The 60948-nt window shown below is 35.0% G+C and overlaps 3 protein-coding genes across 3 annotated transcripts; 1 reads left to right on the top strand and 2 right to left on the bottom strand.

The window, feature by feature from the left end:
• The first annotated feature begins 9396 nt into the window (after positions 1–9396).
• LOC106142828 (trypsin-3) lies at positions 9397–13634 on the top strand. The gene is made up of 4 exons (XM_013344737.1): positions 9397–9716; positions 11314–11563; positions 12442–12591; positions 13482–13634. Exons 1-4 carry the CDS (start codon positions 9397–9399, stop codon positions 13632–13634), a joined length of 873 nt encoding a protein of 290 aa, XP_013200191.1.
• Positions 13635–14231: 597 nt separating this feature from the next.
• Positions 14232–45951, bottom strand: LOC106142882 (proton-coupled amino acid transporter-like protein CG1139). The gene is made up of 10 exons (XM_060944842.1): positions 45813–45951; positions 38570–38705; positions 27220–27303; positions 24803–24953; positions 22261–22382; positions 21718–21802; positions 20580–20821; positions 16846–17058; positions 16143–16312; positions 14232–14525 (listed from the first exon to the last, which is right to left on the bottom strand). Exons 2-10 carry the CDS (start codon positions 38626–38628, stop codon positions 14287–14289), a joined length of 1365 nt encoding a protein of 454 aa, XP_060800825.1. The 5' UTR covers positions 38629–38705; positions 45813–45951; the 3' UTR covers positions 14232–14286.
• Positions 33122–36875, bottom strand: LOC132901733 (zinc finger MYM-type protein 1-like). Its single transcript, XM_060944789.1, has 2 exons — positions 36295–36875; positions 33122–35558 (listed from the first exon to the last, which is right to left on the bottom strand). The coding sequence occupies exons 1-2, from the start codon at positions 36434–36436 to the stop codon at positions 33202–33204; spliced, it is 2499 nt and encodes an 832-aa protein (XP_060800772.1). The 5' UTR covers positions 36437–36875; the 3' UTR covers positions 33122–33201.
• Positions 45952–60948: the final 14997 nt, after the last annotated feature.

The following is a 60948-nucleotide window of genomic DNA, read 5'->3' as shown; positions in this document are numbered from 1 at the left end:
TATATTGAAGATTTTTGAGAAAATGTTAATACATACAGACATACATAAAATCACGCCTCTTTCCCGGAGGGGTAGGCAGAGACTACCTCTTTCCACTTGCCACGATCTTTGCATACTTCCTTCGCTTCATCCACATTCATAACTCTCTTCATGCAAGCTCGGCGGTTTCGGGTACTTTTGACCTGACCCTTTACTAGGACGTTCTTAATTTGATCAAGATACGTTCGTCTAGGTCTTCCCACTCCGACCTTTCCCTCCATACTCTCCTTGTATATCTGCTTTGTCAACCTGATTTCATTCATCCTCTCCACATGGCCGAACCATCTTAACATATCCTTTTCTATTCCTGTAACTACTACACACAAAAGTCGGAATTATCAAATTCCTATGATCAACATTACTCAACAGAACACAACAACTCTTTATTGCACTACAAGAAATTACTTGTAGTCGATGGGCTAGCAACCTGTCACTATTTGAGTCCCAATTCCATCACAAAGCCATACATACACAGCTGAACGTGACCTCTCAGTCTTTTCAAGAATGTTGGCTCTGTCTACCCTGGCAGGGATATAGACGTGACTATATGTATGTATAAGAAATAAGAAAATAAATTCGCATATGATTACTATTAAATATTGCAGAAAATGTTGACTTATTTATACCTTGAATATGGTAACAATATAGCTCTTAATTATCCAGGTACAGTTACGAGTTTAGATATCCTACTACTATTATAAAGGCGAAAGTTTGTATGGATGTTTGTTACTATTTCACGCAAAAACTACTGAACCGATTACCATGAAATTTGGTATGTAGGTAGCTGAAGACCCAGAATAACACATAGGCTACTTTTTATCCCAGAGTTCCCGCGGGATTGATAGGGTTTCCATGCGGACGAAGTCGCGGGCGGCCTCTAGTATATCTATATATTAACAATAAAACATACAGAACCTTTGTTATTTATTTGAAGATATCTTTCATCTTTCATTATAACTCAAATTTGAAGTATATTTGTAGTCAATAACATTAAATATATTATTGTCATTGATATGTATAGTAATAACACTTATGGGAGTTAATATTTGTTATGGTCAATTTATTCATTAGATATTCTCAGGGTATCACCCAATGTCAAAGAATATTATACTTTTATTTCAATTGCCATAATTTTGATAACTATTACAATATCAAACTATGGGCTATGTTCATTTCTTTTAGTAATAACATGCGTTTTTGTCTGTGAAGAATACGCTCATTTCAAAACTAATTATTTGACAAATTTGCAAAAAAAACACTATTAAATTATGCTGTTTAGGAAAAATATAATTTTGTTCAAGGCGAATCAAAAATTAACTAAATACATACATACATAAAATCATGCCTTTCTCCCTGAGGGGTAGGCAGAGAGTACATCTTTCCACTTGCCACGGTCTTTGCATACTTAATTCGCTTCATCCACATTCATAACTATCTTCATGTAAGCTCGGCGGTTTCGGGTACTCTTGAACTGACCCTTTGCCAGGACGTCCTTAATTTGATTAAGATACGTTCGTCCAGGCCTTTCCGCTCCGACCTTTCCCTCCACACTCTCCTTGTATATCTGCTTAGTCAACCTGCTTTCATTCATCTTCTCCACATGACTAAGCCATCTTAACATACTCTTTTCTTTTCTATAATAACTACATAAACCATCTATTTAAAAACTATGTTTATAATGTGAGCCGTGAAGTCGTGTGCATAAATTTGTAAAAGGGATAAATAAATAAATATATACGGGACAAATCACACAGATTGAGTTACCATCGAAGTAAGTTCGAGACTTGTGTTACGAGATACTAACTCAACGATACTATATTTTATAATATAATAAGTACTTATATAGATAAAAATCCAAGACCCAGGCCAATCAGAAAAAGTTCTTTCCTCATCATGCCCTGGCCGGGATTCGACCCCGGAACATCCAGTGTCACAGACAAGCGCACTACCGCTGCGCCACAGAGACCGTCAAATGCCGGAAGTAAATAAATTGGTCAGGCAGACGTAAACACCGGTCCCTACTCCCACCCCAGGAAGTGCTAAACACATACATACATATGGTCACGTCTATATCCCTTGCGGGGTAGACAGAGCCAACAGTCTTGAAAAGACTGAATGGCCACGTTCAGCTATTTGGCTTAATGATAGAATTGAGATTCAAATAGTGACAGGTTGCTAGCCCATCGTCCAAAAAAGAATCCCAAGTTTGTAAGCCTATCCCATAGTCGCCTTTTACGACATCCATGGGAAAGAGATGGAGCGGTCCTATTCTTTTTTGTATTGGTGCCGGGAACCACACGGCAAGTGCTAAACCGGGATAAAAACGCCAGAACGATGATGGACTCACTTAATATTTTACTACATGAATGTAATCCCTTTTATTACGCCCAGGGATTACGTACAAAACAGAGCACTGAAGGCTACTGCGCGTTTGTAGCCCTGTTTATAGAAACAATGAAATTGTATTGTATATTGAACTGGAATCTATAAGATATATACTTATACATACTTATTATATATACTTATATTATTATTATTATTCTGTAACGCACGCGTAAAACTGTCAAATAAATTCACATATTAGCGTATCCACATAATCCTTTACTAATATTATAAATGCGCAAGTCTGTTTGTCTGTTCCACTTTGGCAGCAAAACCGCTGAACCGATTCGAATAAAATTTGGTATGAATATAGTTCAAAACGCGCGTTCTAACAAAAATTGAATCTTTGATTGCGAAACTTGGTAGAATAAATTTTTCCCCTGCTGCGAATAATTAAATATATCTGCCATTGGACTTACTAACAGCCAATATTGTTTTAATCTGTTGGTTTGCGTGCAGTGAGCATTGCTTTTAACACGGCATGAATAAACAGTGTTTTACTACGAACTAAATAATTGCAGCTTGATATACAAAGAATAAAATGCAACCATGTCTGCTTCCATTAAGGGGAACATAAATATATGTATTAATGAACTATCTAAATTATTTTCGTTGTTGTCAGAGAGAAAATTAATTTATTTTCTAAAGAAAAGACAAATGACATTCCGAGAATGAGTTATGTTAAAAATATTCTTTTGCCCTTTAGAAAACAAGACGTTGGAGCGCTCATTAAAAAATACTGCCATTAAATTTTTTATAAATACCTCAAGCGGAAGGAAAAGAGGTTATTTCCTCTTCTTCTCTCTAAATATAGCGTTTATTTCAAATACTAGGTTTGTAATGTATACTCAAAAATTTCCGGACCGGTTTCAGTGATATATAAATAATAAATATATACGGGACAAATTACACAGATTGAGTTAGCATTTCAATAATCAATCCATTAAGCCCGCCAATTGTGCTACAAATCTGCATTTTGTATTTTGTACAATAAAGTACTCGTACAAAAAAAAAAATCCTACATGTTCCGACTCTTGCTTGACTGTTAGTTTTCCTTAACTGTTATTAATTTTACCTGTTCATATATTGTGTTTGGGAATGTATAAGTTTACAAGTAGTATAAATGTTTGATTTATGAATTTATGAGAAAAAGGGATTTAATATCGCATGCAAATATTATATTAACATGATTTATCTTCATCTAGAAAAGAGTTTTTATTACTTTCGTCTGGTGTTTTATTGTGTTAGTTTCATTATGTATTTCAATTTATGAGATTTTTTTTATATAACTAGCCTTTGCGCTGGGGTTTGCTGTTGTGGAAAATTATAGAAAAAATGTAGTCTATGTCACATCCGAAGATCTATTTTATATCTGTACCGTAAATTTCGTGAAAATCAGTCTTGTAGCTTTTGAGATTATTCGTTACTAACATACAAAAATGCAAAAATACAAATAATTTGCTCTTTATTAACAGTGTAGATGTGGATAACTTTAGTCGGCACTAGAAATTAATGATATAAGCGAACAGAGATGAAAAAGAAGCTGGTTTTTTTTGTTGAAAATACTTATTATTTTCAGTAAATATATATACATGTTTCCTACATACATGTATGTATACATGTATGTATGTAGGAAATATGTATATATATTTACTGAAATAATAAGTATTTGTTGTGTATGTATGTATACATACACAAAATCACTCCTGTTTCTTAGAAGAGTAGGCATGGACTACTTCTTTCGCTTCATCCACATTCATAATTCTCTTCATGCAAGCTCGTCGGTTTCGGGTACTCTTGACCTGATCTTCCGCTTGGACGTCCCGAAGATTACTTTGATATAGACATTTTGGCACGCTTGATAGAAACCATTCAGTTTTAAATTCACATACATAAACTCACGCCTTTTTCCCGGAGGGTTAGGCAGAGACTACATATTTCCTAAATTTAAATAGACATAAATGTCAAAATGTAGAATGTCCTTAGAAACCCTTTAACCGAAGGCTTATGCATCCTAAACAATAGGTGTCCTTGATTGCAAAACCTTGGCCGTGTGTCTGCATGTTAACCGTGGATTTCTCAGAAACCGTGAAAGTACCGATGACAACTTCATTTAAAAAACATGCTTGCTTGCGTAGTCCGGGAGCATGTATAACGTTTCGTTGAGTTCTTTATACGTGCTAGATGAATGCTAGTGGAGAACTTGTACGTTTTATCACTGTTTATTTAATGACGATCTTAAAAAATATAGGTATAAATAGCATTACGATATAATTATATCATTAAGTCAAATAGCTGAACGTCCTCCTTCTCCACAAGGGAAAAAAAGAAATAGTAAAAAGGCAAAAGAATCCTAAGTTTATAAGCCTATCCCTAATTCGTCTTTTACGACATCCATGGAAAAGAGATGGAGTGGTCCTATTATTTTTCCTATAGGTGCCCTATTATTTTTCCTATAGGTGCCGGTAACCACACGGTTAATATGTATGTTTATGTGCCTTTCCAGTATAGCTTAGATTTATAGCATTTGAATAAGAAAATGAGTAAAAATTCATAAAGATTAAGGGCGGACGAAATCACGGGCTAAACCTACTAATATTATAAATGCGAAAGTTTGTGAGTATCTCAGGATGTCAGTATGGATGTTTTTTACTCTTTCACGCAATAACTACTGAACCGATTACGATGAAATTTGGTATGTAGGTAGCTGAAGACCCATAATAATATATAGGCTAATAACATATATTTTTTATCCCGGAGTTCCCGCGGGATTGATAAGGTTTGCGGACGAAATCACGGGCGGCCTCTAGTAGTAACATAAATAAGTCTCCACCTCCTAGTCTAGAATACCCAATGGCCATTATGACAGCAAACCAAATTTATTCCATGTGGGTAATCTATATACGATACCTATTCAAATGGGGAGCCCATAAATAGTTGACATTCTGATCCTCGCCAGTATTTCATCTAATAGTGGACCTAAATCATGTTTTTTTACGTGATAATTACTTTGTTTGCTTTAGCTCATTGTATGGGTAAGTTGAGATTTCATTTGGGTCAGTATTTTGACCTGCTCTACTAATTGGAATTTAGACTATATTTTAAAAAGACACATATGGTCACGTCTATATCCCTTGCGGGGTAGACATAGCGATAATAGACTCGAAAAGACTGATAGGTCACGTTCAACTTCTTGGGTTGATGATAGAATTGAGATTCAAATAGTGACAGGTTGCTAGCCCATCGCCTAAAAGAAGAATCCCAAGTTTATAAGCCTATGCCTTTATCGCCTTTTACGACATCAATGGGAGAGAGTGGTTCTATTGTTTTTGTCGTATTATATTTAATATTCCTTTTATATTTACCCTTTCGATTCGATATGTGTTTTATTTTTTTGTATATTTATTTTTGTATATTTGAGAAAGCAGGTGTAATTAATCATGTTTGAGTAAAACTTTTAGTATGGGTGTTAATATTTTTAAAATGAACATAAAATCGCTGTGAAATAAATGGAAATTTAAAATATATGGGCCAAATGACAGAGAACTAAAGATTTCAGAAAATATAAAAGTTTAGTAGTATTAAAAGAAAATTAGTTGCTAATGCTTTTTAAAGGTATCTTCAATTAATTTTTACCTTTCTTGTGGTAAATTATGAATATAAAAGGTTGTTAATCTAAAACAAGATATAATTTAGAAATATACAAAAGGATTATTAATTAGACAATTAGTTAAAACGCAAATAATAATCAGTGCATTAGGTTAATTGACGTTAAGATAGAAATAGTAATAATGTTACTAGCCCATCACCTAAAAGAAGAATCCCAAATTAGCCATTCCGTTGATAGACTTTTATAAAATGCATGGGAAGAGAGAGAGATGGCAAACACTTTTTTTAACTTCGCCACCAAACCAGCATTTAAACTTGCACTATATGAATGTGCTCCTATTCCCTTAGTCGCCTTTTACCATTTCCACTGGATAGTGATAAAGTCGTTATTTTGAAAGTTCCGGAAACCATACGACAATGTGTGAAACTTTACTAAAACGCTTCAACATTTTATATAACAGGTGCTTACGAAGGAACTTGAGCAACTTATTTGAAAGCTCAAAATGCAATGTTCAAAGCGTTAGTTCGGAAAGCTCCTTATCGTTTCGTTAAAAACTTTCCTTTTAGCAAAAATAAGCGTAAATTTTAATCATGAACATTTAATCCTTTTTAAGGCTTTTTACTTACAATTTGATTATCTGTATTATATTAATAAAAAGAAACCAATTCATAAATATTGTTATATAATTTACTAGCTGTGCCCGCAACTTCGTCCGCGTGGAATAGTTATTTTGGGCATCATTGAAGCCCTCAAGGATGAATAGTTTTCCCCATTTTTTTCACATTTTCCATTATTTCTTTGCTCCTTATAGTTGCAGCATGATGTTATGTATATAGCCTAAAGCCTTCCCCGATAAATGGTCTATTCAACGCAAAAAGAACTTTTCAAATCGAACCAGTAGTTCCTGAAATTAGCGCGTTCAAACAAACAAACTCTTCAACTTTATAATATTAGTATAGATTTTATTATTTGTCTTCATTTATCTAAATACTAATATGTGTGCAGAAGAAAAAGAGCGATAACTCTTAAAAAGTCTTAAGGTAATGCTAGATGGCTTTATGATTGAACTGAGATTCTCGAATACTGAAACTCATTAGCCTTTAGCCTAAAAGAAGAATCCCAAAATATAAGCGTGTTTATTAGGCTGTAATCACTAACTTATGTCACAAAACATTATAATTTTCTAATCTCGTGGGTAACTGCGAATCATTGAACATAAGCCGTTGTCACAACTTCGTAAACGTGTCATGGGAATTAAACACGCTGGTAAAGGCATGTACACATTGGTCCAGGAACTGGCCAAGGCTCAAATTAATAACGTCTTATACTATAAATTTAGTGCCGTGTGGTTCCCGGCACCAATAAAAAAAAGAATAGGACCACTCCATCTCGTTCCCATGGATGTCGTAAAAGGCGACTAAGGGATAGGCTTATAAACTTGGGATTCTTCTTTTAGGCGAAACGTGGCCTATCAGTCTTTTCAAGACTGTGGCTCTGTCTACCCCATAAGGGATAAAGACGTGATCATATATACATATGTATGTATGTACGTACTATAAATTCGAAACGTTTGTTAATTATTAACTTACATCCCGGATTCGTCCACACCTCTCCGGAGCCCTGGACTAGGATCCTGGGTTGGACAATCCAAGTTTGTCTCGCCCTAATCTAGTAAATATAACAATAAAGTTAACAGGGGCCACTTTTGCCACATAGGTTAGGGTAGTTAAGCTTTACATAATTATGCGTGACCCATTATGCAAAAGAACATTACATACATACATATAATCACGTCTATATCCTTGCGGGGTAGACAGAGCCAACAGTCCTGAGCGGACTGATAGGCCACGTTCAGCTATTTGGCTTTAAGATAGATTGAGATTCGAATAGTGACAAGTTGCTAGCCTATCGCCTAAAAAAAGAATCTCAAGTTTGTAAGCCTATCCCTTAGTCGCCTTTTACGACATTCATGGGTATGTAGTAGTCCTATTCTTTTTTGTATTGCTGCCGGGAACCACACGGCACGACAAAAGAACATTATGCTCAACAATCATTATACCGTAATACGGTATGCTAATTTATATTATGGCTTAATTTTTTATGCTAATAGACAGAACCAGTTAAACTTGAAAATTCACAGTAGTAGGGCGTAAAACATTATGAAACGTAATATATTATGAAATCTATATTTAAAACATTCATTTAATATTTATTTCAAATTTTGTATAGGTATAAATATATTTATTGAGTTTGATCCCACAAAACGTTCTCTGTTAGACCCGATGGACGATTGGTAGATAATGCTTAGATTTGTATTTTGTACAATAAAGTAAAATAGTACAGCCGTGTTGGCCATATGTTTAGTCCAATATTGGCCCAATGTGAGCATTTAGGCGAAGTCAAAATACGGAAATCCTTTGCAGACGAACGATCGCCGCAAGTCAACATTAAGGATTCATTCAGCTCACCAAATGTTTGTCATTATTGCATTCACCCGGACCTTCGTTCTCGGGGGAAATTTGAGGAAATTATATCGGGGTACAATTTGACTGTGTGGAAATTTTGGAACAAGGTTAAAGACGTTATTCGGTTAATACGCGTTTCACTTTGTGTTAAGACAAGACGTTGTTTATTTGATAGTAGCTTTAATTACACGCGTTCAAAATTTTGCAGCTTATTGGATAGAATAAAATACATACATACATACATATGATTACGTCTTTATCCCTTACGGGGTAGACAGAGCCAACAGTCTTGAAAAGACTGATAGGCCACGTTCAGCTGTTTGGCTTAATGATAGAATTGAGATTCAAATAGTGACAGATTGCAAGCCCATCGACTAAAGAAGGATCCCAAGTTTATAAGCCTATCCCTTAGTCGCCTTTTACGACATCCATGGGAACGAGACGGAGAGGTCCTATTCTTTTTTTTTATTGGTGCCGGGAACCACAAACTGATTTGTGATAAAATTTTAATCAACTAGGTAATCTAGGTATTTGTTAACACTAATAATCTGGCTGAACGGTTTTGTCACCGCCAAAACGAGCCAAGCGATGCGCAAGAGCCTACTATTTCTCGCAAGATCTCGTCGTTTTTATTTTCATTATTATTCATGAATTGTTACGTGCCGTGTGGTTCCCGGCACCAATACAAAAAAGAATAGGACCACTCCATCTCTTTGTCATGGATGTTGTAAAAGGCGACTAAGGCTTACAAACTTGGGATTCTTTTTTAGGCGATGGGCTAGCAACCTGTCACTATTTGAATCTCAATTCTATCATTAAGCCAAATAGCTCAACGTGGCCATTCAGTCTTTTCAAGACTGTTGGCTCTGTCTACCCCGAAAGGGATATAGACGTGCCCATATGTATGTAATTGTTACAGGTCACAGCCCTATAATCTTGTCGGACAAAATCCCAGTGCATCCAGAACTCAGACCGGTACCACTAGGAGATCCCTTAATTATAGATCTGGACTCCATAATACTTGCAGAGAAAGTACCTTTGGATCCACATGATGTTGATACAAAGCCTGTAGTTTATGAGGATCGTGTCGTTGGTGGAAGGGAAGCAGATATAGAAGACCATCCCTATCAAGTGTCTTTTATCGTGAACAATTCTTATTTCTGTGGAGGCATCATTATCAGTGAGAATTATATTTTGACTGCTGCTCATTGTGCTCAAAAGTAAGTAAATAACAATTGTTTTAAAGGACTTTTAATTAATTTCGTAAGAAGTATAGTTACAAAGTTAGTTATTCGTCGTGAAAACTAAGTTCTATCACGTCGGGGTCACAGTTGTAGGAAGTATAGTTACAAAGTTAGTTATAGAAGGAGAAAAGAGGAGAGAAATAATCAGTTTAAAATTACTATATTATTGAACATAAAATGAAAAATATTTTACATATTTCTCTGACATTTTTACCTAACTAATAAAACTATGGCAACCGTTGCTATGGCGTATACCAAGAAGGTTGCCTACAAATTTTAAGTAATTAATTCCCTTATCGGTTTAATAGTCATTTGACGGCCTCTGTGGCGCAGCAGTAATACGCTTGTCTGTGACATCGGAGGTCCCGGGTTCGAATCCCGGCCAGGGCATGATGAGAAAAGAACTTTGTCTGATTGGCCTGGGTCTTGGATGTTTATCTATATTAAGTATTTTTATAAAATGTAGTATCGTTGAGTTAGTATCTCGTAACACAAGTCTCAAAGAACTTACTTCGAGGCTAATTCAATCAATGTAATTTGTCCCGTATATATATTAAAGTCATTGAATTACTCACATAAGTGTTAGAACGTTAAGAAATTTTCTTTAAGGGTTGGTAATCTGATAGAACGAAAGAATGGTTTAACGAGGGCTTAAGATTAGGTTTAAGATTTTAATTGGCTTATTCATCTTACTTTGCTTGCATTATTATCGTAAAAATAACGGCGATAGGAACCTGAACAATGTAACTTACATAATACAACATACATACATAAAATCACGCCTCTTTCCCGGAGGGGTAGGCAGAGACTACCTCTTTCCACTTGCCACGATCTCTGCATACTTCCTTCGCTTCATCCACATTCATAACTCTCTTCATACAAGCTCGGCGGTTTCAGGTACTTTTGACCTGACCCTTTACCAAGACGTTCTTAATTTGATCAAGATACGTTCGTCTAGGTCCCACTCCGACCTTTCCCTCCACACTCTCCTTGTATATCTTAGTCATAACTTACATAAATACGAGTATAATCACGTCTTTATCCATTGAAAGGTAGAAGAAGCCAAAAGTCTTGAAAAGACTGAAATTCCACGTTCAGCTGTATGGTTTAATTATGGAATTGAGATTCAAATAAAGCCCATCGCCTTCGGTAAATATTCATCAATGCCATTGCCACTGAGCGTGTTGGAGATTGAAAGTTTACTCGTATGTATTTATTTATGTACACAAAATTATATACAAGAGCATTTATTACAGTAATTCTAGTACAAAGGTCCTACTTATTTCAAAAGAAATCTCTTCCAGTAGACCCGTGAGAGGAGAGATGAATTTTGGGGCGGTATGACGCGTGTATAAATATCGTTTAACATATTTCACTAATACTTACATAATTAAACATTGCACAATTAAATAAATGACAGTACTTGTAAAAAGTCTTATCATTGGTCTTATAAGCTAATTGATTTGTAGGTATTATAGCTGAGCGTGGCCTATCAAGTTTTTCAAGACTGTTGGCTCTGTCTACCCCACAAGGGATATAGACGTGACCATATGAATGTATGTATGATTTGTAGTGTCGACCCCGCTACTGTAGTGTTGCGCGCCGGCAGTTCCTTCCGTAAGAACGGAACGGTCATTCCTATAGTTGAAGTGACTCCGCATCCAGAATATGACAATCCAGCTTTCGATAAAGATGTCGCCGTGATGAAGACTGCTGCGCCTTTAGAGTTCAACGAAAGAGTCCAGGCGATAGGTCTGCCGGATCTTGAAGAACCCGTGGATGACTCGGGGCTGGTATTGGTCAGCGGGTGGGGGCGTACGCAAGTAAGTTTATACATGAGTACATCACGACTCTCCTGTTTGGTTTCCTTCCACCCAAAGGTTGACTGGAAGATATTGCATTAGCGATAAGTCCGATAACCGATAAGCCTTTGTACCATCTCCGTCTTTTGTACGTTGTTGTTTAGTTTGTTTTACTCTTATGGTGCAATAAAAAGTTTTATCTATCTATCTATCTATCTCTCTTAAGGTGATCGAATTGTTAAGAAGTTCAGATTTAAAATTCAAGTAAGTTGACTTTGAAGTTTGGAAAGACAAACATTAATGTATCTGTTTGTATTTTTGGCAAATCCATGCATATTATCATGTTTTTGTGCCGTGTGGTTCCCGGCACCATGAGAAAAAAGAATAGGACCACTCCATCTCTATCTCATTGATGTCGTAAAAGGCGACTAAGGGAGATGCTTATAGACTTGGGATTCTTCTTTTAGGCGACAGGCTAGCAACCTGTCGCTATTTGAATCTCAATTCTATCATAAAGCCAAACAGCTGAACGTACCGATCAGTCTTTTTAAGACTGTTGGCTCTGTCTACCCCGCAAGGGATATAGGCGTGATTATATGTATGTATGTATGTAATCATGTTTTTAAATAGATCACTATTACCTACCTATTTACAAACTAGTTTGTAAAAAAGTAAAAAGAACCTAGTGTAGTAATTAATCTTTTTTGAGTTACGAACATTAGTTTTAATGCTAACCGATGCATATTCGTTGAGGTGAAACATCGGGAGGGAATCTGCATCATCTCTAGGAACTAAGTATAGGGCTAGCTCCCAGACTTCTGACTAAAATTAGATATTTTATGCTTGCTCAATAGCTATATGCTCAATTTTTTTTAGTCATAAAGTATTTTTTACTATAGCAAGGCGCTCCAACAATACCTGAACGTCTGATGGAGGCTGAGTTACCAGTGGTCTCTCATTTCCGATGCATGCTGGTCTACTACAGCGTTTTGACTAAGAATATGCTCTGCGCTGGCAATTTCTTCTTAGGGGGGAAAGGAACCTGTCAGGTTGGTACATACACACGGCACCAATAGAAAAAAGAATAGGACCACTCCATCTCTTTCCCATGGATGTCGTAAAAGGCGACTAAGGGATAGTTTTATAAATTGGGATTCTTCTTCTTTTAGACGACAGACTAGCTACCAGTCACTTTATATAATTGTCAATTCTATCAGTGAGCCAAATAGCTAAACGTAGCCTCAGTATTTTCAAGACTGTTTGCTCTATCTACCCCGCAAGGGATATAGACGTGATTATATGTATGTATGTATTATGAGCGTTAAGCTAGTAATATCAACACGTCACGATATCCTTCGAGATCATGAATCTTCCATCTACGAGTATATGTATGTAAGTACGTGACTTTTGAGACTTGTGAGTCTTACGTAAACGTCGTGAGGGATAAAGATGTCAATAAGTGTAATTAAAGTTCGCAGTGTTCATAACTGACTCCATGAGACTGCAACTATTAGGAGCGAAGAAATAATGGAAAATGTGAAAAAAGAAAAGGGGGAATATTGTTCATCCTTGCGGGCTTCAATGATGCCCAAAATAACTATTCCACGCGGACGAAGTCGCCGGCACAGCTAGTTCTTAAATAAACTTTCATGCAGTTGTAATTAAATAATATATATAATATAAGTTAATATATACGGCACAAATTACACGGATTGAGTTAGCCTCGAAGTAAGTTCGAGACTTGTGTTACGAGATACTAACTCAAACGATACTATATTTTATATAAGCTACTTAAAAAAAATCAACATCCAAGACCCGGACCAATTACAAAAAGTTTTCGGGATAGGGATTCGAACCCGGGACCTACGGTGTCACAGACAAGCGCACTACCGCTGCGCCACAGAGGCCGTCAAACTGATGTCTCTAATTCTAATTGCAGGGTGATTCTGGAGGTCCAGCTGTGCAGAACGGTAAAGTGGTGGGAATCACCTCATTTGGCAGAGGTTGTGCACAGCCGCTGTCTCCAAGTGTGTTCGCCAAAATATCAGCTCCGACAATTAGAAATTTCATTACAGAACATACGGGTCTTTAATAAAATTAACGTTTTGCAGATCACATTAATGAAGATGAGCTATTTTACTTGCCTTGTAGAAATTAAGCATTGGTAGAATGACATGTTTTTAACAATGATATGAATAAATAATTTATTTTTAATTCTGTTTTTGTTTTCAACATACATACATACATATGGTCACGTCTATATGCCTTGCGGGGTAGACAGAGCCAAAAGTCTTGAAAACACTTAATGGCCACGTCCAGCTATTTGGCTTAATGAAAGAATTGAGGTTTCAAATAGTGACAGGTTGCTAGCCCATCGCCTAAAAAAGAATCCCAAGTTTGTAAGCCTATCCCTTAGTCGCCTTTTACGACACCCATGGGAGAGAGATGGAGTGGTCCTATTCTTTTTTTTTTGTATTGGTGCCGGGAACCACACTGCAATTTTGTTTTCAAATTCAAAGAAATGATAATTAAAAAACCTATTGCAATTATTGTGGTTGACAGATGCCGTCATTGTGTTACTTTTGATAGTACTTTCAGTGTTCTGATTCTACAAAATTTGTAATTAAAAGGAGCTAAAATTAAAAAAAAACCGTAATCTCTTTAGCAAGAAACAAAGCCAGCATCTTATTAACACAAATATAATTAACTTACACAAATTATGTACAACGATCACAAGTTATCTATCACAAGTTCTCAAGCATTGCAATAATGGAGTACGCAACCCCTGATACCATCGCTACCAGCGAGAATATGCTAAGTAAGGCATTCTTGAACACTATCCAGTTGCATGGTCCCAGGTCCTTGCCCCATCTCCAGATGGTCTCAGTGACAGCTGGGAGCAGCAGGCCCAGGATTGAGAGGCATACAGCACCGACCAATTCCATGAAGAGTTCTAGTCTGGGTATTGCGCATGCGATGCCGACTGGAACAGGAAATGTTTCTAGTAATTATAAATATCAATAAATATTATATACTAGCTGTGCCCGCGACTTCGTCCGCGTGGAATAGTTATTTTGGACATCATTGAAGCCCTCACGTATGAATAATTTTCCCCGTTTTTCACATTTTCTTTCCATTATTTCTTTGCTCCTTATACTTGCAGCATGTTATATAGCCTTAAAGCTTTAGCCTTCCCCGATAAATGGCCTATTCGACGCAAAAAGAATTTTTCAATTCAGTAGTGCTTGAGATTAGCGTGTTTAAACAAACTCTTCAGCATTATTATAAAAGTATAGATACGGGTTAAGTAACACAGATTGAGGGAGCCTTGAAGTAAGTTCGAGACTCGTGTTATGAGATAATAACTCAACGATGCTATATTTACTTAATTAATTTGGATTCAGAGGATTCCTCAGAGGATCGAGGATCCCGGCCATTATTTTTTTAGGGGGAAGCCCTATTCGTACCTATTATTTAATTTTACCCATTTTCCAATAGATAAAGAACCATGAAGAATTTGTTACCTTTATTCGATATATAAACTGGCTTTAATTAACTTTCGAGTCTTTTAGTTAAAATTCACTTTGGTAAATGAAGATTCGTGTTACCGCTTTTACCTAGTAAGTAACAAGCTTTTTATTGTTAGAAATTAGCAAGTTTTCCACCGAATTCGAAGTTTCTTACTGAATATTTAAAAAAATGGAAAATATAGCTCTATCTTCAACATGATTTATGCATTATTAACAAACTGGAAAAGTTTTTACGGCAGCTAATTAATTATGTAAATGCTTTGAAACAAAAATAAGAGAATTTTTGTTTCCTATATTTATAGTACACGTAATAAGTGATGTACCTTTGTATATTATTAATACATACATACATACATGTAATCACGTCTATGTCCCTTGCGGGGTAGACAGAGCCAACAGTAAAAAAAATAATTTCGTAAGAAAGTAATCCCCACTTACCATAAAATTTCTAAGACCTATTTATGTTTCAATATAGTAAGTATTGTATGAAATATGTTATATGTATGTTGTTGATTCAATAAAGATTTAAATTAAATTGAATGTTTGTCAAATAACTAATCTAGAATCAGATCAAAACATTTTCAAGGTTTCAACATCTTACATTAACAAGATTTCAATCGTTTGATGTCAGTTCAAACTCGCTCAAATATAAATAAATCATTTGAATGGTTTAGCAACTGTGTTTAATCAAGCATATTCAGTTAACTTTTATTTGACCTTTGTTCTAATAGAATTTATTCAGAATACTATATCAAATTGAATAGAAATGTAACTTATATTTTGAAATGTTAATTGAATTCAAATGTGCCGTGTGGATCCCAGCACTAATAAAAAAAAAGAATAGGACCAATCCATCTCGTTCCCATGGATGTCGTAAAAAGCGACTAAGGGAAAGGCTTATAAACTTGGGATTCTTCTTTTAGGCGATGGGCTACCAACATGTAACTATTTCAATCTCAATTTCATCATAAAGCCATACAGCTGAACGTGGCCTTTCAGTCATATCAAGACTGTTGGCTTTGTCTACTCCGCAAGGGATATAGACGTGACTATATGTCCTTTGAACTTACCAATAAGAAGAGTTCCAGCCAGTCTTATCCCGGCGATAGCCACCCTGTGTCCTCTCGCTGGAATCTTGTCCTGTACTTTCCGCCAAACCACATCAAATGGGACGTAGTATATTAGAGCGAATGACAGCATCATGACGCAAGCCACCAGTATCTTGGCGACTTGGGCCAGACTGAAAAAGAAATACGATTTTGAAAATAGAAGGCAAAGAGATGATAAGAACATCTTGTAAAGTCATTCGGACCTGACTGAAAAAAAAATACGATTTTGAAAATAGAAGGTAAAAGGATGATAAGAACATCTTGTAAAAATCGTTTGGGCCAGACTGAAAAAAATATACGATTTTGAAAATAGAAGGCAAAAAGATACTCAGAACATCTTGTAAAAGTCATTTATAAATAGAAGGTAAAGTTGTGGTTTCCGGCACCAGTACAAAAAAGAATAGGACCACTCCATCTCTTTCCCATGGATGTCGTAAAAGGCGGCTAAGGGATAGGCTTACAAACTTGAGATTCTTTCTTAGGCGATGGGCAAGCAACCTTTTACTATTTGAATCTCAATTCTATCATTAAGCCAAATAGCTGAGCGTGGCCTATCAGCCTTTTCAAGACTGCTGGCTCTGTCTACCCCAAAAGGGATATAGACGTGACCATATGTATGTATGTAGGTAACAATATTATTATTGTCACATAAAACTAAACTTACATTTCATCCTGCGGTAAGTTGAGTGTCAAACTCCCCCTTGCCTCCTCTCCATACTTCAAGTAGCCCGAGAAGCCAACAAAGCCATACAACGCCACGACCGTGGTCATTGCAATGTTGAGCACCCCTGGACAGCCCAGGAACTGCTGCGGTTTGATCATCTCGTTCTCCACTGGCATCACCACGCCGATACCCTCCATTGCGAAAAGACAGGTGCTGAAAATTATATACATATAGGTGTAGGCAACTTTCTTAGTATACGCCATAGCACCGGTTGCCATGGATTTTGTCTAGATAGGAATAATTTTTATTGTAAAATATATACTTAATTTTATGTTCAACAATATAGTAATTGTCAACTGATTATTTCTCTCCTCTTTTCTCTTTCTATCTTCTGCAGGAATAACTAACTTTGGTACTACACTTCCTACAAAAGGTATATATCATTCTTCTGGCGATAGTTCGGGTTTAGTATTTCTCAGTCACTATTTGAATCTCATTTCTATCATTTTCTGACTACATATAAAATATACTAGCTGTGCCCGCGACTACGTGGAAGTTATTTTAGGCATCATTGAAGCCATCAAGGATGAATAGTTTTCTCTGTTTTTCTTCACATTTTCCATTATTTCTTTGCCCCTTGTAGTAGTAATGTGAAGTTATATAGCCTAAAGCCTTCCTCGATAAATGGTCTTTTCAACGCAAAAATAATTTTTCATTCAAACCAGTAGTTCCTGAGATAAGCGCGTTAAAACAAACAAACTTGTCAGCTTTATAATATTAGTATATATGTATGTATATTTTCCCTTGGGTATTAGGTATAAGAGACGATTAAGGGAGTAATCAATGGCTAGCAGCGCCTCCTATGCTGGTATGATAACATAGTTCAGAATCAATAGACACTGTTCACCAACGCGCCTGCCCAGCGTGGCTATGTGTAAAATCCCCCCATTTTTGGGGAGGCCTTAATCCAGCAGTGGACTACAGTACAGTACAGTGGACAAGAATACAATAAGGGTTGTGAAAGTACGTTTTTGTGTACATGAATAAATAAAAAAAATTAAAAAACAAAATATCCTTTATTGATGATTGATGAATTCAAAAGTTATTAAAGTAACGCGTCATTATTCGGGCCAATACTTCTACGCAATATGCCCCAGATTTTCGAGAGGATTGGATATGCTTTCAATACGAAGAGACCCTTTGATGTCAACATCAATCATCGATGTGTGATATAAAGTCGGAAGAACCCGGGATACATGACTACTAAGGCAGACTTATGGACTTTATTACGGCGTTCATTTTTAGTCTTTAGTCTATGAGTGTACGAGTACATCCATACATATATATATAGTCACGTCTATATCCCTAGCAGGGTAGCCAGAAGCCCAACAGTCTTAAAAAGACTGATTGGCCACGTTCAGCTATTTGGCTTTAAGATAGAATTGAGATTTAAATAGTGACAGGTTGCTAGCCCATCGCCTAAAAGCTAAGCAGCTGAGCATGGCCTTTCAGTCTTTTGATAACTGTTGGTTCTATCTACCCGCAGGGGACGTGATTATATGTTAAGTTATGTTAAGATTCAAAAATCACGTCTTTACCCCTTATGGGTAAGACAGAGCGAACGGTCCCCAAAATACTTAAACGCCATGTTAAGCTTGATGGAATCGCAATGAATAATCCTTTATACTCGTACCAACCTTTTAAAATTAAGTTTTTTCGTGATATAATTAATTGACCAAGCTCCTTTCCGAAATAATTGAGGGCACAAGCTTTTTCCTTAATAGACTTTTACAATCTATGAATTGAATTAAACATTAAATAAAAATACCAACCTTATAAAATTAGGGATCCCAGTAATAGAGTTGTATGTAGTAAATATTAAAATCATTCTATTAGCATATATTTATGACAAGAGAGTTATGAAAATGAAGTAAAATGCACCCCACGCTTTTTACTCTGATTTAAATTGTTTTGTTTATAAATTTAATTTTGTTATAATTTTAATCCGAGGTAATTACTACTACAACTGACTATAACTGATTGTTCGACTTGCTACTACTGAATTCCTTTGTCATTAATTTTTATTTTCTATTTTTTAGTTTGATTAGCAATAAAAGCGTAGTTTTTTAGTTTTTTTTTAAACTATTATTTATTTTCTATTTTTTAGTTCGATTTGCAATAAAACGGGTAGTTTTTTAGTTTTTTTATACAATTATTTTTTGGAAGTTAACACTTCTGGTATAACTATCTTACTAGAAAAGACTTTCGCAACCATGCGCCCATCGCCGGAGGTTTTCACAACTAACTTGCTTAAAGTTATATGTGGCCTGATTGGATTAAATCTCATAATATTCTCATCATCATGATTCTTTTTAAGGTGATGGGCTTGCAACCTGTCACTATTTGAATCTCAATTCTATCTTAAAGCCAAATAGCTGAACGTGGCCTATCAGTCTTTACAAGACTGTTGGCTCTGTCTACCCCGCAAGGGATATAGACGTGATTATATGTATGTATGATGATTGTTAAACCCAGTTGAAAAGAATTTTATAGTGATAAATCACTGTTAATAATATTTATGACTATCCAGCAAACGTAATAATTTTCGATTGTGGCCTTGCCAGGAATCAAACCACAAGATTAAGAGGCAGATTGATACAGGAACAAAAATATTTCAAACATACCTCCACTGCCTTTACAACCAGGAACGCAACAAAGTTTATCTGAAGACATCGTGGCACTTTTGTTGTAAAATCTGTCTTTCACAAAAACAAACACAAACTTGGGACTCCTATCTCAAATAATAAGGTACTTTTTACAGGAGTCCTATCTCAAAATATCTGCACAACACAGTAAACACAGTCAGAGTCCAATCTCAGATGATAAAATCACACGAATATCCGGAAGAACAAAGCTCGACTCAACGGAAGATTCCAAACTCCAAATAACGACAAGTTATCAGCACAAAACAAAGTGCAAATAGGTAAATACATAGGCACCGGTAAAAAACAACAGAAAGAAAGTTTACAGGTGTTCGAATCGAATTCAATCAAAACTTACTGCAAAACTTATTTGACATAAATAAACTGTCACTCATTGTCCAAACGAGTATTACAGTGTTGCTATTATAAATAGGCAAAAGATACCTAATGTTAATTCAAGAATTGCATTAATATGTTAAATACGTATTAAATATCGCAAAGTTCTGTAGGTAGTAACTTTATTCTTGTATTATTGTAAATTTAGTTGTTCAATTTTCATTTATTACTTTTGTTTTATTACTTATATATTTTTTATTGTTTTAAAATATTCTACTAATTCTACTATTGTTTCTAATGGTAATTCTAAATGGAGCAATGCGATGAAATAAAGAAGCCTCAGGTTAATAGTGACATTATATGGAAATATATTACATCTCTTTTTGACTCATTATACGTCAGAACTTCTTGGTTTCTTGTATGGAGATTACTGGCACTGGTGCTATCTCAGTCTCTCTCACTCTCATACGAAGGATCTAAAAATGAATTTATTAATCCTGGCAGTTTTAATAAGGATAATGAGAAACTCTTATCAAAATATTGCATTGTCATCGGTCCTTGATACGTGTGCAAAGTTCCAAGTTGATCAGACGTTTAGAAATCAGTGAAAATTAAGCTCAAAGATTCCGTTACAAACATACATACATACATACATACAACCCAAGCTAATAAAAGCGTAGTAATAAAAATACCAACCTTATAAAATTAGGGATCCCAGTAATAGAGTTGGCTATGCTTCTTTCCGAAATACTCGGGGGGTCTCTCAGGCAGTAATAGATGGATATCATTATGGACCCCAACCACACGAAGTTGGCGAGGGCCGAGAAAGGCACCAGGTACTTCAGCTTGGTGATTTGGGTGAGTGGCACGAGGACCACCAGGGTCAGGGCGCAGAAGATGTTCACCGACCATGATGGACCGCCGTATTGGTTGGAAATCTGAAACAGATTTGGTTCTCATTTTATTTAACAACTAGCTGTGCCCGAAACTTCGCGTGGAATAGTTATTTTGAGCGACATTCAAGGATGAATAATTTTCCCCTTTTTTTTTTTTACATTTTCCATTATTTCAGTGTGATGTTATATAGCCTAAAGCCTTCCTCGATAAACGAACTATTCGACGCAAAAATAATTTTTCAATTCGAAACAGTAGTCCTTAGATTAGCGCATTCAAACAAACAAACTCTTCAGCTTTATAATATTTTATTGTAACTCAATGACAGGTGGGCAGATACGTGTAGGTAATAGTAAAAAAAAAAGAGAAAAATTGCTTTTGGAGTCAGATACCAGATTGATTTGAAAATTGAATTCAATATACAAAACTTCAATACAGGCTTACAAATTTAGTCTTTTTCAAAATTGAGACGATTGTGCAGTTCTTGTGTAGCACATGAAAGTAATTTCTGTGCCAAATTTGGTCAAATTGGATCCTAATGGACCATTCCTTAGTTTGTTATGTTACATGCAAAGATACAAATCATACTTTTTGCCATATTAGGTAATAATGATGCAGCTTTAAAGTCGGAAATAAAAGTTTTAACTTACTTATAAGCGACATTCTTTTAATTGTATAAATTTATGCCGTTGCCGTGCGGTTCCCGGCACTATAGAACAGGACCACTCTATCTCGTTTCCATGGACGTCGTAAAAGGCGACTAGGGGACAGGCTAATAAACTTGAGATTCTTCTTTTAAGCGATGGGCTAGTAACCTGTCACCATTTGAATCTCAATTCCAACATTAATCCATAAAGCTGTAGGTGGTTTCCTGTCTTAGCGAGACTGTTGCCTCCGTCTATCCCCCAAGGGATAAAGTGATAATATGTGATATGTTTACCTGTCTGAATGATTCAGCAATGACGACAACGTACACACAGCAGGCTCCCATGTGAGTTAGCGCCAAAGCCCAATCTGCTAACTCTCTGAAAAAATTATAAGTTTCTTATTAGAAAAAGTAAAACAAAAAAGATAGCTATAATATTTTTTTTATCAAGTCTGAAATTACATCGTCCCATTATAAAAAATCTTTATGGAGTATTGAGATGATGATGATGAGATTATTATCAAGATATTTTTTTAAACGCATTTTTCTTGTAATCATTTTGTATAATAACATTATCCTCTGTTACGGTTTAGGTAGAATACAAACTAGTAGATGAATTCGTACTTAAAATCATGTCTTCATAAACGGGGTTGACAGAGTCAATAATAGTTTACAAGACTGATAGTTATGTAAAGTCAAAAAGTGACGGAAAATAAGGTTGATCAGTCATTTTCTTGCGCTGAATTCTCGAATAGTCAAAGAAATACTAAAATTTCTATACAGCGACGAAATTAAGTAGGGTTGATTCACCTACAGATTTCTACAGTGGTCACGTACCTAGCAAATTTGGCGAATTTCCTCACTGGTTTGGGTCCGTTCTGGAAGACTATTTCGCAGGTGTCCGCGTATCCTAAACACGGTCGCTTGATCTCAATGCACAGTTGTTGTGATGTTTTTACCTGAAAAAAAAAAAAATCATTATTCAAATTCAAAACCATAATTCATTATTATGGGACACTTCATATAACTTAATAATTGGTTTCACAACGTTGGTTGACGTCAAATAAATTACTTAAAACTAAGTTTACTGCCGCTTCCAAAGCGTCAGTGCAGAAGAAGAGGTAACAAACTGCACTGCGGAATTTTCTTCAACAACGAGAACTTCACAACTATCCAAACTTGGAATAGAAATGTGGATTTATTAAAAACATATTATTAACAACTAGCGACCCGCCCCGGCTTCGCATGGGTGCAAAATTATAAATGTTATTATACATAAAAACCTTCCTCTTGAATCACTCTACCTGTTACAAAAAACCGCATCAAAATCCGTTGCGTAATTTTAAAGATTTAAGCATACAGACAAACAGACTAAAATAGCGTTTTATACTATGTAGTGAGATGAAACTTTTGGTTTTTTTTTCAATGGAGCTTTTACAGCTGTAGCTACTATCATTTACGATTATATGATATGATTCTTTCAATTACCTGGTTGACTAGTTGACCGTTGTTCATTTCTTTTTATGTCATACTATAATGAACTATTAAAAATTTTGCAAATACTATACGAATTTTACATGCTAAAACTTTAGGCTTTCATGACGCTTAGGATATACAATATGAATGACATAAACGAAATTTCTAAAAAATTACAAATTCAAATTACATTAAAATGCTAAAATTGGAAGATACCTTAAAACTAAGCTTTAGCTGTAACTAAAATCTCTCATTTATCTCCTAATTATTGGGCCCCAGTATTTCTATGAGAGATGTTGAACCTACTTACTAATACAACCTTATTTTATAAATTGTGCGTCAACATTATAATCCAGCGCCGTGTTAATCGGTTTATCAATAGACCCGTTTAAGCTCATTCCAATTTGTTCATGCTTCAATACTCAACTAAATACTCTAAAGCCGAAATATTGTTTGAATTTCAAACAGGTATTTTCGGTACAATATTATAAATGCCCTTTGAGCGCCGCATCGCCTGCGTTATGTCTAGTTTTGTAAAAAAAATCCACGGGATTAAAATTTTCACGGAATGAAAGTTTCTAAAGCGTGTCAACGGCACCAATAAAAAGGGATAGACTTATAAACTTGGAATTAAGGCGACGCTCTAGCAACCTGTCATTATTTGAACCTCAATTCTATTATCAAGTCAAAGAGCTGAATGTGGCCTATCAGCCTTTTCAAGACTGTCTATCCCGCAAGGAATATAGACGTAAATATATGTATGTACGTATTAAAAATTTCCTATATACTTCTTAGGACTTTGAACTATTTGTTCGCAAAATTGCATGAATACTGGTCAAGCAAATGCAGCTTCAACAGGCGACAAAGAAAACTAACACTTTCCAATTTGTAATTTAATGAACGAAGTATGGATTCTGAGATTGAAAATTAATTATATTTAAAAGCTTTTAAATTGTCCTTTATAGTGTTCCTTTGTATAAAGTTTGTTTTATCAAATCAGAGATACTTATAATGGTCGTGCTAAATAATAATTCAAATAATAATAAGGTAAGATAAATCACAGATGTAAGCTACATATTCTGAGACCCTCTTTCTTAACTTTTCATACATATATATAGTCACTTCTATATCCCTTGCGGGGTAGACAGGGCCAACAGTCCTGAAGAGACTAACAGGCCACGTTCAGCTGTTTGGCTTTATGATAGAATTGAGATTCAAAAAGTGACAGGTTGCTAGACCATCGCCTAAAATAAGAATCCCAAGTTTAAAAGCCTATCCCTTAGTCGCCTCTTACGACTTACTTCTTAATTTTGAGATCAATAATATGTCTAAATATGCCAATAAGGTCACGTAACTTAAAAAAATAACAATAAAATATTTCATTACATAACTTTAACTATACACCTTTGTTTATTTGACATAGTTACAGCATGTTATGTCTAGTAATTGTCATTGTGCAACTTGCCTCTTACTTTCTATGAGGTCAACGGAAAACTTGCGTTATTGTGAACGATAATAGCTATTTGAGTTTGTAGGTTACTGTACTTATGTAGCTCTTGGACTATGTAACTAAGATGTCACCTCCAAAAGCATATTTAAAGAAAATGTTGTTGTATGTGACAGCTAGCATATTTTAGCAAAATATGCTAGCTGTCCCGGCAAACGTTGTTTTGTCATATAAATAAATTTAAATACTTTCTTGTTAAAAAGAATGTTAAGGTAGGACAACCCTTATCACTAAGGGGCATGAAAAATAGGTGTTGGCCGATTCTCAGACCTACTCAATATGCTCACAAAATTTCATGAGAATCGGTCAAGCCTTTTCGGAGGCGTACGGGAACGAACATTGTGACACGAGAATTTTATATATAAGATAATGCCATTTACATATATATGTACTTACTAAGATATGTATGACATGTCCACATATAAAGCCGATGAGGACAGTCCCAATGCTGCCGACCAGCCATCCAGCATTTCTGAAGGCCAGGGGCATCGCCAGCACTCCCGACCCCAAAGAGGCTTTCAGCAGGTGGGCTAAGGCTCCGAAACTCCTGGAAAAGAATCGTAACAATGAAATATTTAGTCATACAGTTGAAAGTGGCTATCAAAACTGCTGGCTTTGCCTACACCGTTATTATATGTAGATGACTATCAATAATGGTTTGGTGCAATGGTAATGTTTTAAGTCTCTTAGACAAAAAGTTCCAGGTTCGATCTCAAGTCGGGTCAAGAAAAAAAAGCAACATTTTATAGTTTCTTGGTCTTGGATATTGATAATAAAAGTAATAACACATGATTTTTCAAAATACTTTCGTATCTTCTTTTGTTTAGGTATATAGGGGTTTGTGTCGAAAAATTTGAGATTTTGAAAGAAAATTATGGGAAAACCCATGATTTACTTATGAGTAATTACGCCGCAATGAGTGTACCGCCTAACGAATAGTTAATAACTCGAAAAAATTTTTAAGTACTAAGCAGGAGTAATAATAAAATAGAAGACTTATCTTAATACCATCAAAAGATGTCAACCTGCTTTCATTCATCCTCTCGACATGACCAAACCATCTAAGCATTTCCTTTTCTATTCCTGTCACTACATCTTTCAAGAGTACCCGAAACCGACGAGCTTGCATGAATAGAGTTATGAATGTGGATGAAGCGAAAGAAGTATGCAGGGATAGTGGCAAGTGGAATGATGTGATCTCTACCTACCCCTCCGGGAAAGAGGCGTGATTTATGTATGTATGTATCAAAAAATGATTTTTGTTATTTCCCAACAAATGGTTGAAAGGAATAAGACACAATTTGGAACAGGGCAAAAACCATTTAATTGTAAATGTTAGCAAGTCATTTGTTTTTATGTAACCATTTCCACAAACGATCACTCTTCCCACACGTTAGATAAAGCTAAAACAACACAAAGCCAACAAAAGTAATGACCTGAAATTATTTTTCATCTCCATTGAGTGTCATAAGCAGACATATATTGTTGTACACAGACATATGTAGATATAGATAGACCTCGCGAGTGTTTCTACCTCGTGTGTCGAATCGTGTTGAAAATTGTGATCGATGGACCGATTTTACGCCTGTTCCATCAATAAAATGTTGTTATCGTCATCTGTATAAAAATGTTTCGACGTGCTGTATTGCATTTAAAATTGCTTGAAATTATGGGTCTAAATAAGATACATGCAGCTTCGGTGATATTTCCTAAAAAAACAGTTTCGGGAAGACAGAATGATATGACTATTTAAGATCTAATTATAATAAATCTAAGTGTAGCGGTAAAAAAACAGAAATCGATTGGGTAGTTTTAAAGATACTACCTACACAAAAAAATACAACATTACCTCTATAATAACCTCTAATTGAGAAGAGATTTGTAGATTAAGTAGATTTCGCCCCGCTGACTTTACAGTAAACAGAAAATTCTTGATTTTCAAACAGATGACTAAACTTAAAATATCTATATACACTATACAGGCATGCGGTGTCTCTTTCATTTTGGCGTGTTGAGAACACCTTGCACGCTCTGCTACTAAGCTTTGTGGCCTGGAATCCGCTTTCCTCTTCTTTTTTTTACTTCTCACTACTTCAGTTCTGACATCATTGCTATATGTTTTGCGACGTCAATCCAGGTTTTTTACTCTCCTGCGGTCCGCTTGTATGCGGTATCTAGCTAGATCTATGTCTGTGGCAGTAGGTATGTCTGGTGACGTGAATGTTATGGCGAGTCAGCGGCCCGTGAATGATAAATGATTGAGATTTATCTCGTGCGCAGGGGTCTGTTGTTCAGTGCCAACCCGCAGGTGATTTTTATTTATACAACTTTAATTAGAACAATAGCGATGACATGTGCTTGAATATTTATAAGAACAAAAAATGTTTTTTTTTTATGATAGTTCCAATACTATATTTGTATAATATGTTTTAAATAATCTCAAGTAATCAAACATTATAAAAGTAATTTTTTTTTAGAATAAATTTGACAATATGTGATTATTACAATTTCTCAATAATAATTTTAATATACCTACACTGCAAAGTAAAAAAAAAATTATTTAAGTTAATATTATTTATCTCAATTCTATCATTAAGTCAAACAGCTGAACAAACGTGGCCTATCGGCCAGTCTTTTGGCCAGTCTTTTCATGACTGTTGGCTCTATCTACCCCGTAAGGAATATAGACGTGATCATATACATTATTTAAGCATTCCCGCGCTGAAGAGATGGAGTGGTGCTATTCTTTTTTGTATTGGTGCCGGGAACCACACGGCGCCATATTTTCCGTTAAATAAAATGGAAGTACTCACGATGTGTTAGATTCTAACGGTCTGTGGTCGGCTGGCACGTATGGGTCCAGATCCTCTCTTGAGCCATTGTACGCTAACTCCACTCTGAAACAATACATTTTAGATGGTTATAGCGTATTTCTTTGATATTTTTATTAGAAAATAGAGAGCTTCTAACTTCACTTCTGCTTATTTTCTTTCATAACACAATAAAAAAGCTTTAAAGATTTTAAAAACTCATTACATTATTAGTGGTTTAACGATTAATAACGTATTCAGAAATAATGCTAAGACAAATTATTAAGTACATAAGCAACATGTTTCATCAAGTGCCGTGTGGTTCCCGGCGCCAATAGAAAAAAGAATAGGAGCACTCTATCTGTTTTACTGTCACTATTTAAATCTCAATTCCATCATTAAGCCATACTGCTGAATGTGGTTTTCAGACTTCTTAAGATTATTGATTTTTTCACCCCGCAAGGGACAAAGACGTAACTATATATGTATAGTGTATACATATGTTTTCAGCAACATGTTTCTTCAAAAAGAGACAATTACTAATCAGTGCCCTAAAAAATAATACTTTATCCAAATACATTAGTCAAATACAAATAAAAAACAAAAAAAAAAATATCATATTTAATTACTTTATTGGTTACCTGCCCCGGTAGCATCGCCGCGCGATGCCGTCTTTATCGCGCGAAAAACTATCGCTGTTTCGTTTTTTATTATGATGTTAAACGGGACAGCGATAGTATTTCGCGCGATAAGAAAAGATCTTATACGCAGAAAAGGTAAATCACGTGTATTAAGACACGACATTAATTTCATGAATTCCGTTTAATGTGATTTTCCGTGGAAAACCGAATTATCATTACCGGCTTTGTTTCTGCGAAATCCTGAAAGCCGTCTGAATTTCGAAAATGCTTCTGGCATTATTAGACTGGTTTTTCGTGGAATATGCAAATATATGGTTTGTTTACTATGTATGCTTTTATGTATGTATGAGTCTTTAACAGACGCCAGTCTTCACCAATACTTTCAGTATTTTCCACATTTTTTGTAATTTTTCTGTGCCTATAGAGATGAAATAAATACTTTTTTACTTCTACTTTACTTTATGCTAGAGAACGTCCGCGACTCCGCACGCGTAAAACTAAATATGAACACGATTCCCGTTCCCGTGGAAATATCAGGAAAACTTAATGCACCTCTAGACCACATATAAAACCTACATGCTAAATATCAAGACCTTAGACCCAGCGTTTTGGGCTGTGGGTTGATATGACAGTCAGACATTCACTTTCTTCTTTCATATATTTAGAAGATGTATTCAGTCAGCTATCTTTGTCAAATTTGTGCTTTGGGCATTTTGGAAAAATCTTGACCAGCAAAAACCTAAGAACGTTAATTAATTTTGCGGTTTAGCGTAGCACTTTTGTTTTTTCGCGGGAAAAACTATCGCTGTGCTGTTTCACGACACGACGATAGTTTTTCGCGAGGCTGGCTTAGATTAAATACAATAAATAATCAAAACATATTCTTTATCGGCGTATTTCCGCGTAAATTAGCGTATATTTTTTATAAGCAAGTATTCATTGGTAGAATACAAAGGACTGTCACCTACACAAGTCCAAACAATCTAAGGAACATATTTTGCAGGTGACTGTACCTCAAATGCTCTTTAGATTAGAAATCCATCGTAATCAATATACATCCTTAACTAATAAGCTTATATAAAGAGAATTATGAATGAAAATGAAGCGAAGAAAAATGAAAGAAGTATGCAGGAACCGTGGTAAGTAGAAAGTTATAGTCTCTGCCTACTCCTCTGGGAAAGAAGCGTGGTTTTGTGTTTACATGTTAAATTAATAAAAATACATACATTACCAACATGATTCCCCGGGAATCGAATGGGCAGCCTTCGAGCTCGTGACGACGAATGCCTGATTCCCCCTCATTAATCAAGAAGGTTTCTCCAGCAAATTAACCCCAATTTATAACTCAATGATGAAATGTCTATTTTTCATTGCATCATGTCACATTACCTATAGATTTGCATTGTAACGAGTATATAATATATACTATATTATGTCAATGTTCAACACTTGAGCAGTAACCTTCGTTTGTGAGATGTTATTAAATCATAATTGTTTATATTCAGAGCAAGGATTTTTTAGTTCAGTGACTTGGTAATAGTTATTAATGAATAATAATGATGATGAAAATTCGTCATTTGTCATCTTGCGTATACGTCGTAAGGGGTGACTAAAGAATAAAATAATTTAATAAGACAAGTCTTGTACTCTTTGAGTAAGATCAATATTTCCAGGGCACATTCTGATAGGATTACAAAAAAAAAATTGAACCATTTCATGAACTGACTGTCTTGAAGAGACTGATAAGCCATATTCATTTGTTTGGCTTAATAATAGAGTTGAGATTTATATAGGGACAGGTTGTAAGCCCATCGCCTATCCCTTAGTCGTCTTTCACGAAATCCATGGCAACGATATGGTTCTAAGTATTCTAAATTACACGACACGTGATATTAAAAAAAAACATTAGTTCAATAGATGGGTGATGAGGTTACAAACAATGTGCCGTGTGGTTACCGGCACCATTAGAAAAGAAAGAATAGGACCACTCCATCTCTCTCCCATGGATGTCGTAAAAGGCGACTAAGGGCTTGGCTTATAAACTTGGCATTCATCTTTTAGGCGACAGACTAGCAACCTGTCACTATTTGAATCTCAATTCTATCATTAAGCCAAACAGCTAAACGTGGCCTATCAGTTTTTTAAGACTGTTGGCTCTGTCTATCCCGCAAGAGATATGGACGTGATTATATGTATCTATGTACGGTATAAACAAACAAACAACAAATAAATTTACTTTCGCGTTTGTAATAATTAGTTGAGATTTATTTGAATGTTCTCGCAATGTGCAACAAAAGCATTACGACACGATAAAATAACAAGCAGTTATTTACAACAACATTGCAGCAGATCTCCGTTAAATCCCCGAATTATAACCTCATTCCATTATAAAGTTAAATTGTTTTCGGGGAAAATTGTCGAATTATGTTTCATCCTGATCATCATTCCTGATTATTAAAACGATGGATTCAAATCTGCTTTATGGATTAAGCTACCGTGTATTAACTGAATTTAACTGTGAAATACATTCATAAATATGGTCACGTCTATATCCCTTGCGGGGTAGACAGAGCCAACAGTCTTGAAAAGACTGAATGGCCACGTTCAGCTGACAGGCTGCTAGCCCATGGCCTTAAAAAGAATCCCAAGTTTGTAAGCCTATCCCTTAGTCGCCTTTTACGACATCCATGGGAAAGAGATGGATTGGTCCTATTGTTTTTTGTATTGGTGCCGGGAACCACACGGCACTAAGAAATATGAACGTTAATATCCAGTTTGATAAGAAAATATATACAAAGCTAGTCATGAACGTTAGAATGAGACGACCTGAGTTAACGTTAAAGTAAGTTTAACCTATAAGTTCTCCTTAGCATAGTCTTAGCAAAAAGAGAATTCTTAAAGATTCTTATGGGCGAAATGTTAGCTGTTATCAAAATAGTCTATATAACGAAATTATTTTATTTGTTCTGAAAAATACAGCTCTAAATAAAAAAAATAACAGTCACTTAGCTAAATATCATTAAAACCATTTACATTATAAGTAGAAATTATTGCGGTTTTCAAAATCTTAATACAGTAGGTACTTCTATATTTTGTACTAGCTGTGCCCGCAACTCCGTTTGCGTGCGGTTCAAAATTACTTTTTCTTTTTGTTTAATAAAGCAGATATTTTTTAAATGAAAGTCACGTATGACCTAATGAGTTGTTGAGCTAAAACGTTTTATTGTCCATGATGTTTTATTCGACTGAAATGTGTGACGAGTCATGAATTTATAGCATAAAAACAATATGTATTTTTGTACATTTCGTCTCATAATATATTTTATGTAAACAGATACGTGTTTCATGAAATGTATTTTTTATTATACACCATATATATTATTGCTATATATATATATACATATATATATATATATGCATATTATTGCTAGCAACCTGTCACTATTTGACTCGAAATTCCACAACGTAGTCATGAATATATGTGAAAGAAAGTGGCCTTTCAGACTGTTCGATACTGATGGCTGATTATTTCGTTAGGGATTAAGTTATACTAGCTTTTGCGCGGGGCTTCGCTCCCGTGGGAAGTAAATTTCTCCAGAATGTCAATGTAGTTTATATGAACGTCAAAATTAATTTGAATTGGTTCAGCAGTTTAGCCGTGAAAGCGGAACAGATAGACAGACAGATATTAGTTGGGGATGTATTGTACAGTCCCGCACGAATACCTTGGAAATAAGTTCTTTGTTTGTTTGAACGCGCTAATATTTATTAAGTATTAATAATTAAATAATTTTTATTAAGAAACGGCTTCCCCTAGCTAAGGATAATGAGAGTCATTTACATAATGCGTCCTTGCTTTGAAAAATTACCAGATCATTTCATCTTTGCGATTTATATATATATATATATATATATTTATAGAGCTTTAATAACTTTAAGTATGCAGGGATCGTGGCAAGTGGAAAGAGGTAGTCTCTGCCTACCCCTCCGGGAAAGAGGCGTGAGTTTATGTATGTATGTATGTATGTTAATAACTTCATCCAAAACTACTCTATGTTGAAATAGTGTGTGTGAGAGAGTCAATTAACCGCAACGTATGTCAGCATCTAATTACTAAGCTCAATACTAAGTCTTCTAAAGAGCTTATTTGAAGCGCGGCAAAGCTCCCTTTGCAAGAAAGCTAACAAGCTCGGTTTGAAATCAAGTTGAAAATTGAACTGCAGTCATAGAATATAAGTTAATTCTCAGACTTCAGTGAAGTTGCATAAAAATACGCCTGATGGCTTTTTTTTCTATCAATCAACTTGGAGCGAAAAAACATTATTTTTTAAACAAAAATGAAAGTGTTCGGAAGGTATTTTGTAATATCGAAATATATCAGTACATTTACTATATTTTGGGAAATCCTTTTTTAGTGCACTCTTATTTACTGAAAATAATCAGAAGTTTTTTTTTTTTAATTCTCAAGTAATACCTCTATTTTTTTAAATAACAAAATCGTAGGGAAAGTGGTTCAAGTGTTAAAAAAATAATTGTGAATATAAACACTTACATTACGAACTCGTAAAATGGTGTTATATTCACAGACATATTCTTTGAGTTCAAAGACACAAAATAAACAAACTTAATTCTTAAAACGAGTTATTTTATTACTAGATTAAGTAACACTCGCTTTTATTTCATCTGTTTCAATATACCTAATCCTTTAAGGTCTCGAGACAGGGTATTTGAATAAACAAAAGAACAACCTTAAAGGAAATTTTTCTTGTGAAGATGGATGAGTGTGTTGGCCGACCCTAAGACAATTTGCCCAAGTATTTCTGGAGATTAACATTATTTATCCAATCTCTGCCTGTCTTATTGTATTCCCTGTTGTCACCCCAGCTGTCGTCTTACAAAACTTTGAAAGTTAGAAACAAGTTTTTTTATAAGAATTTCGTTAGTTATATATTGAAAGAAAAATAAATGAAAAAAAGAATGTTAGGAGAAATGAAAATATGTTTTTTTATTAAAAAAAAATAAAACAAAGATTAATAGATAGAAAAAGGATGGGCTAGGAATTTTTTTAAGAAGAAAAATAAATAAAATTTACTTTGTTTAAAAAAATAATAATTTGTCTTGATTCGACTTTAATGAAGCGGTTTTTAATTTAGGCCTACCCTTGGCAGTGGCGTAGCGTGCATTGGCGGGACCCCGTATAAAAAATTGTTTGGGGGCCCTTGTATTGTTTGGGGGTAAAGATTTTTCACAAAAGAAAAAAAATATTGTGAAAAGAAATATTTATTTATCATAACATAATTTAACCTTAATTTAAAAATTTAATTTTACAAATAAAAATCAAATTTTAAATATTCATTCGCCTTGCCTTTTTTTCGGCAAACTGATTTATTAAATCATTTATGGCTGATGATGATTTTAGTTTTTCTAAAGTTTCTACCTCTATGGACAATAGTGAGAGGTCTGACAGCCGTTCTTGTCCCATCGAAGTTCTTAAGTAATTTTTTATCAGTTTTAATTTTGAAAAACTTCTTTCGGCAGTTGCGGTTGTAACTGGAAGGGTCAAGAATAAAAAGCATGCTGTGATTACCTCGGGAAAACTAGATGCAAGACTATTGAATTTTAGTAGCAATAATTCAATGAGTTCTTTAATGGAATAAATTTTTTGAATTTCAGATTTTAAGCATGTTTTTAGAGCCTTTAATTGGTCACAAAGATTAACTGAGATGTCTTTACTGTATTTAACCGACAGTTTTTCGGAAGCGATTAATATTTCTTCGTTTGAAGAAGATAGGAGTTTCTCCGGTTGTAATATTTCGAACATACTACTCAGGTCGCAAAGGCTCTGAAATCTTTCTTTAGTTTGAGAAATTAATATATCTAAACAGCAATAGTATACATTGACTTTGAAATAGGATTCCGGGTCGGAAATTCTCTCATCTTGTGATAACTCATCAAAAAAACGCTTCGTTATCTTTCGCCTACTGTTTTTAAAAACAGTTGTTACCCCCCACTCTTTTGCTAAATCTTTGGACTCATTTAGCAAACTATTAAATGAAATCTGATTTCTTAATTGGCACAGTCTATTTAAAAGATTACTTAATAAAATACTAGATTTCTGTAAGTCATTATTTTCATGCTGTAGAGCTTTAGAAATAGGATTAATAATTTCAAATAGTGAAGAAAAAAATGTAACGAGCACTAAGAAATTATAACTCTCTAAAATATTAATTATGTTTTTACATTCTTCACGTTCATCTTTTTTATTTGAAATTAAATTTAGTTGGTACAAAGTTTTCATGATAAGTAAAAAATTTTTCTTTACCGATAATAAAGCATCGTTCCTAGAAGACCATCTGGTTGGACATACCTTTTTAAGGGTAATCAAATATTTTTCAGATGGATCGTCACTTAGCATAGCCCAGCGTTTTATACTATTGCCAAAAAAAGTATATATTTTTTCTAAATTATCGAAAAAAGTCGATACTTCACGAACGTGTCTCGCAGCATCGTTTAAAACTAAGTTTAAAGCGTGCGCAGCACAATGAACATAATCGGCATTTGGAGCATGCTCTTTTATTAGGGTTTGTAATCCTCCATAAACACCCGACATAACATTTGCTCCATCGTAACCCTGTCCTCTACATTTAGTCAAATCAATTCCATATTCTTTAGTCAAATTTAAAATGTCAGTTTTCAGACCTGCAGCACTGCAATCGGTTACTGCTATAAATCCTAAAAAGGACTCACAGATTTTTATTTCTTTAGGCACATTATCATCATTTTCTGTAACCGAGATATATCGAAAAACTACAGAAAGTTGGTCAATTTTTGACAAGTCTTGTGTTGTATCCAGAATTATTGTCAGAAATGGAGCTTTTTTAATTTCTGAGATAATATTGTTCCTAACGGTGGTACCAAGCAAACTAATAATTTCGTTTTGAATCGTAGGGCTTAAATAATTTATTTCGCCTTTCGGTTTTAGAAGAAGTTCTTTTAAAGTTGCATCATAGTTAGATAGCAAACGTAAAATTGCCATAAAATTTCCAGAATCAGAATCATGCCCTCTCAAAGATAGATTACAAGATGCTAAAGTAATTATAACATTAATAATACGATTCAGTACATCTCTCCAGAATGTAATTTTACTATTGATTTCACTTTGCAATAGAGTATCGATGGTATTTCTTTGCAACCAATTATTATAAGAGAGTGAGGCATTCATATGCTGCTGTGACTTTTCATGGTCAAGTATAGTTTGCGTAAAATTGCTTCTAACCGAAACACCGTTAACCCAAGCAGAGGAGTACGATTTGTTTTGACGATCTGCTAATAACCAACAGAAGTGACAGTACGGTTTGTTTAAAACGTTAGAATAACATAACCATGGTCTTACAAGTTTTATGCCTGCCTGATTGAAATATGAATAATAATAGGTCGAAAAAGGTCGGTTACTTTCTGGATCTTTTGGAAATGGTCCTTGTGGTTTAAATGGACCCAATTTAAAAATTATTTTTCGTTCGCATTCAGATAAATTGTCACCGAAATTTCCTCTATCTGATGAAATTATATTACAATCCTCAAATATATCAGAATCGTTGACTTGGTGTTCTTCAATTTCTGGATGGACATCCGATGAAGTATGTGCTTGACTTTCTTCTATTTCCGAATGGATATTTGACGCAGAACGTGCTTCAGAAGAATCTAAATATAAACGAGTATTCGTTAAAAAATAAATACGAATGCTTTGGTACTAAACTAAAAAGAGTTATATATAAATAAATAACTTTACTAAGGGTTACAGTTAGTGTTTACGCGGATTGTGTTCGTATTAGTAGATACAAAATCACCTGCAGCCCGTCCGTGCGTTACATTACACCTGCGTGCTATTTGAACGCAGCGCGTAGTGTAGTGGCCATACAAAACGAGAACAACCCGAAAGCGAGTCTGCACATCTTCTCAACACGCAATTTACGATACGATACAGACTGATAGACAAACAACAAAACAAATTGATCCTATAGATAAGTTAGTTTCGGTTTTTTTTTGTTTCGAGGCACCCTAGAAACAAAATTTACCCTTCGCTACAGGTAAATAATAAACCAACCACGCGTATCTAACCACGCAGATCCACATTAGCGTCGTGTAAAATAGTACTTGTGTAAATTAGTAATTACTTCGGTTTTTCGAACAACTAATTTTACAATTTGACATTTATTTTTAAACCTTATCCGTTTTAAGATTTTTGCCAAACCAATTTCATGTAAAAGTTTAATTAGTAAGGAGTCTCCAATATCTTTTTTAGATTTTTGGACCAGTAGTTGTGAAAAACGAGGGGGGGGAGACCACTTTTTGTGACGGACAGATTGACAGACCGAAATTAAAAGATTTCCTTGTTAATCACTACGGACCCCGAATAAATGGGTTGGGTAGTACTTACCTTTCCAATCTAAATCACTCACAGTATCTTGTCTCTGAAAAAATGAAGAAATTTTGGGCACTTTTTTTATAACCTCTTCCCTTTTCCGTTTACTTTTTCTTTTCTCAGCACCGCTGGGATAATCTCTTTTCCTTTCACTCATTTCTTTTACAAATCGCTACTAATATTGTTAAACCAGAAGAACAATATTGTTTGTACTGAATTACAATGTAGGTAATGCACAATTACATAAAACGCGTAAATAAACACTGCACTGCACTCCGTGGTTTAACATCAAATGTAGAGTATGGACGTACACGTACATCGTGATATCGATTTTATTATTGAGGGATTCCCCGCTGAGTTGCAGATGTAAGTAAGTAAAACGGGGAAGTCCCGCAGCCCGCCATAACGATGTAGAGTGTTGCCAACTTTTGAACGCACGCTTAAGGCGGGATAAAAAGTAATTGCTTTATAGAATTTTGTCATTTGTAAAATTAAATAAATTAGGAAGTTTTTATTTCTTTTTCCTTACACACTTTGGGGCCCCCGTGGCTCGGGGGCCCCGTATAATTGATACGGCAGATACGGCGGTAGCTACGCCCCTGACCCTTGGCCACCTGTTCCTTTAACACAAAAAAAAGACGATCAAATTTGATATCGCTAATTTGACAAATTCGTCACTAGACATTTTTTACAGCCTTATTTTGTTTGCTTAGGAAATGCAATTACCTACACTTTTTTGGGTACGCAAATAAATCAAAGAGCAACTCCGACCGTTTCAATAAAATGTATCAATCAGGTCAGACGCCGATGGGGCATTAATGGCGAAAATTAATGACAATATATATTGACCACAGTAAAAATAGACCAAATATTGGAAAATATTTTTTTTTTTTTTTTTTTGTCTGTGCCGTGTGGTTCCCGGCACTATAACAAAAAAGAATAGGACCACTCCATCTCTTTCCCATGGATGTCGTAAAAGGCGACTAAGGGATAGGCTTATAAACTTAGGATTCCTCTTTTAGGCGATGGGCTAGCAACCTGTCACTATTTGAATCTCGGTTCTATCATTAAGCCAAATAGCTGAACGTGGCTATTCAGTCTTTTCAAGACTGTTGGCTCTGTCTACCCCGCAAGGGATATAGACGTGATCATATGTATGTATGTATGTATTTTTTTGTCTTAAGCATCATACCTCGTAAAATTAATTTTGATTTTGTACATATTATTTTTTACCGACAGCCTACTAACTAAAACCCTTCCGTGCGCCCTGAAAGAAGCCGACTAAAAATACTTGTTTATTTTTATAGAAAATCATACATACGTACGTATAACCACATCTATATTCCTTGCGGGGTAGACAGAGCCAACAGTCTTAAAAATACTAATAGGCCACGTTCAGCTGTTTGGCTTAATGAAAGAATTGAGATTCAAATAGGGACAGGTTGCTAGTTTATCGCCTAAAAGATGAATCCTAAAATTATAAGCCTATCCCTTAGTCACCTTTTACATACATGGGCACGAGATAGAGTGGTCCTATTCTTTTTTTATAAATGCCGGGAACCACACGGCACTACGAATCAAAGAAGGTACAAAGGTAGAGAACAGATTTGACATAATTATCTATTGCACTATATTGTCTGGTCCTATTCTTTCTTATAAATGTCGGGAACCACACGGCACTACGAATCAAAGGTACAAAGGTACAGATTTGAAATAATTATCTATTGCACTATATTATCTGTATATTACCTCCAATTTATTTCTACCCATTGTAAATAGATATTTTCGCCGGCTTTTCCGCTAACAAGGGGAAAGCTTCAGTATTGGATTTGTGTGGTGTCGGAAAATTGTATCAAATTAATAACAGGCTGGGTCGAAAGGAATCCAATTGTAAGGCTTTTGGGCTAAGTAACACAGGCATGTTGTCTTATCTTTTTTTTATATCACTGTGTTTATTTTACTGTTAGTTTAAACTTTCGCGTATACTAATATTATAAGGCTGAAGAGTTTGTTTGTTTGAACGCGCTCACCTCAGGAACTACGGGTTCGAATTAAAAAATTTGTGTTGAATAGAACATTTATCGAGGAATGCTTTAGGCTATATAACATCAAGCTTCAACTATTAGGTGCGAAGAAATAATGGGAAATGTAAAAAAAAAAAACGGGGAAAATTATTCATCCTTGAGGGCTTCAATGATGCCTAAAATAACTATTTCACGCGGACGAAATCGCGGGAACAACTTGTCGAACTTCTCTTACAAGACATAAAGTTTAAATTAAACTGCTTTACTTGGAGCTGTAAGTGTCCACGTCCCGGATGGGCGGCGCGGTGGGTTTGGCCTTCTCCATCTTAGTGGTGTAAGTGATATGGTGCAGCAATCACCGGTCTCCTGTGAGCATTGCCACGGGTCGCAGCAGGTTTTAATCTGAAAAAGGAAAAATAAATAATAAATAAATATATAAGGGACAAATTACACATATTGAGTTGCCGTGTGGTTCCCGGCACCAACATAAAAAAAAAGAATAGGACCACTCCATCTCGTTCCCATGGATGTCATAAAAGGTGACTAAGGGATAGGCTTATAAATTTGGGATTCTTCTTTTAGGCGATGGGCTAGCAACCTGTCGCAAGCAAGCTAGCAACCTATACATATTATGTGAGAGGTTGTAAGCCAATTGGTTAAAAGAAAAATAATGAGTTGTGTAATGAAAATTAACTCATTTTAGATTTTCCGTGTATTAGTACATAATAACTTTACTATAAAATAATTGAAATTCTAATAGAGACAGGTTGCTAGCCCAACGTCTAAACGAAGAATCTTAAGTTTATTCCTTAGTCGCCTTTTAAGACATCCATGGGAAAGAGATGGGGTAGTCCTATTCTTTTTTATATTGGTGCCTAAAACATAGCTGAATGTAGCACAATCTTTATATGTTAACATATCGGTCAGAGCTATTTAGTTACAGACATACATTAAATCACGCTTTTTTCCCGGAAGGGTAGGCAGAGACTACAATCTTTCCACTTGCCACGATCTCCGCATACTTCCTTCACTTCATCCACATTCACAACTCTCTTCATGCAAGCTCGGCGGTTTCGGGTACTCTTGACCTGACCCTTTGCCAGATCGTCCTTAATATGGTCAAGACACGTTCGTCTAAGCCTTCCCGTTGCTATTAGGATAGCATAACTATATTATTATGCAGCCTAGTGCATGAATTGCATAATGTCGACGTCAACACATCAAAACTATTAGCAAATACTCAGCTTTCTCGCGACGCTCTCACTATTGTCCTAAGGCCGTACAATGAAATTATTTGAATACTTTCGCACGCGGTATTAAAATAAATGACATCAGTCACAACAAAAGGTTGTGTATTTGATTGTGTCGTAATATAGTTAGACTTTTGATAATGTGACCACTCTATCATAATAGATGAACGTGGCCTATTTGTCTTTTCAAGAATGTTGCCTCTGTCTACCCCGCAAATAATGTAAACGTTGTTATTATGTGTAGGCGTTTTTATGTGTAGACAGAGCCAACAGTCTTGAAAAGACTGATCGGCCACGTTCAGCTATTTGGCTTAATGATAGAATTGAGATTCAAATAGTGACAGGTTGCTAGCCCATCGCCTAAAATATAATCCCAAGTTTGTAAACCTAGTCCTTAGTCACCTTTTACGACATCCATTGGAAAGAGTGGTTCTATTCTTTTTTGTATTTCTGCCGGGAACCACACGGCACTGTGCAATATCGATGCAGCAATCATATCATTTAACCTTCCAGTGACATTTGGCTTTTATAACTCTTTAAGGAATGAAGTGTTACGTATGTATTAAAAGGGTCTCTGAGGCCCGTCGACAATTCCACTAAGAAATTGCCTCTTACACCTGCGTCGGAGTCATGGGCGACCCGGGGCCTTCCCCCGGGACAATTCAATTGGGGCTGAAGACGACTAGTTTTGCTGGTTTTTAAGGGTTCTCTATCTATTAGCATAAAATTTTGTGTCATAATTTTACATGGCATACCTTTGTTTAGCCTAGTAATTGTTACGCATAATATTATTTGGCATAACTTTTTAGGCATATTTCTTAAGCATACCTAGATACTATTAGCATAACCTAACCTAACCTACCTAAGAAATACTCGCCTTATAGCGCATTACACTTCACCTGCTCTGCGCAAAAAATAAATTATTCTAAACTATATTTATGCCTATTGAAATAGTATGCCAAAAACAATTATGCCAAAAAACTATTATGACAAAAAAATTTATGCGTAACTCAGTATGCCAAACTAAAATAGGACAAAAAAAAATTAGTCGAATGAAAGGGATCCCGTTTTTAAGTTAGCCTGCATATTCAGGCATATAGTTGTGTAACCATGGATCCAATACGGGTTAGGTTTACCTGCAAAGGTTGCGGAAGTCAGATGGGAGTCGCTTCGTTTAAAAACCTGACTCACCCAATATAGGATCCATGGTCGAAGAGGTACTTCGGGCTCTTCTTCAGAGAGGTGAGGATGCAACCTGGACTAAAGCCATGCGGAAGAATCACATTATACAACCTAGTTATTAATAAGGGAAATTATGAGACCTGATCTTGGTAAAGGGTCAGGTCAAGAGTACCCGAAACCGTCGAGTTTGCATGAAGAGAGTTGTGAATGTGGATGAAGCGAAGGGAGGATGCAGAGATCGTGGCAAGTGGAAAGAGGTAGTCTCTGCCTACCCCTCCGGGAAAGAGGTGTGATTTTATGTATGTATGTATGAGGCCTTGATAAGGAATACTTGGCTTTCAGCCAAGCTCAAATGCGGCGATTTAAGTGCTAATAGCAATTTAATGTCTTCTAGGTCTAGTGCTTGGGTAAATAGCCTAGATTTCAATAGCCTTAGTAATAACTTAGCCTTAATTTGTTGAAATTGATGTTGGAGATGTTAAGTAGGGTGAAAATGACGCAAATTGGAGTCAGCACATTTAAATTTACTTAATATTATTATAAGTATAGATGACACAGTCATCAACGTTCATTTATCATTACTTCTGCCCTCTTATTACCTAAATATTTTCTTATAACCGTATTAATTCTCGATTACTGTGATACAAGCTCCTGTGTATAGAATAGAATAGATTTATTTTCAAAATTGGATACAAGGTATCACTTATTGACGTCACATAACTTAAATCTAATTATAACTATTACCGCTTCCAAAGCGCATGTGTAGAAGAAGCGGCGGAACAAACTGCACTGCAGCATTTTCATCGGACGTCAATATAATTATTTGTACATAAATAAATAAATAAAATTCATATCTCGTATTTACGTGATCGTTCGCGCTGGGTCGGTCTATGATCACATTCGTGGATTGAGTAAGTCAGGTTTTTACACGAACGACTCCCGCCAGACCTCCGAAACTTTTGTATTGGAACCAAACGGTTTTAAGGTTACAGTTCCATTAGAAAGGTTCGGGTTCATTGTTATACTATCAGTTTCTTGTATGTCTGTTCAAGTTTTCCCATGATGTTTCCTCAAACATTGATTTGAAATACTTTTAACTCATAAAGGAGTCAATGGTAGGATTTGGGCCTGAGTATCATAGTAATATTATATTGTCAACCATTTCGATGCTTTTGAGATGAGGTAATCTTATATATAAAATTCTCGTACAACAATGTTCGTTCCCGTACTCCTCCGAAACGGCTTGACCGATTCCCATGAAATTTTGTGAGCATATTGAGTAGGTCTCAGAATCGGCCAACATCTATTTTTCATACCCCTTAGTGATGAGTCGGTTGTCTAAACTTAACTTTTTTTTTAATAGAAATTACTTTAAAAATTATTTATATGGCAAAACAACGTTTGCCGGGACAGCTAGTGTATGTATAATATATTTATAATAATATATATAATAAACAGATTTGGATAACTATAAGACCGGCTGCTTTCCTAATACTAACACTGGGAATTTTAGCCGTGTAATTGTTAGTGTTTTTAAGTTGCTTCCAAATTAGGATTTTCACAATAAAATGGAGTGGTTCTATTTCAATCTACAGGAAAGCTAAAAGCCTGTTCTAATAATGTCCAATGTAAGTTAAAAACAAAGGGAAAATTTGGTCTTCACGGATCTACCTGCCCTAGGTTATTTTGAGATAAAAATATACCTCAGATCTTGAAGTAATTGTGTAAATTTATTTACAAAATTTGTATTTCTGTTTATATGTATAACTGTTTTGTTCGTTTTTATAAGTATTGGAATTCAGGGATATTATCTCTTAGGGCTCACGTGTCATACAGAATTATCTTAATTCTAGTCGTTACGACAATACAAAAGCATTTGTAAGTGATAGTTTTTTCTACTTATAAAAAGATAGATACATACATACATATAATCACGTTGACAGAGCCAACAGTCTCGAAATAACTGATAGGCCACGTTCAGCTGTTTGGCTTAGTTTATTACGAGATGTTTTCAAAAAAATTTAAGCAAAAATATCATTATCCTTATCATGAATCGATAAGCTGCCCGGTGTCGTGTGCCGCAAAAAGGGCACAGGTTCGAAACCCTGGTCATGTTACAATGACTATTTTCGTAGTTATGTAAATTAGTTTAATAAGTAACCGTTGCTCTTACGGTGAGGGAAAGCATTGTGATGAAACCTGCACATTCAGGCAACTCGATGTGTAACCATGTGGTCCAATACGGGTTAGGTTTATTTGAAAAGGTTACGGAGGTCAGACGGGAATCGCTTCGTGTTAAAACCTGACTCACCCAATACGGGATCCATGGTCAAAGGTATACCTCGGGCTCCTCTCCATAGTGGTGAGGATGCTAAAGCCAGGAGAAAGAAGACCATTATACATACATACATATGGTCACGTCTATATCCCTAGCGGGGTAGACAGAGCCACCAGTCTTGAAAAGACTGATAGGCCACGCTTAGCTGTTTGGCTTTGTGCTAGAATTGAGATTCAAATAGTGACAGGTTGCTAGCCCATCGCCTAAAAGAGGAATCCCAAGTTTATACGCCTATACCATAGTCGCCTTTTACGATATCCGTGGGAAAGAGATGGAGTGGTCCTATTCTTTTTTGTAATGGTGCCGGGAACCACACGGCACATCATCCTTTGTGAATCTCCTTTGAAAACCCAAAAACTGTCCTTACATACAGCTCTTTAGAGCTGGCTCAATCTGTGTTCATTGTCTTACTTATTTTTACTGTTCACAAAGGATGTGTCGCGCCGGTGAACCTATACATGTAAAGGTACGTATAAAAACATTGTTACTTATTGATCTGCTTGAAATATTGATAAAAAGACCCTCCATACATCGGTCAGTTACTGTTTCATTTTATGTATGGATGGATACCTAATAGCATTAAATAATTTGGCAAACCCCCCCTCAGATCTTTTTATCCTCCCAACAGAAGCACCGTGCCGACATAATTGCGTACTTTCGCGGGCGAATACGAAGAAGTAAAAGTAAAAAGAATAATATAAGTAAAAAAGGAAAAAGATAAAAATGGAAACAAAAATAAACATGTAGTATGGTGCTCCCGAAAGGGTATCCCCTCAGTATAATGCTGGCTGTAAACAATATGCTACACAGCCAGTGCTGATCTTCCAGAGGTACCCGGGTAGGAAGAAGTAGGACTAGTGGCCGGTTCACTAGATATACTTCCGCGTCGCCTGGTCGATCCGTTATTTAGTCAGGCTCTTATGTAGTTTGTCGTTTGAACTATTGCTTCAAACCTCCTTGGGTGGCGTCAAAGCCGAGGTTCTTCCCACTTTGGAGACCCTTTGAGCAGCCTCTGCGTTGGCAGGAGGCCCTTCAGGCCAACTAAAAAGCCTAGTAACATTGCAAAGCTCTTCAGGCAACAACAAGGATAAGTCCTTAAAAAAATTGGCAAAGTAAATTCGGTTATCTGATTCTAACTCGTCTCGTGATGATCAAAATAGTATTCTATCAAATGTTTAAGGCTCTTATCCATTTAGTTGTAAAGATACGTCGCATTCATGTTAATTATCAGATAAAAGAATTAACATCTCATAAAAGTGTGTATTATTTTCTATTCATCTTAACATGATATTACAATTTGTTAAGATAAAGTATGTCAATAGAAAGATTCCCTCACCCGGATCAAAAACTACGTATGGTCGTAAAGAAAATGCACTTTTTTTTTGTAAATTAGTTATTGCAAATACAAAGATGAAAATGAACTAAAGATGCGTCGGTAGTCGAAACGGTAAGGTGCTTAAAATGCGTGATCCGCAGGAAGGCACAGGTTTGAATCCTAGTACGAATTACTATTTTCGAAGATATGTACATTAGTTTGAATAATAACTAAAGATCGGAATAGGTAGATTGAATTGGGGTCAATGAACTGAAACGTATATGTTAATATGGACATGCCTCCGTCCGGGATTGCGGGATTTGTAAATTATTAAGTCTTTTTCCGAAATTTTCACAAGTGGGATTAAGAATATATTAGTGCTTAGTTAGCTGTTTTCCTCCGACTTCGTTCACGTAAATTGTAGTCCTATGTTACCCGCGGACAATGTAGTTTACTGTAAGTGTAAGTACTGAAATGGAATCCCGGAAAAGAGGCTTATCCATGTTATGCTTTCTATGGTAATTCATGATGCAAGTACATAAAATCAATCTACCTATTCCGATCTCTGATAATAACCGATGCTCTAACGGTGAGGGAAAACATCGCGAGGAAACCTGCACATTCAGGAAACTGGATGTGTAACCATGATCGATCCAATACAGGTTAGGTTTACCTGCAAAGGTTGCGGAGGTCAGATGGGAGTCGCTTCGTGTAAAAACCTGACTCACCCAATCCATTTCAATCCAATCCAAGAATTTCAAATTGCTACTAGTCGTTTCGCTTAGACATTAACTTTCTGTTTCTTCTTTTTAAATAATGATTAAAAGTTTAAGATCTTTCTTTAACCCAGAAAGCCACAAGAGTCTGTGGTATGCACAAAAAAAAAACTTTAATATGTTTACGAGTACAATAATGTCAAGGTTGTTACATAGTTACTTAAAATTATCATTAAGCACGCGATTTGATACTTAATTGACTAGTTTTCCTATTTTATTTAAGTCTACAGTAAGCCATCTAGGTCTGTTAGAGACTGTTGGCTATGTCTACCCCGCAAGGGATATTGTCGTGACTATATGTCTTTATGTATGTTTGTAACCACTTTATAAATACATGCATACATATAATCACGTCTATATCCTTTGCAGGGTAGGCAGAGCCGACAGTCTTGAAAAAAAAAGACTAAAATACCACGTTCAGCTGTATGGCTTAATGATGGAATTGAGATTTTAATAGTGACAGGTTGCTAGCCCATCGCCTAAACGAAGAACCCCACGTTTATTAGCCATTCCCTTAGTCGCCTTTTACGACATCCATGGTAAAGATATGAAGTGGTCCTATTTTAAAATGTCTCAGGAACCACACGGCACGTTATAAATCCTTAGTCTACATAGCTTAAGTCTAAAAAATGTGACACAAGTACTTACTTTAAAAGTAACAAACGCTGAATCGTATTGAAATAATTATGACAATTTTCACTACGTATCATTCATCACAAAAACCTTTACCATATCACTATGCTACCGACGCGTGCGCACTTCGCCGACTATATGCTTTGTGTTATCAGTTATCTGCTCATCAAATAGTTTTCCTTCGACACGTGACGAAGAATGAATGAGTTTTAAAATAAACTTGATATAATATGAATCTTTCTATTTTATGTCTTTATAAGACTATCCTTTAGTCGCCTTTTACGAAATCCAGGTGTAAGAGATGGAGTGGTCCTATTCTATTAAAGTGCCTTGTGGTTCCCGGCCCTTTTTTAGAATAGGCTTATATACGGACTGTTGGCTCTATCTACCTCGCAAGGGATATAGACGTGACTATGTTTGTTATTTTTTATCTTAAGACTGAATTTTATGCCGTGAGGCCCGTGAGGCTTTTACACATACATATATATAGTCACGTCTATATATCTATCTTGCGGGATAAATAAGATTTTACAAATACATAGTCATATATGTAAATACATAAATACATAGTAATATATATACATACATATATATAGTCACGGCTATATATCAACTTTGCGGGACAAAAAAGTCTTCTAAGTTCAGTCCGAACTTGTTAATTCCACTCTCAAACTCATCAATATTTTTATCTCATTTACTTGTAAACATGCGTTCATTCAATCTTGGAGTTAACAGTTTAATTCTTGAGTGTTGTGACGTCACACTCCTACGACCAATCCACTTATAAAAATACACTCAATTGTAACAGATTGTAATTGTTGTTGGACGATTAATCGATTTATTTGATTGTATCGTGACGCGCCCCGTAGGTATGTTTTGTTAACATTGAACTTGTATCGGACAAGTGGATTGGCATTGAAATATGAAGAAATACGGGAATTTCTTAAAAAGGTAAGTAACAAAAAAGAATATAGTTAATTTTTTTTTAATAAATACGGGCCAAATTACATAGACCGTGTTAGCCTCGAAGTAAGTTTGAGACTTATGTTACGATATTATGTTTCTTAATAAATATATATTACCTATATAGAATTTCTATTCTATAGCCAAATATAGTGTGGTTCCCGGCACCATTATTAAAAAGGATAGGACCCAATACTATACCTTTCCCATTGATGTCGTAAACGACGACTAACGGATAGACTTATAAACTTGGGATTCCTCTTATAGGCTAGCATCCTGTCACTATTTGAATTTCATTTCTATCATTAAACCAAACAGTTTAACGTGGCCTATCAGTCTTCCAAGACTGCTGGCTCTGTCTACCCCGCAAGCGATATAGACATGATTATATGAATGAATTATTTTATATATATATATATTCTCTAGTATTGTATAGTTATCTCATCACACCGGAGGAAGCTAAACTATAAATGACTTATTGTGTGTCTAATTCTGAATGCATACTATTTCAAAACCACAAGTTATGACAGTATAGGTTGCCATCAATTTAGTTCCAGTTCGAAGGCTATGATCCATCATAAAGGCAATTCAAGAAAATTGCTTGTTGCAGCCAGTCAGTCAGTTAGATAAATGCGAATAAGGCCAGAGATTTTAAGGTCGCTCATGATTTTTTTATTTTACCTGCTACAAAATGAATATTTTACCCGTCCTTTAGTTAACATACATATACACAAACATATAGTCACGTCTATATCCCTTGCGGGGTAGACAGAGCCAACAGTCTAGAAAAGATTGAAAGGCTTCGTTCAGCTGTGTGAGGGAATTGAGATTCAAACAACAATAAAACAACAAATCAACAATACTAGCAGCCCGCCACGGCTTCGTCCGTGAAACATATATATATAGCTTATAACACCCCAAGATAATCTAACAATAAAGGGTAATAGAATTTTCATTATCAGTTTAAGAAACTTTTGCAAATAACAATTCTTCGATTGATCTTATACTTATAATATATAGATATGTTCGTGAACTTTGAAATTATATGTTACGGGAAAAATGTATTTACTTAAAAACAAATGCAACTAAAACTCCACTCTTTCTGAACTAATTTAAAACTAACTTTTCGTTGAAACAATTATTTTATACATTAAATACAATCGGGACTTATATGTTAACAATTGCTCTTCAACTTGTCTCTCGATCGTCACTTATATATTTTTGTTCTGTCTGAAAAATTCACTTTTTTTTTATTTGTGGCCAGTTGCAAACATAAAAAGGTTGCTTATTTCCAAACAAGAGAAGAGACCTTTTGTTTGTAACGAAATATATTTGGCACAGACACAGACAAAACCTACAGGAGTAATATAGGCAACTTATTTCTAAAAAATCCCACGGTGGCGAAGCCGCGTGGAAAGCCTAGTTTTTTTTTTTAATATACATCATTGAATCCTGTTATTGTGGTCGAAGGATCACTCTATTATTTACCTTTTACATGGATTTTCAGAATTACACGTGCTGTAATTACGTTAACCACCACTCATGTGTAATTTCAAGGTATGTCATTGTTTTTTCAGAATTACATACATATTTGCGACGGACTATGAATCTTATGATTAATAGTTTTTTAAATCCAATTAAGAATAAGATGTTGTTATCTGCTGCAAATATATATAATATGTTTAGTATATAGGAATAAAATAGGTTTATAGTATGAATTAAATTTAAAGTAAAATAAGTATGTTTATTAAACATTATTTATTATCACACCCACAAAGGTTCTCTGCTTAACCCAATGGTAGACTGTTAGATAATGCTACTCGTATTGAGTCCACCTATTGTACTTTACAAATTGTTAAATTAACAATAAAGAATAAATGAATAAATAATTAAATAATAATGTTATAAACCAGTGTTTCCGTCTGTACATATCATACAAAACAAAATATGTTTTCTTTTTTCAAAATCGAAAACCTTGTCATTCAAAAATGTGATTAGGTTATTCCGATTAAATATTAGGTAATCCATCTATTCAAAAGAAGAATTGATAAAAAAAAAATAGCACGTTACATCACACTGGCCTTAAAATACTTTCCACGATTCATTTTACGAAGCGTATACGTAAGTCTGGGGTGTGACATAAGTATTATTTTTTTTTTTACATTTAAAGCCCCTAAAATGCTGCATAATAATTCACGAAGCTTTTGATGTCATTAACGGAACTGACGGGGGAAGAAACAGAATACAAGGTATTATGAGTCCAAATCTTGTGTTTTTCTTTGATAGATACAGCTTTGAGATTATATTCTTTTTTCATTTACGTAAAAATTTTATTTATTTCTTCTTTTTGCGGCTCTGTGAATCGTAGTTATAATTCGCCCGTTTTAACTCTGATGTTAATATTTTTTATCGTTGTCAAAGGCATTTTTTTTTTCAATTAGTCTGTGTAATGTTTATTTTTTTGACATCCCTCCTACTGGCGATTATTTCAGTTATGTTTGCATACACTACATAAAATACATACTACAGATGTTTTAAACGCCGACGAAATAAATGTACGTCACACGCGCGTTTAATATCTGTATTATATACATATAATAAAACAGTAAAAATATTTTGTCCGTACATTTAGTATTTTTGACTGAAATGGATAGAGAGACACTAAGAATGAATAATAGAAAGCAAAAATATATATTTTTTTATTTTTTGTCTGTCTGTCTGTATGTATGATCTCGCTTATCTCCGAAAGTACTGAACCGATTGAGTGTTCATTCCTTTAGTCGCATTTCCCAAATCCTTCGTTAAAAGATAAAGTAATTCTTTTCTTAAGTACTGTGAACCACGCGAAAAGTGTTTTTTGATCATTTTTTTTATTGCGAAAAGTGTTTTTTGATCATTTATATTCTTTATTACAACATGTTTATACTAAAGTTACTTTTAGTTACTTGATGAAAATACCTCATTAGAATATACCTAAGTAACTAATGAAAACCACATGTACAAATAAAAATTTTCTTTTTAAATGCAAATGATGCCTGCTTTTCATTTTAAACGCTTAAGTTACGGTTTATATCTTTTTATTCCTTATATGTATGAATATCTCTTTAACGATTCATTGATTGATAGAAATATACTATATTTAATATTATATTTCACTTTTTGTCTTAAAGAAACTCTGACCCGCTTTCTCTTATTTTAAAGCGGACACCGACAATTGATTTGTCAATTTAACATAAAATCCTAAAATGAATATTGGGCTTAAAAAGCAAAATTGTTTATGAGATACGGGATATATTTTATGAAAGGCTAGGTAAGGGATACTTTGGAAACGGCAGCAAACTTTGTTTTAATTACTTTATTTGATGTCAACCTATGCTGGAAACCAGAAGACATGACCATTATTAAGTGATATTTTTTAAATAATTCCAAAAAAAAAATCAATGTAATTTATTAAAGTAAATGGAAAAGTAAAAAAAAAATATAGAAAAACTAGAACAAAAAAATCTTAACATCTCGCATCGATAAACACAACAGATTTCTCTAACAAAATTCTGTAGGTACATTTTTATAAAATTGTTTTCACCCAAACCCTTGTGTAGCTGCCGAAATGTCCACTTCTTAAGAAGTACCTTACCAAGGATTCGAACACCCTTGAGATCTGTGCTCCGAGCCCTCGAGACACGAGGGTTGTCATAACCTAAAAATACTTGTATCAGCCGTGTGGTTCCCGGCACCAATACAAAAAAGAATAGGACCACTCCGTCTCTTTCCCATTGATGTCGTAAAAAGCGACTAAGGGATAGGCTTACAAACTTAGGATTCTCTTTTAGGCGATGGGCTAGCAACCTGTCACTATTCGAATCTCCATTCTATCATTAAGCCAAATAGCCGAACGTGGCCATTCAGTCTTTTCAAGACTGTTGGCTCTGTCTACCCCGCAAGGGATATAGACGTAACCATATGTATGTATGTATACTTGTATAGAAGGTATTAAAACGCTTCGTGGTCAACCTTTTTTTTATACTTTAGAGCGACCCTTTTCTCATGAATACTAAACACATTATTTTGTTTCTGACGATGACAGGGATTGAATTACAAATTTTAGTAAAGCCTCGACAATGACCGTATGATAAAAAATGGTTTTTTAAAGGGGCATTGATTTTATTTTTTCATTATATTAGTTCCCTCGCGAGACAAATAGCAAATATTTATTCCAAATTATAACAACGGCTCATTAATAACGCATCTTGTCACAAACATATGTATATAGTCTTCTCTCTACAATCTTCTATCTTCTCTCAACATAATGTTTTAGGAACATGATATTCAGCGACTGAGGTACAACATATATTTTTACATACATACATATAATCACGTCTATATCCCTTGCGGGGTAGACAGAGCCAACAGTCTTGAAAAGACTGATAGGCCACGTTCAGCTGTTTGGCTCAATGATAGAAACAAAACCCGTTGCTACAAAAATAAAATAGATAACAAAAAAATGTTTAAATACTTACTACTACATTGTTTGTTGAGTGCCGTGTGGTTCTCGGCACCAAAAAAAAAAGAATAGGACCACTCCATCTCGTTCCCACGGATGTCTTAAAAGGCGACTAAGGAATAATAAATAAATAAATAAATAAATATATACGGGACAAATTACACAGATTGAGTTAGCCTCGAAGTAAGTTTGACACTTGTGTTACGAGATACTAACTCAACGATACTATATTTTATAATAAATACTTATATAGATAAACATCCAAGACCCAGGCCAATGAGAAAAAGTTCTTTTCTCATCATGCCCTGGCCGGGATTCGAACCCGGGACCCCCGGTGTCACAGGCAAGCGTACTACCGCTGCGCCACAGAGGCCGTCAGGCTATAAACTTGGGATTCTCCTTTTTGGCGATGGGCTAGCGACCTGTCACTATTCGAATCTCAATTCTATCATTAAACCAATACAGCTGAACATGGCCTGCCAGTTTCGTTTCGAGAATTGAGGCTCTGTTTACCCCGTAAGGAGTAAAGATGTGATTATATTTTTATTGTACCTAAAAACAAAGTATATTATAAAACATAAAGGGAGCACTAAAATCATTTTCATGTCCATCCATCGCACAAAGCTACTCGCATACCAGTAGCTGGTAGGTCGATAGTCGGGCTGTTGGGATATTTTTCCAAATTGTTTTACTGGGCGGATTGAACTAATTGCAAAAAACTAATTTTATTACCAAACAGAACTCATGATCCGGTTCTATATTTTCGACGGTTAGCCCTTACAAACAAACAGATAGTTACACATTTTACCTCTTCATAATAGCTAGTACTAGAGGCCGCCCGCGACTTCGTCCGCGTTGAATCAATACAGCGGGAACTCCGGGATAAAAAGTAGCCTATATGTTATTCTGGGTCTTCAGCTACCTACATACCAAATTACATCGTAATCGGTTCAGTAGTTTTTGCGTGAAAGAGTAACAAACATCCATACATCCATACAAACTTTCGCCTTTATAATAGTAGTAGGATATGCAAAATGACATGTCATTACAATGACACATTAAAAATACGGTCGTATTAAAATAAACCTTCGCCTTTTTGCAGTCGGTTAAAACGATTAATACATATGTTTTCGTTTTCAATTTAGGGTTGCATACTATAAAATGTTGTATAAAAACCATGTAATAATAAAATAATACATGTCTCTGTCTGTTTGTTTGAACAACCAATGTTTTACATCTCGAAGAATCTACGCTTGAAATTTCAAGTCTTTAGATAAATGCGGTTTGGGTTTCAAGTTATCGGTCAGTCAGTCAGTATTTTTAAACAACAAAAATACCTATGAATTAAAACAAATTAACAAGAAAGAGAAGAATAACATTTTTGAGCAGAAAACCGCCTCTAATCGACATCCTTCTTTTTTGTGGTAGGTTAAATTTTTTAAACCTCCCAGTTTCCTGAAACGCAAGGTAATCGTGGACAAACATACATACACACATACATACAGGTCAGTTTCATGAAAACCACATAAAATTCGGTAAGTACAGCAAAACGCGTGATAATCGCGAACAAACATACATATGCACAAACATACCTACATACAGGTCAAACTGAGAATCACCTTTTTTGAAAACGGTTAAATATAGGAGACCTATTTTATTCCGTACTAGCTGTGCCCGCGAATTCGTCTGCGTGGAATAGTTATTTTGGTCATCATTGAAATAAGGAATGAAAGCCCTCAAGGATGAATAATTTTCCCTGTTTTTTTCAAATATTCCATTATTTCTTTGCTCCTTATAGTTGCAACATGATGTTATATAGCCTAAAGCCTTCCTCGATAAATGGTCTATTCAACACAAAAAGAATTTTTCAATTAGAACCAGTAGTTCTTGAGATTAGCGCGTTCAAACAAACATACTCTTCAGCTTTATAATATAAGTATAGATACTTATTTAATAAAATATAAAAAGAACTCGTAATATTTATGGAATCCGAAAGATCATTGTACATCAAAGGTCATCAAAGCCCTGCCAATGACTTTCCATTTATACTCGAGAATCCTTGAATGTCTCAGAAAAAACCCAACAAGTACTCTTCATTTTTTACTTGCCATATTACTGTTCAAGAACAAGGAATTACATGTACACATGTTACAGAGCAGGGTTGCCATGATTTAAAGAAATAAATAAAAAAAAAAAACCATTTAATACATACAAATGGCCACGTTCAGCTATTTGGCTTAATGATAGAATTGATATTCAAATAGTGACAGGTTGCTAACCCATCGCCTAAAAAAGAATGCCAAATTTGTAAGCCTATCCCTTAGTCGCCTTTTACGACATCCATGGGAAAGAGATGGAGTGGTCCTATTCTTTTTTGTATTGATGCCGGGAACCACACGACACCAATCATTTTAAAAAGAGAAAAAAGAGTATTACTAATAATTGTCATAATTTAAAGAAATAAATAAAAAAAACCATTTCAAAAAGAGACAAATCACTATTACTAATAATTGTCATGATTTAAAAAAATAAATTAAAAAAAACAATAATTTCAAAAAGAGACAAAAGAGTATTTAATAATTGTCATGATTAAAATAAATAAATTAAAAAAAAACAATCATTTCAAAAAGAGACAAAAGAGTATTACTTATAATTGTCATGATTTAAAGAAATAAATTAAAAAAAAATCATTTCAAGAAGAGACAAAAGATATTACTAATAACAATCTTTTAAAAAAATTTCACAAAATCATAATTGACGTGGACTCATCTAATTTAAATTTAAAATTTTTATTCATTATTGTGGGACATTTCATACATCACTTGTACAAGCATAAAGTTTTGTTGTAAGTTTATGGGCTCTTTTGACTTTTGGCATTGTTGGATTGCTATTGTTTGTTTTATCATTGTTATTAGTTTTTAAGATGGAGAAATACAATTTTGTATTTTAGTTTGCCTAGAACAAGATATTTTTACTTAATTGAAACCTTATTGAATAACACTTAATAATTATCATATCTGTTGGTTTCACAATATTGGTTGTGACGTCAAATAAATAACTAAAAAATAAGTTTATTGCCGCTTCCAAAGCGTGAGTGTAGAAGAAGCAGTAACAAACTGCACTGCAGCATTGAAGAAATAAATAACGTCAACTTTACAATTATCCAAACTTAGAATTAGAATAACAATTTGATCGTTTCATACGTTTCTTCATAATTGTACAATAACCAGCTAAGAAACTTGATCATCTTATCGTTATTGTTTTTATGTTCCCCATGTTCCTCTGCAGGCGGCTGTACATTCACGTATACCAGTTTGATGATACTGGAATGTCCGTATAAGTTCCTCCTGACCCTCGTGTAATTAGCTGCCTGTACTTTCTACAACCCTATTTTTTAGCTACATACATGGCCTGTGTACTAAGCGGGTACTTAGAATGTTATTGGTTACCGGTTCGAATTAATTAAGTGCTTAATTGAAACCAAGAACTCTCTTTTTGATTCGGCTTAAAGAAGTAGCCGTTATTAGGTCAGATATTAACCGAACCATTCATATAGTTACGTCTATATCCCTCGCGGGATGGACATAGCCAAAGTCTCGAAGAGACTGATAGGCCACGTTCAGCCGTTTGGCTAAATTATAGAATTGAGATTCAAATAGTGACAGGTTGCTAGCCCATCGCCTAAAACAAAAATCACAAGTTTTTAAGCCTATCCCTTAGTCGCCTCTTACGACATCCATGGGAAATGAGATGGAGTGGTCCTATTCTTTTTTATATTGGTGCCGGGAACCACACAGCACTATCTTCGACACTTTATATAAAAATATTTTGATGACCTTTTTTATTTAAATGGATTATACTCTCAAGGTTTATATACGATATGATGACAGACACTTTGAGAAGTCGAGGAAACAAATTGAAAATGTACAGTTTGTAAATACTTATATAGGGAAAGATAACACATATTAAGTTAGCCTCAAAGTAAGTTCGAGACTTGTGTAACGAGGTACTAACCCAACGATACTATATTTTGTAATAAACATGCCCTGACCGGGATTCGAACGCAGGACCTCCGGTGTCACAGACAAGCGCACTACCACTGCGCCACAGAGGCCGTACAGTGATTGATCATTAATATGCATTCCGTGATTCCCGTCGCTTTAGTATAGAACCACTCCATCTCATCCCATGGACATCGTAAAAGGCGATTAAGAGATAGGCTAATAAACTTGAGATTCCGTTTAGGCGATGTGGCCTTTCAGTCTTCATTTGAGTTACTAACTAAACGATCAAAGAACATCAACAAAAAAATGTCTTCTATAAAAAGGTTTAAAAACAGACGCTCCTTCTTTATTTACAAAGACAACCTTAAGAAGATTGGATAGTTTATAAGTTTTACCATAAATAACGGCGATCTTGACAGTCGCCTCGGCGGGTTTGAACCTTGGACTGGATTGAGGAAGGTCGCAACTGTTGCGTTTCACTTGCATTTTAATGATTCATCGGTGAATGTTGTGAATAAATTGATATGTTTAGTCGAAGAATGTCTAAATCCTAACCGATGTTCTTAGGGCGAGGGAAAACATCGTAAGGAAACCTACACATTCAGGCAACTGGATGTGTAACCATGATCGATCCAATACGGGTCAATAACAATAAGAATAATACCACTCCATCTCTTTCCCATGGATGTCGTAAAAGGCGACTAAGGGATGGGCTTACAAATTTGGCATTCTTTTCTAGGCGATGGGTTAGCGACCTGTCACTGCTTGAATCTCAATTCTATCATTAAGCCAAATAGCTGAACGTGGCCATTCAGTCTTCTCAAGACTGTTGGCTCTGTCTACCCCGCAAGGGATATAGACGTGACGTATGTATATGTATGTTTATCTGCAATGGTTTCGGAGGTCAGGTGGGAGTCGCCTCGTGTTCCTGACTCGTTCAATCCAGCTTTCATGGTCAAAGGCATAACTCGGGCTTCTCTCCAGAGTGGTGAGGGTGCAACCGGGACTAAAGCCAGGAGGAAGGAGATAGTCTAGATATTATATCTAGATAGTCAAGATATTCAAGAAAATATGGCATAATGGTTGTTTTATTTTTTTACTGATTTATTAGCGAAGAAAAAAATTTACTTTTACCGGTGTTTCTTTTCCCATGCAGATTTTAAAAGACCATTAAGGGAAAGGCTATATACCTATATAATATACCTTCTTGGATTTTTCTTTTAGGCGATGGGCTAGCAACCTGTCAATATTTGAATCTCAATTCCACTATTAAGCCATACAGCTGCACGTGGGCTTTCAGTCTTTTCAAGGCTGTTGGCTCAGTCTACCCCGTAAGAGATAAAGACGTGGTCTACAGAATCTACGGTTAATATTGTTTTGTGCAGTTAAAACATCTGTTTGTATTATAAAAACTAATACCCTTGTAGTGATGAAATAATAACAATTAACTAGCTGTGCCCGCGACTTCGCCCGCATTGAATAGTTATTTTGGGCATCATTGAAGCCTTCAAGGATGAATAATTTTCCCGTTTTTTTTTTCACATTTTCCTTTATTTCTTCGCTCCTTAAAGTTGCAGCGTGATGTTATATAGTCTGAAGCCTTTCTCGATAAGTGGTTTATTCAACACAAAAACAATTTTTGCAATTCGAACCAGTAGTTCGTGAGATTAGCACGTGCAAACAAACAAACAAACTCTTCAGCTTTATAATATTAGTATAGATTTCTCGACTCTAATGAGGACGCGAGTGAAGTCTCGGGCGAAAATTAGCACTTGATAATCCTGCATCAAATTCGCCAGTTAGCTGAATGTGATCCCCTAACAACTACGGCCGCTAACCGCAATTAGAACTGGTAGTAACAATCGCAATAAAGTTAATGAAAAACTATCATAAAAGATTATAGTACCGTGGATTTGACGGAAACTACTTCTTTTATGCACACATACATACATATAGTCACGTTTATATTCCTTGTGAGGTAGACTAAGCTAACAGTCTTGCAGACAGTGATAGGCCACGTTCAGCTGTTTAGCTTTATGATAGAATTGAGAATCATGTAATGACAGGTTGCAAGATAAAAGAGAGAATGAATTAAAGCAGGTTGACTAAACAGATATACAAGGAGAGTGTGGAGGGAAAGGTCGGAGTGGGAAGGCCTAGACGAACGTATCTTGATCAAATTAAGGACGTCCTGGCAAAGGGTCAGGTCAAGAGTACCCGAAACCGCCAAAAAAAGTGGAAAAAGGCGTGATTTTATGTATGTTTGTTTGTACTCATATAAAAGTAAGCAATATATAGTTTAACTAGTATACAATATAAAGTTTAACATAATGAAAAATGCCATAGCTAATTATAAACTTTATAAATGTCCTTATTTAAAAGTAGGTACAATAACCTTGCATTCCTTAATCCGGAAAAAACCTTTTTTGTGCATATTATCTTTTCTGACTATAATTTGCTTTTGTTTCGTTAATGTCAAGTATGATATCAATAAGGCTTTAAAATTAACATAACAAATGAATGAATAAATTATTAATTTATTCATTCATTTGAACACACAATATAAAAAAAATCTATGAAAGGTTTTGGAGTAATGTGGCATTGGTTCTATTATGCAAACAGTATTATGTACTTATTTGTCAAGAAACCTTTTCATTATTAGCTATACTAGATGAGGCACGCGTCTTTGCTTGCGTGTGTTAAGCTTTGAATCGTTTCTCACAAATTTAAAGCCATCGTAATTTTTTATTTATATACGGGACAAATTACAAAGATTGAGTTAGGCTCGAAGTGAGCATGCCCTTGATAAAAGATGCCTGAAATCATTGTGCATATTAATTACATAATGAACTATATTCATAGATGAGCGTGCATTGTGGCAGTACAATGGCCCATTGAAAATCGACTTCGCTCATTTTGATAACGACCGTTGCGTAGGAAAACCTCGGTGAGAAATCATATTATGTCACATAGTTCAAATATATTCATTGTTTGCCGTGTGGTTCCCGACACCAATACAAAAAAGAATAGGACCACTCCATCTCTTTCCCATGGATGTCGTAAAATCGACTAAGGGATAGGCTTGCAAACTTGAGATTATTTATTTTAGGCGATGGGCTAGCAACCTGCCGCTATTTGAATCTCAATTCTATCATTTTGCCAAATAGCTGAACATGGCCTATCAGTCTTTTTAAGACTGTTATCTCTGTCTAACCCGCAAGGGATAAAGACGTGATTATATGTATGTATGTATTTTTTGTTTTAAATCTTATTACCTGTTGTCCGTCCGCTTTAAATCTCTATAAATTTTAACTTGTTGTGTTATTCGAATGTATATTACTGTAAAGTTTCATGAAAATCAGCTATATGTACTTTATATGCAAAGTTATTTCTTTAGGGTAAGCCGTGACATAAAATTAAATACGTTTAGTACTGGACGTAGTAATAATAGTAAGTAAGAGCCTAATGTAACAATATAAAAAAAATAACAATTAAGTAACGATTCTTAAACTATTAACATTGAAACAAAAAGTAACTTTTTAATTAAATAATAATAAAAATAAAAATATGTTTGTAAGTAACAATTTTATTGTAAGTTAAAATCGACTACAAAATGGTAGTAAATTATTAAGTGTTCTTAATTAACATTAAAATGAATTGTATTTTTAAAGTCCATATACTATTTTATTAGGATTTCTGGATTAAATGTGAGAACAAATATTTATTTTTGTAATGCTTATTAAATTTAAAGTAATGTAAATATAAAATAAAAAAACTCAAAAACATTGTAACTTATTCTTACTTATAACAAATGAAATGAAATAAAAAAAAAAGTAACTTAAAAAAAATATATACTCACGACAACTTTATCCGCAAAAATAAAGTCCCCAACACACAACACTTATTTCCGCGTTATATAAATATAATTCTATAAGTTATATCACTTGTTCCGCACGCGCGTGCAACCGTCGCGTCAAACTACTACAAGTGTTGATGCACAGACTCACTTGTTTGTTTAGTAACATTCACCCGAGACCATTAAGCACAGATTTGCACAGAACAAATCCATTGAGATATTTCATTGATGTGGTTTCTTTTAAGATGAGCGTAATAGAGGGGGAGAACATTTGACAATTATTATTAAGCGATATGAAGTATCCTATAATAATGAATAAAAATTTTTTATTTGAATTTGAATGTTTTGTAATATATACCTATATTGCACAGAAATTTATACAGTTACAAGAAATAGGATATAGTTATAATATAAATATATCACTTGCAATGGCGGACTTATCCTATGCAGGATCTCTTCCAGTCAACCGGCTTGCAATAAAGGATAATGATAAGAGAGTATAAAATAGAGATTTTAATAAAATCAACTAAAATTATATTTAATCGGATTTTACCAAAAAAATTATATGGAAACTATGATAATAAAATAGTTTTATATTTTTCTCCAGTCATAACAAATGTAAGAAGAACCATTTGCTGTTTCAATTTGCGTATCATAGCTGATAATTTTAAGTACTTAGTTTAGCCTATCAAGGTACCTACAAGATATCTGCCATACCCAGCTTTGCCGTACAATCCCTTCTCGGCTTTGTTATAAGCAGAAAACCTTGCATAGCTAAGTTAGTCCACCATCTATTGGTATCAAATAAAAAGGTATTGGTAAAAGAAAAACGTAACTGACATAATTATCGACAATATACAAAAACAATTGAATTCATTATACAATTTAATAAATTTCTAAGGCTTCCAATGTTGATGTTATTTCATAAAAAAAAAGAAAAACTGTTACCGGTATGAACATATCACTTGCTATATATTCAACGAATCTTGACTGTTGAAGTCAAAATCTTAGAATGCAATAGAGAATGCGCAGTGAAGAGAGAGAGATGATATTTTATTATTTTAAAAAACTTAAACTATGATCAAATTTAGGTTAGGTTACCGCGCAAAACATGTTGAGGTCAGATTTGAGTCCCTACGAGTAAAAAACCTGACTTACTCATTCAAAGATCGTAGTTATAAGCGAACTTGTCAAGTGTGAATGCTACCGGTACTAACATCAGAAGGATACATACATATAATCACGTCTATTTCCTTTGCCGGGTAGACAGAGCCAAAAGCTTAAAATGCGTGATGCGTTTATAAGCACAGATTGCAATCCCACCACGGCCATTTACCAATGACTATTTTCGAAGTTGTGTTTATTATATTAGTACTAGAAAAATTAGAATTAGTTTGAATACAAACTGACGTTAAAACGGTGAGGCAAAACATCATTAGGAAACATGCACGTTTAAGCAATTGTATGTGAAACCATGATCCAACATGAGTTAGGTTCCCATGCAAAGGTTGCGGAGGTCAGATGGGAGTCGATTCGTGTAAAAACCTGACTCACCCACTTCAGGGCCACGGTCAAGGGCGTATTTCGGGCTCTGCTCAAAATATGTGACGAAGTAACCGGTACTATAGCCATATAAGTACAAAAATTACCTGTGTGGGCGACTGAAGTATAGGGTTATAAACTTAAGATTCTTCTTATAGGCGATGGGTTAACAACCTTTTACTATTTGAATCTCAATTATATCATTATGCCTAACAGCTGAACGTGACCAAGAAAGTTTGAAGACTGCTGGCTCTGTTTACCCTGCAATGGATATAGATGTGATTA

The sequence above is a fragment of the Amyelois transitella genome, chromosome 6 (genome assembly GCF_032362555.1).
Source record: "Amyelois transitella isolate CPQ chromosome 6, ilAmyTran1.1, whole genome shotgun sequence".
Lineage (NCBI taxonomy): Eukaryota > Metazoa > Arthropoda > Insecta > Lepidoptera > Pyralidae > Amyelois > Amyelois transitella.
The sequence above is the reverse complement of the archived record's forward strand: the minus strand, read 5'-3'. Positions and strand labels throughout refer to the sequence as shown.

Excerpts from the sequence above, each read along its gene's own strand:
- LOC106142828 (XM_013344737.1), top strand. The coding sequence starts at position 9,397 with ATGTATGTAATTGTTACAGGTCACAGCCCTATAATCTTGTCGGACAAA. Across the intron at positions 9,717-11,313 it reads GCTGCTCATTGTGCTCAAAA|TGTCGACCCCGCTACTGTAG; the intron begins GTAAGTAAATAA and ends TATGATTTGTAG. Across the intron at positions 12,592-13,481 it reads GGGGGAAAGGAACCTGTCAG|GGTGATTCTGGAGGTCCAGC; the intron begins GTTGGTACATAC and ends TTCTAATTGCAG.
- LOC132901733 (XM_060944789.1), bottom strand. The coding sequence starts at position 36,436 with ATGAGTGAAAGGAAAAGAGATTATCCCAGCGGTGCTGAGAAAAGAAAA. Across the intron at positions 35,559-36,294 it reads GAGTGATTTAGATTGGAAAG|ATTCTTCTGAAGCACGTTCT; the intron begins GTAAGTACTACC and ends GTTTATATTTAG.
- LOC106142882 (XM_060944842.1), bottom strand. The coding sequence starts at position 38,628 with ATGGAGAAGGCCAAACCCACCGCGCCGCCCATCCGGGACGTGGACACT. Across the intron at positions 21,803-22,260 it reads AAATTCGCCAAATTTGCTAG|AGAGTTAGCAGATTGGGCTT; the intron begins GTACGTGACCAC and ends TAATTTTTTCAG. Across the intron at positions 16,313-16,845 it reads AACTTACCGCAGGATGAAAT|TCTGGCCCAAGTCGCCAAGA; the intron begins GTAAGTTTAGTT and ends TTTCTTTTTCAG.